General features: G+C 50.1%; 2 protein-coding genes and 2 pseudogenes across 2 annotated transcripts; 1 reads left to right on the forward strand and 3 right to left on the reverse strand.

Moving 5' to 3' along the window:
• Window positions 1–41,635: 41,635 nt before the first annotated feature.
• On the reverse strand, window positions 41,636–46,096 carry LOC149352014 (uncharacterized). The gene is made up of 2 exons (XM_089575659.1): window positions 45,278–46,096; window positions 41,636–41,681 (listed from the first exon to the last, which is right to left on the reverse strand). Exons 1-2 carry the CDS (start codon window positions 46,009–46,011, stop codon window positions 41,636–41,638), a joined length of 780 nt encoding a protein of 259 aa, XP_089431785.1. The 5' UTR covers window positions 46,012–46,096.
• Window positions 46,097–47,247: 1,151 nt separating this feature from the next.
• LOC149352015 (peroxynitrite isomerase THAP4-like) lies at window positions 47,248–49,043 on the reverse strand (annotated as a pseudogene).
• Window positions 49,044–49,414: 371 nt separating this feature from the next.
• LOC149352016 (uncharacterized) lies at window positions 49,415–51,429 on the reverse strand (annotated as a pseudogene).
• A 12,655-nt stretch (window positions 51,430–64,084) lies between these two features.
• LOC149352017 (uncharacterized) lies at window positions 64,085–69,145 on the forward strand. Its single transcript, XM_089577110.1, has 2 exons — window positions 64,085–64,378; window positions 66,728–69,145. Exons 1-2 carry the CDS (start codon window positions 64,085–64,087, stop codon window positions 68,612–68,614), a joined length of 2,181 nt encoding a protein of 726 aa, XP_089433236.1. The 3' UTR covers window positions 68,615–69,145.
• Window positions 69,146–71,584: the final 2,439 nt, after the last annotated feature.

The raw sequence follows: 71,584 nt of genomic DNA on the forward strand, positions 1-71,584 counted from the left end.
ACGAACGGGCTTTGATTTGAATTTTCGCAGCTTTTCGGGGCGCGCATGGCTCTAGTATTTTGCAGAGGTTATCTTCGATGCCTCATCTATGCAGTGGGCTTGTTTTTCAAAAATGTCCGGACCCTGGTCAGTGGCCCTTTAAAATGGAAAGAGGCGATCGAATGGCGCCAACCTTACACAGCATCTGTGTTAAAAACGCGAAGTCGAAAAATGCAGAGGCACCCGAATTTGATCTCGTATACACAGCGTCCGTCGCACTGCGAGTGTCCAATCCAACAAACGGTACTTGATGCAGCGCGCTCTACTTAATGTGCATAATAAATTATTGTTGAAATAAGTTACCGCTCGTCAGTCAGGATGGCCATTCTACTTCCAGACGCGATAGCGGACGGTCGCAGAATCATGGGGTCCCACGGAGCGGCGATAGCGGCCGTTGCCGGCCGCGGAAACAGGTTTGCCAGCGAAGCTGATAAGGATTACGAAATCGTTCTGCCTACCCTGCCCACCGGACGTGTTGTTTTAAACACGGTTTTTCTGAACGGGGACGTGCGTGTGAGACCCTACAGGGTCGAAGACTTCAGAGACGCCCTCGCCAACGTTGGTGCGCTCCCCGACGTCGTGGCGTTGGGGCGTACCAGATAAACCACGTGTGGGCGGTGACCTTCAGCAGCGCTGACGCCGCAAAGAAACTGGCCGCCGTGAAGGAGCTGGAAGTGAAGGGACGCCGCTGTATCGTTTTTGACCCAGAGGACCACCAGGTCAAGCTGCGACTGCACTGGATGCTTCACGGCGTCGCCGACGAGGACATCCGTACGGCATTCGCGGCGTTCGGCAACGTGACCGAAGTCACCCGGGAGCGTTGGCGCGTCGCCGGCATGAAGGAGAAGGGGTCCACCACGAGGACCGTGCTCCTCAAACTGAAGCCAGGCGTGAAGGTGGACGACCTGCCCCACCAGGACGAGTCGCTGGCGAGTTGGCTCTCGTGGTGGTGCCAGGGCGGCCGATGCAGTGCCTGCGCTGCAGCGGCACGGGGCACGTGCGCCGTGATTGTAAGGTGCCCAGGTGCTCGAAGTGCCGTCGCTATGGACACTCCGAGGCTGACTGCGTGCGCACCTACGCGTCAGCTACCAGGCGTGTAGCGGCGAGCGACTCCGCAGAGCTCATGGATGTCGTCGAGGCGGAGGAAGCAGCCAGCGGCATCGACGACACGGGCAAAACGGCAGGGGTTGAACCAGCTGTCTCGAGCAGCAGCACCGACACGGCTGTCGGACAGGAGAGCGGGTCGCCCATTTGTGACAAACCTTTGACGCCACTGGAGACGCCCAAAGAAAACCCCCGAGCCCGTCAGAGCACGTGGACGCGGAAACAAAGACGGCCAGCGAGAACCGCGACGAGAAGACCGACGCCCGCATGAATGTCGGCGTGACTACCCCTGCGAAGCGTACGCACGCCGAGACCAAGGCCGACGGGGAGAAGGCAGCAGAGCCCAGCGTGGAGGAACCGCCGGCAAAAACGCCGCAAGCACGACGGCCCAGTCTGCGGCCGCGCCCAAAGGTTCCGGCTGACAAGCGTGGCGGCGACAAGGCGCCGCCTGACCAGGAGCACGTGCTCGCGCCGGATGACACCGGCGGCGACGGAATCGTCTAGCGACATGCTGGACGCGGGAGGTAAGCACCATGCTTTCGGTCTCTTCTTCCTAAGTTAAAATGGCTTCTGCAACTCCGTTTAAAGTCGCCACCCTAAATGTCAGAGGCCTGGCAGGTAAAAGAAAACAAAGCCAGTTGTACCGACTTATAACGGAGCAAGATATTGATATACTGGCAGTGCAGGAGACCAAAGTCGACGGTGAGGAAGAGACCGGGAGCATGGCGCGGCGTTTCACGTTTAGGTATTTCGCGGTCGTTAGCCATGCGGTGGGCACATCGGCAGGTTGTATTCTGTTTGTCAAGAAGTTGCCGGGGCTAGAGGTACACGGTCATCATTCGTGTTTGTCGGGTCGATACGTGTCCATAGATTTTTCACCGTGCAACACTGATTGGCGCATTGTTTGCCTGTACGCTCCTAATGCGGTTGATGGCCGAGCCACGTTTTTTGAAAGTGTCCAAGAACGGCTTCGCACGGACAGACAGCTGATTGTTATGGGCGATTACAACTGTGTTCTTAGTGCGCGCGACAAGACAAGCGTCCGAAATTTCCGAGATAAGAGCACTCAAGTGTTGTTGCGAATGATTGTGAACTGCAACCTCGAGGATGTGGTTGAGTGTCTTGAAGGAGCGCGTGCTACACACGATTCGAGGGCTCAAGTCACGCACGGCTAGACCGCATTTATGCATCCGCGGATACTGTACCTAAATGCAATAGTTATGGAGTAGTTCCGGTTTCATTTTCTGACCACTGTTTAGTTCAATGTTGCATAGGAATCGTTAAGAAGGGGAATGGTTTTTCGTGGGAAATGTGGAAGTTAAACGACAAACTACTTCAGGACGAATTTTATAACCGAGCTGTAAGGGAAGAAATAGCAAAAATAGAACCAAGTAGCAATATGAGGATTTGGCAGCAGTGGGAGCTCACTAAAGAAACTTTAAAATTAAAAGCAATAGAAAGAGCCACCTGCATACGTCATGAAGCAAAAAAAGAGGAAATGGAGCTAAAGGCACTGCTTCAGAAGATGATAAAACAGGAATGCCGAGCGCCTGGTAAATGGATAGAAGACATAAGAAAGACCAAACAAAAGTTAGAGCTTATCGAAGAAGAACGTTATCGGGGAGCGCTGGTGAGGGCAAGGGCAGAAGACATGGCTGCAGGTGAAGCGCCAACGAAACGAGCGCTTGGTTTAGAAAAAGCCCGTGCCGAAAGAAATCACATAAACGAAATAGAATGGAGAGGTGTCTCAAAAACGGACATGGATCATATCAAAGCAGCTTTTTTCGAGCATTACCAGGCGCTCTTCGCATTGCATCCGGTAGATGTTGTCACATTTAAGGAGGCGATTCTGGCCGAGATGCCGCGCCTGGACGACGAAACTAAAGACAGATTAGAGCAGGAGATTACTCAATTGGAAGTTGAGCAAGCAATAGACAGCTTAAACCCTGGTAAGTCGCCTGGACCGGACGGGTTCAGCGCGGCATTCTACAAAGAATTTAAGCATGTAATTTCCCCGGTCTTGACGGTCATCTTTAATGAAGCCTGTAAACTAAAATCACTGCCTCCGTCGTATGGCTCGTCCCATACTGTGCTGATTCCGAAAACGGACGACACAGATTACGACTGGTAGCAGCATATCGACCCATAGCACTCACTAACGTCGAGTACAAAATTTACATGAAGGTTTTGGCGCGAAGGTTGCAGACCGTGATCCATTTATTAGTTGGTCCGCATCAGACCTGCGGGATTAAAGGGCGGTCCATTTTTACAAATATTCACGTTGCGCGCAGTGTATTAGAATGCTGTGATGACAGTAATGATCAGGTAGCTATACTCCAGATAGATTTAGAAAAGGCTTTTGACTGCGTTGCCCATGAACTTTTGTTTGCAGTATTAGGCCATGTTAACGTTGGTTCTGTTATTCGCGAGGGTGTGGGCCTGGCGTACCGGAACTGCACGACGAGATTGATCGTTAACAAGAGTCTGGGGGCCCCCATTAGCGTGCAGCGTTCGGTGCGCCAGGGCTGTCCCCTCAGCCCCATTTTATTTTGTATTTATGTGGAGACCCTTTGTTTAAAGATACTGAAAAACAGGAGTATTACCGGATTCAGATTACAAGCAGCCGAAGTGAAGCTCTTGGCGTACGCTGATGACATTGCTGTGTTTGCCGTTGACGAGGGAGGCATAAGCGAGGCTGTTCAATGTGTACGCGATTTCAGCCAAGCTACAGGCAGCGGGGTTAACTGGTCGAAGTGCCTCGGGCTTTGGCATGGAAGGTGGGCATCTACGCCTGAACGGTTTGCTAGTGTGCCTTGGACGACAACACCAGATAAGTACTTGGGCGTTCCGCTCGATGCTTACCGTGACAGTGAACATTATTGGACAGGACAGGTCAAAGAGATGCGGGAGAGAGCTGATAAATGGAAAGGAACGACCTTGTCGATTTTCGCCAGAGCCACTGTTTGCAACCTGTTCTTTATCAGCAGGCTCTGGTACGTAATGCAGGTGTTGCACTGTTCACGGTTAAGTATTCAAAAGCTACACCGAATTTTCGCCGTCTTTATCTGGTCGTCTGAATGGGAGCGCTGCAGCCGGACCAACTTGTTCCGACGGGTACAAGACGGCGGGCTGGGACTGGGCCATTTATTTTTGAGACAGTTGGTCAATCGTTTTTTGTTTTTTCGGGACACAAGAGACCCGTTTTTGCGTCCCGTATGCCAAGTTAGGGTGCGGCGTCTGCTGCCGCAGTATGTAGTCGGAACTGCTGAGGTTTACAGTAGGGTCAGCGGTTTTTACCCGGAAATCGTTGCCAGTGTAAGGTTTCTTTCCGCGTGTAAGGCTTCTTTTCGAATGACTTTCTGTCCACTGTGAAACGAAAGGAACTGTACCGTGCTTTGTGCGATGTAGTTTTCCCCGTGCCCTTGTACAGTGGAGGCCCAGGTAAAGATGTTTTAAAGAGAGTGAAAAAAATGCAGGTGCCGCCTGGAACAAAAACCTTCTTTTTTAAGTTGCACACCGGGACCTTACCGGTTAAAAAATTTTTAGAGGAAAAGGAATTATTTTTACCCTGGGGATCTCACTGTTTAATTTGCAGAAAGCCGGAAACAATAGACCATGCATTTTTACACTGTTGGGAAGGGGTCTATTTTTGGGATGTATTGCAGCGAACCCTAAAGAAAGAATTTCCACTAGACCCGTATGGCATCCGGTACTTATGCGTACGTTGAAAATGAGGATCGGGTGCCTTTTGACTTAATAATGCTGACAGGCCTCCACTGTATATGGCGCTCCAGAATGGCAGGCTACCATTGTGACCGAAACGCAAGACCTGCCAGGATTTACTTTCGCGAAAGCATGCACATGTTTCTGGCCATTAAGAAAGCCGCTGCGGAGCCTCCGGAGTGGCTCTCAAGACTACAGCCGCTCTGTACTTTGAGTGAATTTTAAATTGACGAAGCCAGACTCATGCTGGCTGACCATGAGTCATGTGTACATAGCGTTTATTGTCTTTTGTTGATAGTTTGTTTTGTGCAATTTTCTGTGTCAAAGCCAGGCAATAAAGAAAAAAAAAGTCAGGATGGCCGACCGGTCTAAGGCGCCAGATTTAAGCTCTGATCCTCGAAAGAGGGCATGGGTTCGATCCCCTCTCCTGGCAGTTGGTTTCTTTTTTAGAAACTGCTCATCATATTGTTACACAAACATGCTCAGAATATTTGTTTCGATTCTTTTTCGCCCGCCACAACACAGGATTTCACAACTACACCGTCAAGCCATAGTGAAGCCACCTTCAGAACATCTGAGAAAGCTGAAATTTATTTCCTTTCCTCTCTTCCCCCCCCCCCCCCCCTCTGTCAAAATGGCAGTACTCTCATTGCAGTGTCCTTTGTTAACCGCTGTGGCTACCTATCGAGAGAGTAAACAGCAGACATACACGGGAGAAAAACGTGTCGAAGTGCACACGCTTTGTTCGAAAAAAAACACACAGACAAAAGAGGCACCCTTTGCTCTCTGCACAAAGTAAGAGAGAGAGAGAGAAAGGAATCTTAATGAGAGGAAATGGAGGAGGGGTCGTCTGGTACATAATGTAAAACTTCCCAGAAAATTAAGCAGTCACCCGAAAGATAACAAAAAAAGATGTTATCGTACACCGTTTAGGGCTAGGATTAAATGCTTAGACGCACTTCAATGTGTAAGAGATCCGCTTTCTGACATGCTGAGACAAAATTTATTGCTTCTAATTGATCTCCACTTAATGCAGGCGTTTTTCTAATATCAAATGGGATTTTTCAAAAGACATTGATTTTAATTTTAAAACCTGCAGGAGATATGTTGGGGCTGTCTGTACACGTGCACTGTACAGAAGGTGGATATGTAAGACGTGATAGAGCTCAATAATTATACGGTTAATTAACAAAATATAACACATCAACTTTTTATTTTTATTTTAAGGGGTAAGATTATATTCCAAAATTGAAGGTTGTCATTATCCAAGCTCCAAACTCCAATATGCTCCTTCGGTATGGGACCCTAGTAATGAGAAATTAATTAGTGACCTCGAGACGGCCCAGAACCACTCCGTTCGTTTTATCCTTGCTAACTACAACCGTACGTACTACCAGTGTAACTACCATGAAGTCTAATCTCTGCCTAGCATTGCTGATGTCGCGCAAAAAAGTGACTATTCCCCTGTTCCACAAGTTTATCACCATCCTGCTCTGCGTTTAGTTTGGTTTATTGGAATTCAACGTCCAAAAGCGACTCAGGCTATGAGGAACGCCGTAGTGATAAACTCCGGGAATTTTGATCACCTGGGGTCCTTTTACGTGCACTGACATCGCACAGTACACGGGCCTCTAGAATTTCCCCTTCATCGAAATTCAGCCGCCGCCGCCGGGATCGAACCCACGTCTTTCGGGTCAGCAGCCGAGCGCCGCAACCACTGAGCCACCACGGCGGGGCCTTGCTCTACGTGACCAGCTCATCCCCCAGCCAATTTATGTATCCCATCCCATTGATCAGTCGGATTCGTGTCATGTAACACGAAATGCTTCTCGCATTCATTGCTGTCGCGACCTTCACGTGACTGGAACCACCTGCCGCAATAGGGGATATTCAAAATTCCGCAAGTGCGCTTTCCCGCATAACAATGTTGCCCAATGCAAGATGGCTGACCATGCGTTTCCAGGTGAAATAAAGCAAGAAATACTAGTTTTTTTGTTTGATTCTTGCAAAATACGTTTCTTACATTCTATCCACACCTTTAGCGCCTTCCCTGTAGCCTATGTAGTTTCTTTATAGCGAAGTCGGCCACTTTGTTTGTGGCAACATAGTTATGTGGAAAAGCGCACTTGCGGAATTTTGAATATCCCCTATCAGGCATTGAAAATTATAAGCAGCTCCACGTAGCACTACCTAACATTGTATACCCAGATGCTATTTAATATTCACGCAACTAAGGGTATTTCTCTTTTCGTTTTAGTACATTTAGCACCCCCCGCTGTAATGGGGGTGCTAATTTACATTAGGGGTAATGTAAGGACATAAAAAATAAAATAACCGCGTCGAGCCCTGTTTTTAATTTTTCTTAATCGACAATGTGCTTCGAAATATCGAATTCCAGAAATGTGCATTTTAAAGCTCGTTGGGTTGGCTTTTTTGCATTGCATATTAATCAAGTGCCATCGCTGCGCGTGGTATTGTCGCCAAAATCATGTTCACTTCTTCATCATCGAATACGAAAACAGCGTCTGTATTTGATGCGTAAGAAGTGCTTGGTTTGGCTTATGGGGTTCAACGTGCCAAAGCGACTCAGGTTATGAAAGACGCCGTTGTGAAAGGCTCCGGAAATTTCGACCACGTGGGGTTGTTTAACGTGCACTGACATCGCACAGCACACGGGCCTCTAGAATTTCGCCTCCATCGAATTCGAAATTAGACCTCCGCGGCCGCGATCGAACCCGCGTCTTTCGGGTCAGCAGCCGATCGCCATAACCACTGAGCCACCGCGTTTTTTTTCTTTATTTCCTGTAGAGCACTTAAACATATGTGCAACACTACCACATTACAACGGATAATAAAGGACGCACCCGGCCATCTTGGACGGTGCGTCGCTTCAGGTTGACTAACTAATCCATTTTCGGTAGCCATTCTGGCGGATCACCTTGGCTTTTCAACAATTGTTTGATAAAAGCCACATTTTCAATAAAGCACTCTCACGCGGGGCGGGGGCAACCCGCCGCGGTGGCTCAGTGGTTACGGCGCTCGGCTGCTGACCCGAAAGACGCGGGTTCGACCCCGGCCGCTGAATTTCGATGAAGGCGAAATTCTAGAGGCCCGTGTACTGTGTGATGTCAGTGCACGTTAAAGAACCCCAGGTGGTCGAAATTTCCGGAGCCCTTCACTACGGCGTCTCTAATAGCCAAATTGCTTAGGGACATTAAACCCAAATAAACCAAAGCAATCTCGCGCGGGGCGAACACGTTGATCAGCATTTCTCACAGACATACGCGTCTTCCGTAGACTGTGCAAGCCCAGTAGAGTAACTATATCGCGGGGTGTCTCTCCTTCATCAGTAACCGGGAGGAAGCGGATGCCGCGAGGTGAAATTGGCAGCTCCTGTTTCAGCGTGCGCTGTAGAATATCCCAGAGGGATATCGCGCCCGAACATTCGATAAAAATGTGTTCTATGGTTTCAGGCTTTTGACAGACCCATACAAAAATTCCTTTGGCAATTCTTTAGAAAATCTTTAAAATTTCCTCATTAGAATGACATGTGTTTCTTTTAGATCTGTTTTGAATTTTTGTCCATAGGTTCAATAACTAATTGGCCATCGCGTTGTTATAGGAACATGGCTAACGTCCTTTAAAGGGAACACTGTAATGACTTGCTTTAAAGACTCCTTGAGGAGTCTGTTTAGAAAGCCTTTTGAGTGCACTCATTACACTGTAATGTGCTGTGTTTGAATCTCTATAGAATTTGGGCACAGTGTTTCAATAACTAATTGGCCACCACATTGCTTTATAAACGTGGCTAATGTCCTTTAAAAGAAATACTGTAATGTCTTGCTTTATAAACTCCTTCAGAAATTGTTTAGAAATTCTTTTGAGTGCACTCATTTCATTGTTATGAACTGCTTTTGAATCTGTATAGAATTTGGGTACAGTGTTTCAATAACTATTTGGCCACTGCATTGCTATAGACCAGAATACGATACTCTCGAACCGGACGAGCCATGCGCATACTCCGGAACCCAGCGACCGGCCGCCATCTTTGCTGGACTGCCAGAACGCGTTCGCGCAGCGTTCGCGTGTACGTGGGTGTGTGTGTCTGCGGTGGTTTTCGATGAGACAATATGTCTATTCCTGCCGCAACGAAGTACAAAACTTCATCAGGGCTTCACTGCGCCATTTATGGATGTGCAAATAAGCGAACACCGTTTGCGACGAGCGCGGCGTACGTCGCGAGTTGTGCCGCTGTGGCATATTGAGCCTGCATCGCTTTCCGCCAGGCACAAGTGGATTACTGCGGTTCATAGAAAGGACTATGTTCCCAGCGCAAATGCAAGAGTAAGTTGATTTTCGTTAAAATACCGGTGCGACTGCCTCGTTGCCGCAGCCACCGCGCTATGCTTACGAAGTCGCGGCACCTTTTTGGACTCTGTAAACGATCAATTTATTGAAATAATCGAAAAAATTAAAAATATGTTCGAAGGTTCCAAATTGCTCAGAATAGAACACCAAAAATTGATGATGGTAAGAAAAAGTAGTGTGGAACTGATCAAACAATTATTTGAAATAGTTGAAAAAAAGACGCTTTCAAAAGTGTCAAACTGCTCAGAATGGAAAGTCATTGTTTCCTGATGCTAAGTACCAGTGTATAAAAGAAATAAGGTCACAAAAGAAAATAAAACAAAAATTAAAACAAAAAAAGTCTCCGTGTGTGTGAAATGCTATCACGTCTTAGCCTTAACGGGAATGTTTAAGTGGCCCCCTATTTGTTTTTTAAACCAGATTCATGTCTCCATAACTATTCAGAAGCTGTAGCGGCGTAATAATTCACAGGCAGTGATATTCTGGAACGACAAGAAGTAAAATAGATTAAACCACAATTTGGCTTCGCTAAAAATAAAGGCTCGGTGAGAGCCGTTATTATATTTAAACCTTAGACGGAAGCGGCTCCTTAGCGGTGACGATTCCTACACACTGCTGCATGGCCTTGGTAGCAAGAACATCGTCCAAGTAGCAATTAAGCAGTTCGCGATCTGCTCCCCTTGTAGAAAAGCTATGCGCGTGCGTGTGTAGGGACCTGTAATACAGGAAGGCCCTCCGTATTAACGACTCGCTTTAATAATGTGCCTGCTTTGCAAGAAATGCAGCGGAAGTTTTCGCGCCGCTACGAGGTTCTGGCGCTCAATAACCAATCTCTAGGTAACAAATGAACTGACATTGGCGGTGTGAAACTTCGCAGAACCTCCGAACAACTCTTCAAAACATATTTTACAATGCGAAAGTAAAATATATTGCGTGATTTTATTAGTACATGACATATTGAGCATGCAAATCACATTGGAAAAACTTTACACACGAAGGTAGCATACATGCATGCATTTACCCGGGCAATCCGCTGCAATTGTGGACGCAGTGTTTGCCTCCGCCATCGCCAGATGTGCAGAGCGACCTTGGTATGAGGCTGAAATTCACCTTATATGATTGTTCTAGGAACCAGTCACAAAACCTTCTATGAAACGTAAGAGCGCGAGCGATACCTATACCCGCGGCCGCCTCGCGTGGCAGTCCAGTGCCGCCGTGTTGCCGCGCGCCCCATAGATGGCGCCACAGCTCTCTCAAAATGGTGGATTTCAATTTACCCGCCGTATTCTGGTCTATAGGAACGTGGCTAATGTCCTTTAAAGAAATACTGTAACAACTTTCTTTTGAAACTAGTGAAAGGAATTTTATATAAATCCATTAGAATGCATTGATTTCAATGCAATGTGATGCTTTTGACACTGTATAAGATTTGAGTAATGAGTTCCAATAACTAAATGGCCACCACATTCCCACAGAAGCCCAGCATGCACAATGTAACATGCATTATGTAACCACTCTTATTGCTGTAAGTATGCAAGAAATCCTACAGAGCAACAGCACACCACATGCAATCAACGAACTTTATTTCACCTAGCAACTTTTATAGCAGCTTATGGTATTGAATGTTTGCAGCTCCTGCCGAGCCTTAGCAGCATTTATGATGAAAATTGATGGGAGACACGACACATGAGCAGTACCAGCACATTTTATTTTAGGACAATCAAGTAATTTTAGATTCAGTTATTTTCTGCACCACATGTGGAACAAAGATCACACCTCAGAGAGTGTCGTGTCCGGTCGCTGTGTTGAATGCAGCGAAAGACGCACACGGTACTTTTAGACTTCGTTTATTTAAAGCTGATGAGGGTGCGACCAGCGTCGACCGAGGCAGGAGCCGAACTGGCCGCCCGAAGAAAGGACGGAGCGGAGAACCGTCCACGGGAGGGAGTGGCTTCCCAGAACAGGAGGAGGGTGCGGAGGCGCACCGTGGGGGGGCATCCGGCGACAGCGTGCGACGAGGGGCAAGCGGTCGTTAGGAGGAGGATTGAGTGGTCGTTAGGAGGAGGATGCGAGTGGTCGTTAGGAGGAGGATGCGGGTGGTCGTTACACACACAAAGCAACAAGGGGACACAACACTTCCTTCCCCCTTAGAAAGTTGCCTGGTATCGTGCAGGGGGTCGGCGCTCACGCGTGGAGGCGCGCTGGCTTTGTGCGCTCGGGGGAGAAACACTTGTAGGCTGGCTGTTGTTCGCTGTGTCTCCTGGGTCTGTCCTGGGCGAAGTCTCTTCTTCCGGGAAGAGGTGCCAGGCTATGTGGGAAAATGGTGCACGTGTTCTCTCCGCTGGCGGACAGCTCTCAGACGGCGTCGTAAATCTACGCAGCTGGTTGAGATGTCGGCGTGCTACTGTGCCATGTATGTTGACGAGCCAAGAGCGCAGGCCTATGCGTCTGACAATTGTAGCTTCCTCCCAGCGTGGCTTTTTCAGAAACTGTCGGGCGAGGACGCGCTGCCCCTCATTAAGCGTGCCGCAGCGCGGAATTGCTTTTTCTTCCCGGAACGTCTCTGCCTTTGGCTCGGGGAGGATGGCTGTGAGCTGGGTTCGCATTTCACGCTCGAACATCATTTTCGAGGGGGTCTCGCCTGTTGTGCTCTGAACCGTCGTGTGCTGCTTGAAGAGAAAGCGCGCAAGGCGGCGCTGCAGCGAGCCTGTCTGATCTCTTTCAAGGGCGCGTTTTAGCTCGGCTACGTAGCGCTCGGCTTGTCCGTTTGTCGCTGGGTGGTAGGGGGCCGATGTAACTGATGAGATCCCGTTGTCGCGATAAAACTTGAGGATCTCCGCAGACACAAACGGTGTTCCGTTGTCCGACACTACCTTGCGCGGCAGGCCGAACGTTGCAAATAGTGATCGGAGGTTCTCAATGACTGCTGCCGAAGTCGTCTGTCCCATTTGCCTTATCTCAAGCCACTTTGTGTAGGCGTCTACGACCACAAGGAAAGTGCAGCCCTCAATTGGTCCTGCAAAATCAATGTGCAGTGTGTGCCATGGTGTGTCTGGCTTTTCCCATTCTGGGACAGGAGCTTTCGGCGGGGCGCTCCGGCTGCTCTGGCAAGGCTTGCATTCTCGCACCACTGTTTCGATGTCGTTGTCAATGCCAGGCCACCACATGTAGCTTCTGGCACACTTTTTCATTGCAACGATGCCCCGATGTCCGGCGTGGATGAGAGACATAGCTTGTGCGCGTAGTTCTCTCGGCATCACAACTCGGGACCCAAATATGATGCAGCCGCGATGGGTGCTCAACTCTGTAGCTCGCCTGCGGTAAGCGTCGAAGTTGTCCCCTTTGAGTTTATGCACGTTGCCTTGTTGAACAGCTGTGTAAACTAGCCGGAGAGCTGCGCACTTCTGCGTAGATGCTGCAACTGTGCCTGCTGTAAGCGGAGGTTCTGGCAGTGCTTCGAACATCAGAACGTCTCCTGGTGGAAATGGTTCGTCAACAGTTGCGTCTAGTGGCAGACGGCTTAGCGCATCGGCGTTTTGATGTTTACTCCCATTGCGGTAGACCAGAGCGTAGTCGTACGCTGAGAGTTTGATGCACCAACGTGTCATTCGCGGAGACAAAGTTGGTGGCATAGGCCTTTGTGGTCCCAGAATGCCCAATAGCGGTCGGTGATCGGTTATAAAGGTCACCTTCCGGCCGGCAATGTACTGGTGAAAATGTGTCGCCGCGTAGACGATGGCTAGCCCTTCTTTGTCAAGTTGCGCGTAGTTGCGTTCTGCTTGCGACAACGTACGTGAGGCGAAGGCGATGGGAGCTTCCCTTCCTTGCTCGTCAGTTTGCGATAGAACCGCGCCGACTCCGTACGGTGATGCGTCGCAAGCCAAAAGCAGAGGCTTCCTTTCGTCGTAGTGGCGGAGGACTGTACATCTTCGAATCAGGTCTTTCAGGGCATCGAATGACTGCTGATGGCGTGGCGACCATGTCCATGTCACATCTTTCCGAAGGAGTTGGTATAAGTCGTTGGCCACGGTAGCTCTTTGTTCCAAGAACCGGTCGTAGAACGTCAAGAGTCCGAGAAAAGCCTGTAGCTCCTGCTTGTTTGTTGGAGCTCGTGCTTCTGTGATCGCTCGCACTTTGTCCTCGGTAGGGTGAATGCCTTCCGCATCAATTCGGTGTCCCAGAAATTGCACCTCTGGCACCGCAAAACAGCACTTCGATTTGCTTATGCACAAATTAGCGTTTGCTAGCCTTTCGAGAACGAGCTCTAGGCGCACTGCATGCTCTTCAGTGGAAGTGCCACTGATGATGACATCGTCAAGGTAGACACAAACTCCTGGGATGCCCTGAAGCACTGTCTCCATGAATTTTTGAAATATGGCCGGGGCTGCAGCTACGCCAAAAGGCAGTCGCTTGACTTTGTACAAGCCTTTCAGTGTGTTAATTGCCAATAATTCAGCAGTTGACTCGCTCACCTTCAGCTGCTGATACGCCTGGGTGAGGTCCAATGTGCTGAAGACTCTTGCGCCACGCAGTACACTGAATACTTCTTCAGGTGTCGGTAGCGGGTAAGAGGACGCTTTAGTCGCAAGATTGACGGTGCTCCGGTAGTCTCCGCAGAGGCGTATGGTTCCGTTCTTCTTGCGAACTACGACAAGTGGTGTGGCCCATTCTGAATGCTGCGTCGGCTCGATGACACCTTGCTGCTCCAGTTTGTCCAACTCTTTTTCAACTGAATCTCGGAGAGCAAACGGCACCGGCCTGGCCTTCAGAAATTTGGGTTGCGCGTTGTCCAACAACTCCAGTGTGACCGGGGGCCCTTCGTTTCCTGGAATCTCTTCCGAGAATACTCTTTCGTATTTCTCTTGCAGTTGCTCAACCATGTTCTGGCTCGGCGTCTGGTGTATGCCGCATATCATCACGCCTAGTGGAGAAAACCAGTTTCTCCCTAGAAGGCTTGATCCTGTGCCCTTCACAACAAGCAGAGGTAGCGTATGGGTCTGGCCGTTGTAGTTAACCTGCACGTTGGCAGAGCCCAATAGTGGCAGATTCTGTCCTGACCACGTTCGCAGGTGCGTGTCGTCTTGTTGCAGGGCGGGTGCGTCAGATGGCCATGAAGTTCGGAACGTGTCCTCACTGATCAGAGTACAGGCTGCGCCGGAGTCCACCTCGAACTTAATCAGCTGGTGATGTACGCTTACTTCTGTAAAAATCTTCGGTCGCGTGCCGAGATTCATGGTGTTCAGGTCGTACAACACAGATGGTGTTGCTGATGTTGTTCCATGGAGATCAGATAGCGGCGTATTCTCTGAGGCGTTGACGCTGTGATTAGGCTGGGAAGGTGACTTTATCTTGGCAAGTCTCCGTTTCGTAATGCATGCTCTTTCGATATGCCCTCGCTTGTGGCAAAAATTACACGTGGCTGACTGGAATCGACATCCCTGGGGGTTGTGTTGGTCGTCACACCGCCAGCAGCGTTGTGCCTTTTTGACCGATTTTACAACAACAGAAGGCTTGCGCACCTGGTTGCTTGTCTGGTGTACCGGCTCGGTGTTCCGGCGAATCCCTCTCTGCTGGTGACCGGCGCTCTCCGCTCGAACGGCGATGTCGTAAGCTTTGCTGAATGTGAGGTCCTTCTCAGCGAACAGGCGCTGCTGCAGTGACTCGTCACTCAGTCCGCACACAAATCTGTCGCGTAACATCACGTCCAAGGGAAGCATGGTGGTGTTAGCAGAAGAAGCTGCGTCTCCCTCCTGCCCGGTAGCTGTTGTCGACAGCGTTCCAAAATTGCAGTCGGCAGCGAGCTTCTTGAGCGCGGCTACGTAGGCGCTCACAGTTTCTCCTCCCAGTTGATCTCGTCGTTGGAAGCGAGCCCGGCTGTAGACCTCGGATGGCCTTGGGTCGTAGTGCTTTTGCAGCGCTTTTACGATGTCGTCGTAAGACACTGCCGCTGGTGTGCTTGGCTGAATAAGGGCGCAGACAGTATCGTAGGTCTGCTCCCCGCACAGCGTCAGCAGGTTGGCCCTCTTCAAGGCTGGGTCTGTGATGTTGTTAGCTTCAAAGTAGAACTGAAGGCGTCCAACCCACGATGACCACGATGAGCCGTTGAATTCTGGTATCTGATTGGGAAACCCTCGCGTAGCCATGGCTTGTCAATAGCGTTGCGTAGCGCGGGTCGAATCCACTTTCTCGTCGCCACTGTCGTGTCCGGTCGCTGTGTTGAATGCAGCGAAAGACGCACACGGTACTTTTAGACTTCGTTTATTTAAAGCTGATGAGGGTGCGACCAGCGTCGACCGAGGCAGGAGCCGAACTGGCCGCCCGAAGAAAGGACGGAGCGGAGAACCGTCCACGGGAGGGAGTGGCTTCCCAGAACAGGAGGAGGGTGCGGGGGCGCACCGTGGGGGGGGCATCCGGCGACAGCGTGCGACGAGGGGCAAGCGGTCGTTAGGAGGAGGATTGAGTGGTCGTTAGGAGGAGGATGCGAGTGGTCGTTAGGAGGAGGATGCGGGTGGTCGTTACACACACAAAGCAACAAGGGGACACAACAGAGAGCATCTTTCATGTTTTCACGAAAAAACTGTGGAGTACCGACTCAAACAAATACTGCCTAGCCTTCTGCCTTCAATACCTCTGAGTGTGAGCCTGCCTTAATTTTTATTCATTTATGCCCTACATAAGGTAAACAATGCTAGTCGGAGCCACAGCAAAAGGCTAGCTGCATGTTCATTCTGTAAGAAATAAAAGTTAGAAATCACTGTTACCTTCATGTAGCATTCTGAAAGGATATCATTTACAGCTGTCCCAAGGATTATGGGCACAATAGAGTGAACATAGGAAGGAGTCACAATTGTTTTGAAGAGAGCACTTGAGATCTACTGTCCACAATTAAACTGCCTCTTATTAAAACAGTACACGCCCCTAATTTCGGTGGCATGTTTTCTTCTCCACAGCGATGTGGGAGACACTACTATGCATGAATCACCGGGTGGTATCCACCTACAACCTATAAATAATTTACAATTGAATTTTTCTCTCATGCTGTTTCGGTTCCAACCGCTGAGCGATGAATGCAACGTTAACGTGCCCTTATAGGTCACATGAGGTATGAAAAAAGAGCAAATCGCTGCTTCTACCTTTGTTGTCATTTTGGCTGTTGAGACTGCCTGGCTTTAGCATTGTAGCCAATTAAAAGAACGAAGCAGTGATTATATCACAATTTCTTCATGTCTCGTGAGACCTATAAGCACACTTTGATGTCAGAGTCATCGTTTGGCTGTTGAAACCGAAACAGCATGAGAAAGAAATTCAACTGTAGATTATTTAGTGGGCACACTAGAATACCACATGATAATCGATATACAATATTGCCTTACGCATCATTACAAAGCTGAAAATATGCACCCAAAAGTTAGGTGTCTGTACTCCTTTAAGCAGGAATAAACTGCTAATTCGAGCAAGACACAAAGTACAAGAATAACGAAAGAAAGTACAATATTCATTTCTACTGTACATGAGTAAAAATAGTCTCATGAGAATGCAAATTTCAAGGAGTACTTTATGTCTGATACTGAGCAATAATGAGCCAGATAACCATCGTGCATATTACTGTTTCCTACAAGGGCGTGCCTTTGTTGGCATTTTAATTCAGACCGGTTTGCACTACCCGCTATTAACCGCAAAAAAGCTATACATCAAATCCCTGACTGTGCCAACAAAAAGACTGGTTTCTTTTATTACATATATGTCACTTGTGTTTTCCTACATTCCTTCACATGTACAGCATGATCCAACCATGGGGAATAGAGAGCGGCCAGAAAAGGATGCTTTGCAGTCAGCTGCTCAATAATCCTTGTTAGTTGACAACATAAGCTGGGAACGTCATCTGTTACAGCCCCCATTCACTCAACTGCTGCTGCCCACAGGCAACTAATATTATACCTATGCATATGCTTTCCTGAGCAGTGTTTAAGCGTTGCCTGGATTCACAATGGGCAGCTTGCTTAAAAAAATCTAAAACCATCAAAAGCAGGCTGCAAAATTCACTGCTAAAGAAAGCTATGATATGCTGCAGTAATCAAGTGAACAAAAAGAAAAATGAGGAGAAAAGCTATATCTGGTTTAGAGGAGAAACAAAACAAATATTTCGAAAACCAGTCTGTTTCATGTGCATTAATTTCTTTGTAGTAAATAGTAAGGAGGAGAAATGTGCTGGGATATTAACAACCAACTCAAAACACGCATTTAAAATATGCAAATGCTTGATACAAGCTCTGACTTCCTAACCATGCTGGTATAGACATATTTAGTTTAGAATTCATATCTTTTAATTGAGTTCATTATTCTGTAAATAAAAATTGGTCAAAAGGAGGCAGTTGTTGGTTCATATCGGCACTTTCAGCTATTCTTTGGATGTGACGTTCATTGTGCATATCCCACAGAACATTAACTCAATCGCATAGATACCAGCATTTCCATTCATAAAATGTGCTGATGACTTGCAGTAAGCCAATGATGTGACCTGGCCGGTAGATTATTAGGTGCATCATTCTTGTCTGTGCAGAGATGAGGAGGTGTCAAACAGGCACCACCATGCTTGCCAGTCTGAAGTACCCAGATGTCTGCGTGTAGGCCAAAGAAAAAAATCAGTCAGTGAGACCTAGCACACAACTGCTTTCACACTAATGCAAACAGAAGCATCAATCAGGACAGTATCTACAAGCAGTAGCACTCTGGTGATCTAGCTTTGAAAAGACTACTAACAGCAGAATAGAGAAAGCATGATTTCAAAATAAATGCAATGTACCCTTAGAAAAAAACTGTAAACACCATCCAGCTGTGACTGGTACCCCTGCCAGACTAGAATATTTTATGAGAATGAATAACTATTACTTTAGCCTGTAACAGTATTCATCTAATACATAACAATATTGCCACTATGGTGCAGTGATATTCAAAATCACTTGTTTTTAGAGAATAAATTCGCCTGACTTCTATGTTTTCAAAGTGACTAATTAATTGCAGCAAATTAGGTGCAGTGAAAACTGAGAACAGCTGTCACTCAACCTCAGTAGCTCACAGGCAGCACAAATTGTCTACACCCGAGTCTCTTGGACTGGCGACTCAAACGCAGTAATTGCAGTCACTAAAAATCTGACAAGATTGAGATGCCGACGATCCCTTTGTTAAGCAAAGGGATGGATTCTGATCCTGCTGCATTTTGAAAACTTTTCGCTTTCCTGCTCCACTAATGCTGGACTGACACTGCTGAAATAGTTGTAGAAAGATAGTAGGTGCATTAACAATGTCACAACTATTTTAAAATGCTAGCCCGTATAATCCATTTCATCCATTTAAATGACTCTACTCAGATGTACACATTAAAAACTCACTATATCTCGAGCACTCTGGCAGTGAGATCAATAAAGCTATGTTCCAGTTGCTGCAGAAAAGCAGTGAGATTACAGCTAGGCAAATGAATCAGCACCAATACCGCAGATATAACAAAACACAATGTAAAACAGCAAGCTTTTTACGGCATGACAATACAGTGCAAGTGGGAACTCCAACTACACATCTCGGAGAAATCCAAGTCTTAGTGCTTCTCTCTTTGAAGAACACTGGAGAAACCGCAAGCGTCACCATAAAGTCCTTCGGAATAAAATTATTTAAAAGCATAGTGTACCACGCGCAGTCTGCGATGGTACACCCCAAAGTGAACAATTACAAAAATGAAAGCATTCCCAGCACAGTGCAGCGACATGTTGGAAGATGTAAAGGTGTGTTACTATTTTTTCTTCGTAGAGGTTTTTTATTGCACTAGTTCGAAGTGTGCTTGAAATGCGAAAATAAAAAAAAACAATCAACCAAAGCCAGGGCCCACAAAATGCTGAATACTCTCTATGAGCGAGCAACGCCGGAAATGGATTACCGAAAGTTATTTTCGCGGCGAAACTCACCGGCAATATTCCTTGTGCATTTGGCGTGCGCAACTCAAGGCAGTTGTAACTAGATCGTCATTCCACTTCTAAGCACTGAACGTGGACTCGGCAGACCATGTTTTGTTGAGCTTGGAATTACACCCTGCACACACGCACACATACACATACAAGCACGAAGAACTCAATGCCGGGAACCACTGCCACTGAGAAGCATACGTCGTTCCAACACATTGCTTTCCGCGCGTTGGTCGCATTCACCGCAATAATGAGCACAACGATATCAAGAGATTAAAAACATGCAACTGTACTCCATGTCACAACTTCTTCGCTGCGGAGAGGAAGATATAGGCGCGAAGCGACGTTTCCTTGGCTGTGTGACTGGCTCGCGGTCCCGTGAAAACAGCGCACTTGCGGAAGCCGTTGCATCGAACTCAAACTGCTACTGCACTCCGAAGAAGTTCTCAGACAGCATCCAGCAACATTTACAGCACCTCACGCAGCCCAGCACAACATTTTGAAAGATACTTTCAAGGACTGTACTGACATTCGTAAGCAATCACGCAAGGTCGTTCTTTCTTCCACGTTAATGTCGGCATTGTCACGTCGTGGTGCAGGGCGCAATACGACGACCAATATCTTCAGAACTTCAGGTACTTCAGAAGGTCTTTCGAAGCGCGCAGGCCACACACCAATTTTGCAGCACATTCCAAGAACCACAGCACGAAAAGCATAGAGAAACAAAAACGCTACACAAGGCGAATGAAAAAAAAAAAAACTACGCCCAAAACGCCACCCGGCAAAAAAAAAAAAGGGCGCCACTGCTGATCATAGAGCTATAGTGAATAGAATATAGAGCTAATATGCTGCTGCTGACGACTTTGGAATTGGATTGGATTGGCTTCGGTGTGACATTCTTTTATTTTTTGCCGCTGCTCTTGGCAGGAGTTTCGGTTTCCTTGGGAGCCGGTCACTGTGGGGTGCGAAATTACTTTTGCGCGGCAGGACTCATAATTAGGAGCAGTGCTGGCATTTCTACTAAAGTGTTCCTCGCACGAATCTCCCTCCCTCGAGAAGACAACGTCTGGTTCAGCGTCCTTGAGTCGAGCATCGACTATGAGACTGCGCGGTAGGCGTCCGCAAGTAACGGGCACACATCTGCTCGGACTAGAAAAGCCAGCGTTGCGCCTAACGACTAAATCCTTAAGGTGGGGCCATGCCAACATGATAAAGGAATTTTCGTCCCAGAGTGAAGTTGACTTGTAGGCCTTACAGCTGGTCTGTTGCATAATGTAGGAAGCGCTTAAAACAAACAATATTTATTAACTTATGTATACAGATGCTAGCGAAAATAAAAACAAACATAATATTAATAATTGGCCTCTTTCCTGTAGCGGCTGAGAGTCTCAAGTGCAGGTTTGCTCTTTTGCAAAACTCACGAAGTCAGCTTCTCTTTGGAGCGTCTTCACCCTTCAAGTTATTTCTTTTTTTTTTGCTGAGGGGGGGGGGAGGGGTCATAAATCGGTTGCAGCGCTGGAGAAATGTACTGTTCGAAAAATGACGCGCGCCTCTTGTGCACGCTTCTTCCTTGTGTAGTTGCGACGATAAATAAATTAAGCGCAGCTCTGCCGAGCCATCTCTCCGCTGGTGAAATGCACCCTCAACCCGCTGCAGTCGCGACGGAACGGTGAAACGCAGCTTTGCCAGTCCTCAGTGTTGCACCCAACTACCGACCCTCGCGAGCCGCAACGCCATGGTAAAAGTGTTTTTGCTATGCTGGAAAGGTGACTTACGAAGTTGTCGAAAGGTTCTGCTAGTACTGCATCGAATTACTGTCCCACAGTGCTTCATGTGCTTGGTCGACAAACATTGTTCGTAGTAGAACACGTGCGCAGCGTTTATGCTATAGACAGGGTGTTACGGGAAGAAGGCCCACTTTTTCGCCAAAGAAAAAGTATGAAACAATTGGTTCAGACACAAATCAACAAGAACTCGAAAAAAGGCGAATGTAATAACAACGGTAATGAACAAGGCTACTCATATTCATGCTCATTAGTCAGTAGTGAGAGCTGATCATATTTTGTCGTTCATGAGGAAAAAATATTCGTTACAGATATTTGTATGATTTGTTGATCCAGTTTCCGGAGATTTCAAGCGGTCGTAACGGCACTGAGGTTGTTTTTTACTCAAGAAAGCAAACGAATATATTGCAGCTGAGTTCTGACAAATTTTTTCTCGAGATGGGTCGTCGATTAGCGGTGCCTTTCGGAAATGTTATGTTATATGCTTGCGTTGAATTATTTCTAGCTTGCAGATGTGCAGTTTCATTAAAATTTTACGGCCTTTTACAGCGAACAGAGCGAATTGATATAGTGAAAACAGTGAACATTATCTGTAAAATTTGGCTCATTAAGAAGTCTTGCCGAGAGAATTCAACATATTCTGTTTTGACTGCAAACGGAGCGAATTCATTTAGCGAAGGCACGAAACAAGCCCTATAAAATTCGACTCATTTTGAAGTCTTACCGAGCCATTTCTATAGAAGTTGTTTTGACTGTGAACGAAGCGAGTGCATATAGCGATGGCACAAAACAAGCTCTATAATATTAGACCCATTTTGAAGTCCTTCGGAGGGAATTCTATTGAATTTGTTTTCACTGCGAATAGAGCGAGTTCATATAGCAAAGGCACAAAACGAGATCCATAAAATTCGACTCATTAAAAGTCCTAAAGAGGCAATTCTGTTGAATTCGTTTTGACTGCGAACGGAGCGATTTCATATAGTTAAGGCACAGAACAGTTTTTATAAAATATGACTCATTACGAAGTCTTACGGAGGAAATTCTATTGAATTTGCTTTGACTGCGAACGGAGCGAGTTCATATAGCGAAAGCACAAAACAAAATCTATAAAATTCGACTCATTATAAAGCCTTACAGAGGAAATTCTACTGAATTTGTTTTGACTGCGAACAGAGCGAGTTCATATCGCGAAGGCACAAAACGAGCTCTATAAAATTTGACTCATTATATATTCTTACGGAGGCAAATCTTTCGAATTTGTTTTGACTGCGAACGTAGCGAGTCCGTATAGTGAAGGCACGAAAGAAGTTGTATAAAATTTGTCTCATAATGAACTCTTATTGAGCCAATTCTATAGAATCCCTGTTGACTGCATACAGAGCAAAATTTTATAGTTAGGTCTCGTTAAAAAGTAAATAGACTACTTAATGAGCTGAGTCGATAGGCAGCGAGTTGCTACAGAGATTCTTTAGAAGCATTAGGCTCCCCATACATGTTCAAAAGAAACTCGACAGGGGACAAATTTTCCCTTTTCCTCCAGCCACGGTTTAACACTGAGCCACCGCGACAGTCGTAAGAAGTGCGAATGACGCCATTTTATAAATATGTAATTTGGAAATCCGGCACAACCATCTTTCAGGTGTGCATTTTTCACTTTCAACATTTCGAACCACATTGTCGACTAAAAAAAATTAAACACTGAGCTCACCTTCGATATTGAGGGCCTTCAATTTCGCAAAATAGTCTTCCCCCTTAAAACCACGAATAAAAAAATGATGAGTTAATTTCAGTTAATTATTCATCTAACTGTTTGGCTCTATCCTGTACGTAACGTCCAGTTTACTGTACCATGCACCAGCACAGTCCGCACCAACGTATCTCTCACAGTTTTCAAAATAATATTTCTGAACATTAGAAAAAAATCTGGCGGTGTCACTCAAGCTTCGCCTTAACGTTTTCGACAGCGTTAATGGGATAGAGAGCTTTAGTATAGCGTTAGCGTGATAGCGGACTAAAGGCGCGCTCACACTAGCGGGAAACTTCCCACAGGGGCGCAGCGTCAACGGCGCCGGTGCGTCTCAGCTCCTCGGAATCACGCTCACACTGCGCGCGTTTTCTCGCTGCGGTTGTCTTGGAATGTAGAGGGAGGAGGCGTTGAGAGAGGGCAAAGCAACCGCCGAGTGCCTCGCAGGACGCAGGACGCGAGCAGCCTTCGCCTCTGCCGACGGGGTCACTGAACTGGGACCGACGTTATGGTTCACGGTCCGCCCCCATTGGCTGTTCTCGTCAGCGGCACGGGAAAAATAGCTCCCAGACCCATGCTCTGCGGGACGGCACAGCAGCCTGTCTGCGGGAAAAAAACCGACTTGTGCGGGAAGCGGCACGTGGAAAACGTTCTGCGTTGCGCGTTTTCCCGCCAGTGTGAGCTCGCCATTAGGGAAATTGCATTAGCGTGCCGCAAGCAACATATCCCCAAAGATAGTTTCTGCTTTACATCGAGGCGAAAGGTGCTTATAAAATGGTCGCCACTGCCGCTAATTTGACAAAATATAATATTTCAAAGTCATTTAATGCACTTATTAAACCAGCGCTTATATTCGCCGGCAAACTTACCCTAAAATTGAAGTAAAGGGAAATAAAAACGTACAACAGTAGCGTCATTTAGTGAAGGCAATGTTAACTATAAACTATTCGAGCAAGAATATTGTACATCCCATGGCGTCTAATATTCAAAAAACTTTTTTGATCCATCATTTACGTACATAAAACACCGCGACATAGCTTGAAATCTATTTTTGTTTCGTTCCGGACGTTTGTTTACGACGCGGGCTATTGCAGACGGTAGCAGCTCAGCTTGAGGTCCCATTAGGCTTGAACGCTCTAGAATCGAGAGCGTATCTCAAAAACTGGGCTGAATTTCAGCTTAAACTTTGTCGTCGAAGTAAGGTAAGTCATCGCGAAAAGAAACAACACCAGTAGTTGGTTGTAAACATGCCCACCGGAATCGCAAGGACGGCAGAATCGGCTGAAGCGGGCGGCTCTCGCGGGCGGCGCATGCTCACTCTGGACACCCTATTCCGCTATGCACGCAATTACACAAAGCCCGCAATACTGAAACTCTCGCCCAGAGCTCGCCTGACTGCACTGAATGTCTTCGTGCAGCCTTCTGCTCCGGGGCTGAATTTGCGGCCCTCCGAACAATGGCATTCTTTCGTAGGCATAGCGGTGACCTAACGTGAACGATAACAAGGGCGTCAGCTGCTCTAAATGCGCAACTGATGCGACAACGTCTTGGCAATAAACCCGTCTTTCATGGTGAACACCACTGACCTGGTCGAACTCTGAGCGACCTTGAAATTGCTTGCAGGCCAAGATTGCCTTGACAGTCTAAACTTTTCCGAAGGGCTTCAGTACTTTACACATGGCGTCGTCGCTGGCATGATTTGGTATCCAGTCCAGCTTTATTCATAATTTGTCGTGATTAGAGTGGATAACGAGGCATTTTTTTTTACCCTCTTGACCTTTTGTTTAGCAGTCAGTGAATGCGTCGGTACAGCGCAGATGTGGTTCATCTGTTAGGCGCCTCTCGACGCCGCGTCTGTGACGACCTTGAGCCGCTCCATTTCGATGAGATAAGGCCGGCCGGAGACATTGCATTGCATAAGAACAGTATTTTCATTTGGCAGTTGCGGACGAAACCGCATGAGCATCGGCAAACACGCTGCTCCTGCTTCCTACGTCTTTGCCTCTTGACCGCCGGTAGTGGTATCTAGAACTCAACAAGACGAGCTGGTGCAAGAAGGCGTTCTAGGCATTAATAATAACTTCACCACCACAGTGCGCATGGCGGCAGGATGCCCGTAAGTGAAGCTGCCTCTGGGACAGCTTGACTCCGCCATGGACACCCAGGCGCAAACTTTGGCAGCGAAATAGAAGGTAAAAATTTTCGGCGATTTCGGCAGAGGTTATTTCAAGGTCAAATTTCGGGGGTTCATGTCATATTTGGGCATGGACCATGTCAGGGTATGCCATAATCACATCCCCAACCTTCATGGCTATCAAGGCAGCCTTAGCTGGCCAAAGCCAAGCCAAGCGCAGCCTGACGATGGCCGGGGAAAAAAACAGCCTATCAACAATTATACAGTTGATTTTTAGTTCACCAAGTTACCTAAACATCAACTACACGTCACAGCCATCGTTCGCCAGTTGAAACCGGAACCGAAACAGCGTCAAGAAGAAATTTAATTATCAATTATTTAGCGGTCGTAGGTGAATACCACGCGGTAATCCACGTATTCTAATCTCTAACGCATCGTTTGAAAGAAGAAAACATGCAAGCAAAAATTTGGTGCCTGTAGTCCATCCGGCCATCTTCAGGCTTCACTTGGCTTGGCTTTGGCCAGCTATGGCTGCCTTGACAGCCATGAAGTTGGGGATGTGATTGTGGCATACCCTGGCATGAACCACCCGAAATTTGACCTTGAAGTAACCTTTACCGAAATCGAAGAAAATTGAATGGTGGTCTCCTGAGAGGTAGATGGCACATCGCCAAAGGGGCCGTGCGAAAATATGGCATGGACTACACGAAATTTGCCCATGTACCATCGGGGACAAAATTTTGCGGGACGCCGGAGCGGCGTTTTCAAGCTGCCTCTGCGCCACTAGGCGGCGCAGTGGCCGCGTCGAGGCTGTGATGGCCGATGATTAGGCGCATGCGCGTCCTATATTTGTCCGCTTGCCTGTCTGATAGCTCGTTTCGCGTGAGTAGCTGGTTTTTCTGAGCTTGGCCGCGGGCGGCCGCTTTTCGCCGCTTGCGCTCGTCAGCCGCCATATGGCCGCCGTACTCGGCGCCCTGCCCGGCGACAGCGATGACGGTGCGCATTCACGGCGCCAGTCGCATTTATGTAACTTTTTTTTATGGAGAGAAATAAATAGCTGTTTTTTCCTTCATTTCACTAATCTTTTGTAACTTCGTGCCTATGTTGGAGGACGGGTTGGTTCTGCTGTGTGTTAGAACCGCTTTTTGACGCACCTTAAAAGCGAGCGGGCATCGTAACCACTTCATAAATATTCTGCTGCTGTAAAGTGCGAAGAAAGGTAGGAATTCTTTGGCAACAAATTTATTGCCACAAAAGAAAAAAAAAGTGGACATAAACAAAACCGCAATCCAAGCGTCCATAGCAGAAGCCGTCAACAGAAGCCACGCTTATAAAACGCCGCAGCATCTATTGCATAAAGACCTGTAAAGCACGAAGCTTTTCCTACTGTCCTGATGGCCGCCTGTTAATTATCTGCGTTGGCATTCCCAAAGTTCGACTTCAAATGGTAAGCTTTTATTAAGCCCTATGCATATTCTATGGTGTCCGCCTGGCCCTCCGGTGACCGTGCTAGCTGTCGCACGCCACGACTTACAGGAGCAGCCTTCACTCTCGGCGAAGTGTGCGTTGGACCTCTGTCCCGCTGAAATAGAAAGCATTTAGCCGAGAATAGTCCGCCAAGGACGCAGGGCAGGACACGTCCTCAATATTGTTCACGTAACAAGGCAAGGGTCCGTCGGTTGTCACTATAGAGGTCTGAGCCCTCTCATTGACTTGCGGCTCAGACAGCCTCTCCTTAAAGAAAAAGTTACATAAATGCGACGGGCGTCGTGGAAGCGCACCTTCATCGCTGTCGCCGGGCAGGGGGCCGAGTACGGCGGCCATATGGCGGCTGACAAGCGCAAGCGCCGAAAAGTGGCCGCCCGCGGCCAAGCTCAGAAAAACCAGCTGCTCACGCGAAATTAGCTATCAGACACGCAAGCGGACGAATATAGGACGCGCATGCGCCTAATCATCGGCCATCACAGCCTCGACGCGGCCCCTGCGCCGCCTAGTGGCGCAGAGGCAGCTTGAAAACGCCGCTCCGGCGTCCCCCAAATTTTGTCCCCGATGGTACGCAGTCATTTAAGCAGAGTATCAATTAATAAAATAAATGTTGTTTACATGGTATCAGGAGCTACATCTTACGAGATGAAGAAACTGTAGAAGAAATTTACAATGGACAATCAAACGACATGGGCACAAGCACTGCCCGGAGAGAAGGACCATACCCCCATCATGGCAAAGTTCGGTCGAGCTGTCATGCCCATTGTGAGGCTGGACCTCTGAGATAAATAAAAAAAAGCGGTGGTGGTAAGGCAGCCATAGTTAGCCCAAACAAATCCAAGCCCAGCCTGACGGGGAGCCAAGCAGACGCCGGCCGGATTAAATTACCCATGTAAGCAGCCATGTCCCCTCAGTATCAATCAATAAAATAACCATTGTTTACAATGGTCATTGCCAAATCTCTTCACAGTTGTTTTAACGGCCACTGCAAATTAAATCACGTGACCCGCCAAGAGGCTTTGCTCATCCGATGGCTTTCGCCCCGAATGCAGTTAGATGTGCTTTAGCACTAAAAATCACCGAAGGCGTCGCATCGAAGGACTGTTCACCCGACACCAATACAACGCAGTAGACATCACGAAGCACATGCATCGATCTGGTGTTCGACAGGCATTGCGGTGTTAATGCAATTACGCACATAAGCACGCATACATTTCCGGGCCCACAAACCAGGGATGCAAGAAACGGAAACGGCACAGAGCCAATAACCGCGGTGGCCAAATGCAGTAATACGCTTTCTCCTCACTTGATAGTCAACCATGTCCCCACTGTCAAGAAATAAATTACCAACGACCATCCTAAATAATACCGCCAATAACAGTGTATGCATCTCCCTAAGCTTATGATTACCAAAGCTAGAGCTGGCATTCGCATTTTTAGAGCGCTCGTTTTCTTCGTTCATTCTCTCACGCTTAGTAGGCCTACACGTTGATTTTCTTCCGCTTCCACGTCTGCAATGAGTGCGGAACCCATATGTGGAACGTCCGTTGCAGTTCATAATATAGCAGCAAAAGAATCGCGCAGTGCGCACGCCTGAACGAGCCGTGAGTCTCGTGCGCTGGCGTGTCGTGTGCATACGTGTCGGCAACCCGAGAGAGAGAGAGAGAAAAACTTCATAATGGCAAGTGTGTTTAGACCCCCCTTGGGTCCCTGGACCACCGCACGGTCCCACTCTACGTCGGAGCGTTCATGTGGTGTTTGGTTATGACGTCGGCACCCCGAAGCACCGCAGCAAGCTGCGATGGCGGGTCCAGAGACGAGAGCACGACCTCCCAGTCCTCCCAACTTGATAACGCGGGCTGTCCCTGCAGGGGAGGATCAGCAGGGCAGCCGAAAAGGATGTGGGAGAGTGTGGCGTGAGTGAGCTTTGTTCATTCTGAGAGCTCAGTGGGGATACCAGCGTCTTTTTACACTTCAGAAGATCTTCCAGCGGCCCCATCGCCTAAATGTCTACGCGGAGGACCAGGAGGTACACCAGGAAACAGGTAAGCATGTACCTTTATTTTTTTAGACGCGTTGCGAGCGCGGCAGTAGATGCGCTGGCGAGGGACGCTCATCGTACCGCTGTGAAGGTGTCGCCAGGCATCTGAGTTGGAAGCTTGCCGAACTTCACCACTCGCATCATGCAGTAAGCAAATCGAGGCGAAAGCTCCGGGCGCATAAGCTTTCCGTTTCAGTGAGAGCCAGGGACAATAGACGACTTTAAACCTTGAGAGGACTTATAGTGTTGCTTGCGTCCGTGGGCCTTTCATTTCTTTGCCGTCCTGCGGTTACTGAGATCAGCTGTTGGACTGAAGCACCTTGCTGCTCCCACAGTTCCGTGTTTTAGACGCAAAGCGTATGGCCAGACGTCAGTTTGACTTTAACCCGTGCTTCGCGTACCGTCGTGCTTGCCAGTCGCGTCTTTCGCTCATTGCTGTGCAGCCCCAGTCTTATGACGTCCCCCGCGGCAGAAATAGTTGCCTTGTTCAGCACACACTGGCGCTCAACTTTTGACCGGTATCAACAGCTTGGAAGCTGGTCATTGCGAGGTCGCAGCGGTGGCTCAGTGGTAGAGCGCCCGGTTCGTGCGCAAGAGGTGTTAGGTTCGAATATAAGTACCGCACACTGATTCCAGTCTTTTATTGCAGATAAGCACCTGGAAAGTGGCTACTGGAACTAGACACCTTTTGAAGTGGAGCTTCGCAGGAGGTACTGTGGAGACAAATTCAAACAAACTCTCCCTAACCCCACTGTCCTAAGCCATAGCTCGTTGTGCCAAACGGCGGCGCGGGCAGGGCACTTTTCTTTCTTTTTGTCGCCCTTTCTAATATATGTCCTAAGCCATGTGTACCCGGATAAATTTAAACCGGAGTGCAGCAAATGCGGCGGCAAAGCCACCGTAGACCACATCTTCTGGGACTGTCCGACAGATCCCCAGCAATATCGCTTTAGAGGCTCGCGCACGCGGGCCCGCAGGAGACCTTGCTGCTCAGCTCCGACCTGAAACCCAAGCACAGGCCATGACAAGAGCGCAAGAAGTCGCCGCCAGTCTCCACTGACGGCCACCTATAGCCAGATCAACTAACCTACTTGTAATTGTGGATGTAAAGTCATTAGGATACCTACGCCGTAATCTCCGAAATTCACCATCTAATATTCGAAAACTAGCATACCTCACTTTTGTTCGTCCACAACTTGAAGATGATAAGAACATGATCATCGCGTTAGAATATATCTAAAACAAGGCAGTACGATTCACTTCACGAAACTGCAACTACCGTTCAAGCGTCACTCAGATTAAAACCGATCTTTCTCTGCAATCATTAAGCACGCGCTGTGACATCGCTCTCCTAACACTATTTCACAAATATGTGCGCTTCAATAGAACAAGTTCATTTCACCTCGATGTCTCATCCCGCACGTGTAAAAGATTATAGAATCAGTTCAGTTTCGCAGTGGTGATACATTCGCTTTCAATTCATCTGCACTACCACGAGCCATCAGATTATGGAATGACCTACCAGACAACATCGCTTCCGCGTCTAATCTAGATTCCTTCCGTTCTCAACTCATCACACATTTCACTGAAACCGTCATTTAGCACGCCTCCGTTCAAGTCTTTTTTTTATTTCTGATTTTTTGTTCTTTACTTTGCTGCTACTCTCTTGCCATTGGATGTTTTCTTATTTATGTTTGCCTGCCACGTTTCCGTATTTGCCTTAATCACGCTATTTTACTCATTGTTCCCACGTTCGGTGAGCACATCTCCTTTATTGTTGTGCTTTATTTTGTGTCGCGTATTCTTTTTCTTTCTTTCCTGTTTTTATGTCCGCGTCGTTTCTTGTTCTCTACTAATTTGCTGATATATTGTTTATCAAGACTGTATGTTTCCCTTTTGTTTCCTTTGGTTATTAATGCGCTGTATTATATTTTTTCGTCCCCCTTACACAATGCCCAATGGGCCTGTTGGTATTTCAAATAAATAAATAAACAAACTCAAGCCGATGATTAAAGTTTTACAGTCCGATCAGCGGGTATGAACTAAGAGATCTGGGTCGAGTAAGGTGTCTGGCAGAGCAAGGTCAGCCCTGCTCGAGAGAGAGAGAATAAACTTTTATTGTATAAAAGAAGACCGGAGCGGATTGTGGATGGGTTCCTGAGTCCAGGACTCTAATAGCTTCCGCTCGACGATTGCGCGTCTACATGAACAGCGAGTAAAGACTCGCGCGACTGGGGCGACGCCAAGCGTTGAGCAGTGGGGTGCAGGTGCGGAAAGGCGACGTCCGAGTTCGCGCCACCCTGCCTTTGTCTCGGAGGCTCTACGGCACCAGTACAGAACCGGTTCCGATTCCTCCTCTCTCCTCTCGCCAACCCGACTCCCTTACTCGAGCGCGTTTACATGCCTTTCGCAGAGCGAGTCAGGCCAGTCAACCCAATGTTCTAGTAACAGTTCGTGCAACCTAGTTCTAGTAACATTGAGTAAACCTACCCCCTGCACTCGCCCAGCCGCCTGCATATGCGATCCGGCAGCGTCTACGTGAATCCGACAACCGGTTTTTACCCAAAAGACAAACTCGACTCCACTCTGTCAAGCATGTATACGGCGTTCATATAGAAGTTACAATGATATGTTGAGCGACCAGGCACATCGATTAGCCTGACGACACCTCTGGCGAATTCGCTCGCCTGTGTACACTGGACCCAATTCACTTCCCGCAGTTTCCGTTAGAGCTAGCTATGTCAGTCGCACTTGTCGATTGCTCCGTTGTCGGCTCTATTGTTGGCGCCGCCGCCCGCCGCCATCTTTGCGGTGCACACAGCATAACACGGAGGAAGAAAAATCAAGGAGAAGCCCTCGCTATCCGAGCTGCACACAAGAAGAATAAACTTTATTCGGAAAGGCTCATCGGTGGGAGCAGTGTGGTTGCTGCCGAAGCTCGTCTAGTCCAGGGCTCCCACGGAGACAGCCGGCGCACAAGCTCTTTCTATAAAGGCGAGCTGGTACCCCGGGACCATGGTGGTGAAGACCGCCTCCCACTGCTTTTATGCGGGACTTTGGTGGGAAAGCACTGCGGGGTTACGTTGGCAGGTCCACGTGGTATGGAATAATGTAGCTCTATCCCCGCAATGTGGCCGTCTAACTTCATAAGCGTGGGATGAATTTTCTTGATCATTGATAGGCACGGAGAGGTGCCTGTCTGAAACTGGCGCCAGCGAGCGCCTCCTCTTGACTCAAGTTAGAATGAGGCGGACGATACCATCTCCTGATGCCCTTTATGTGCTCCAGTATGACGCCGTACCGTTGGGGAAGTCGTTGACTTTGGAAGCCACGCTTCAGCCCTCGCTAGGAGAGGCCTCGAATGTCAGCCGCGGGATTCCCAGAGAGACCCGCGTTTTCTGGTATCGGATGTTTGATTCGGGTGCTTGCGCCCCCACGTTGATGAATGAGTCAAATGGCCGTGTTGCCTAGTCGGATGAGGTAATTCCTGCCGGCCTGCTGCGCGTCGGTGACGATGGTCAGAGACTATCCACGCGCGTTGCCGATGGCTACATCTAGAGCCACAGCGACCTCTTCAGCCTCGGTAGGTTTGCAGTGTTTGATGGCGACGCTGGCGATTTCTTGGTACGCAGAATTTACTGCCGTAGCAACAGCCGCTGAACTTCCGGCGTGACAAGCAGCATCCACGCGACCGCCGATCGTTTTCCCAGACTCTTGCTTACCTCGTGCCTCGGTGTAGTTCCGGGTGCATGTGCCGTTGAATAGGGAGGACCGTGTAGGATGCCCGAATTTCGTCCGGGATGTCTACTACTTCTTTGATGCTCTCGAAGCAATCTCGATAGCCAATTCTCTTCTGTAGAAATCTGCTGATTGGATTAGTAGGAGCCGTTCAACTAGGGAGTTGAGTTGCGCTTCCTGAAGCTCTAGGTAGCTGTTGGTAACGCCGAGGTCCGCCAGCTTGCTCGTGGAGGTACGCTTGGGGAGGCCCAAGGCCACCTCACAGGCTTTGCGGAGCAAGGCGTCTAGCTGCTCGGTTTCTGAGTTGATTAGGTTCTGATACGGCTGACTTTACGTGGCCCTGCTGACGACCAACGCTGGTACTAGCCTCACTGTATCTGGGCTGTGGCTACTGAAAGGAGTCTGAGCATGTGGTCTGCTCGGTGGTTAGACTGTAGCCACATGCCCTGTATTTGCAATCTGGACTTCTGGAATGACTTGTCCGGAAAGCGTGACCTCCAGTTTGAGCGATTTGTCATACTTTCTGCTGTGTATTCCAGAAATTTCAGACTTGTCAGGAGAGCAGGCTAGGCCACACTCATTGGCGTACTGGTTCACATAGTCCGCCGCTTCCTGGAGCCGGTCATTCGTCGGCCCATACCGTGATGTTACCGGCATATCCGGAATCCTTTCTGGTTAACATCCCTGCCTTTCCCTCTCTCTGTATCTATCTATCTATATACGGCGTGCCTAATGCCGAACAGTCCGGGCATGGTGATATTAAAACGCATCGGGAAGATCATCGCGCCATGATGTGCGCCTTTGTTAGGCATCTTCATAATGTCATACCTTAGGTCATCCATGCCAATTGTTGTTCTACGAGTCTGAAAGGCCTTGACATAAGCATGGATCTTCTGACCGCAGCCCAGTCGACTCATACCCTCGAGGATTGCGCCGTGATTCATGTTGTCAAAAGCCCCTTTTAGATCGCCAGCCGTGACTATGTTTGCTCTGTGGTATGGTGTTCTGGTTAAGACGTCCGCTCTGAGGAGGAGGAGGACGTCTTGAGTCGACAGATGGGGGCGAAAGCCGAACATCGTTTTAGGTATCAGGTTCGAGATAGCTCTAGAATCGGGTGAGCACCACTCGCTCGTAGAGCTTGTCGAGGCGCGATGTTAGTGATATGGGTCGCAGGTCTCGAGGTCCAGTTTCTTCTCAGGCTTGGAGATGACAACTACATCCGCGTGTTTCCACTCCTGAGGCACCGTTCCCGCTACCCACAGCTCATTCATGTAGGTCGTCAAGTGTTTGATCTCGACAGATGCCAGATTGCGTATAATCGAGTTGCCATGCAATCTTGTCACAACCCGGGGCCGTGTTCTTGGCCGCTGCACGAATCGCCGCATATACCTCGTCCTCGGTAATGGGACGATTTAGCTTGGTATTTTCTAGGCCGTGATAGATTGCAGAGCTGGGTGGAGGGCGGCTCGTACCGATGTATCTTCCAGTGAGAATTTGCAGGTGATCCGCGTCGTCGCCTTCAAAGGTGTGAGCAATGAGTTGTAAGGTGTTACTAGTTTCAGAGCGCGATTTCGATGGGTACATCATGCACCTCAATGTGACCAAGTCCATGCCATACCCAGGGTGCCCTTGAACGAGTCACAAAACTGGTCCCAGTTCCACCTCGCTAAAATGTCAGCATACTGTGCCGCTTGGTCACTGATTTGAGGGATCTGCTTCCTCAGTGACTTGTATTTCGGCTATCGCCATCTGATCATGCTCTCTCGAGCTTTCCAGAGGTGGAAGAGGTTTGAGTATGAGCTTGAGTATGAGTTTATTTCAAACAAGCATGTTTGCATACATGTTTGAGGTGTATGGGAATAAAAGCTGCTCAAGAGCAGCTTGACAAAGCTCCCATTACCCTTCTATACTCGGCGAACGTCGAGCGTCGAGCGTTCTACGTAAGCGTCCACCTCGGGTTCCTGCACAGCCCTGTCAAATTCCTTCGTGTTGCTCTTGTGAACGGTTAATTCTCAGCATGTTGCTTCAGTCCTCAATGGTATGGACTGAGTTGGGGCTGCATGCCTCCCGGAATGCATCAAAATCAGTAAATATGGTGTTGCCGATTTAATTTTTGAGAGGTGCTGTAGGTATCGTTGCGGTTAATATACAGTGGTCACCGCCCAAGTCTTCATCGGTGTTGCACCACTCTGCCTGCTTCATGTTCTTGACGTAAGTGAGGTCCGGGCAGGTGCCTCGCCTGACGGACTTCAGCAGTTTTCACGCTGGCGTCGTATGATCACGAACAAATTCCATGCCATCGTTCTCCATGGCATTAGCTATGTCTTTGCCCTTTGCGGTGTCCTTATGATCCCCCCAACGTTAGTGGCAGACTTTGAAATCTCTGAGGATGATCAGACTATGACTATGATGAGGATGACCAAAGCTCCGGTATGCCGCCGCGGTGGCTCAGCGGTTATGGTGCTCGGCTGCTGACCCGAAAGACGCGGGTTCGATCCCGGCCGCGGCGGCTGGAATTTCTTTGGAGGAGAAATTCTAGAAGCCCGTGTACTGTGCGATGTCAGTGCACGTTAAAGAACCCCAGGTGGTCGAAATTTCCGGAGCCCTCCACTACGGCGTCTCTCATAGCCTGAGTCGCTTTGGGACGTTAAACCCCATAAACCAACCTAAACCAACCAAAGCTCCGGTATGGCGGGGCTACCTCCTAATTCCTTATCAAGTCTGCAGTGGAACTGCCGCCGTTTCCGGGGCAAGCGCGCACCCCTCCAACTCCTCCTCCCCACACTTCCCACGCCCCACATCCTTCTCCTTCAGGACACACAACCCTGCCACACTTCCTAGCTACACATCTGTTCACTCGGACGCCACGAATACACCCAGGGCGTCCACACTCATACATCGCTCCATTACGCACCAAACCCATTACATCACCTCCGAGACGCCCTGCATAATTACAGAAATCATACAAGATACACACCCAGTACCATCGATTTTTGTCGCCAATATATACCACCCACCATCTCACCCGATGGCTTCATTGGAAACGCTACTGCGAGATCTCCATCGTCTTGCAGGCAAGTATCGATTGATTATCGGAGGGTACTTCAACAGTCAGCATACTGACTGGGGCTACCGCACCACCACTGGACGAGGCCGGCGTCTCTGGTCCTTGCTACACGAGCTCCGCCTCTTAATACACAACTTTAACACCCCCACGAGGATTGGTAACAGTGTCAGCGCGGACACCAGCCCGGATTTGACACTGAGCCGCAACCTTGTTGGTATTACATGGACCACAACGCGTCATACATTAGGAAGCGATCATTACATCCTCTCCGTTACAGTACCGTACAAGCAAAGACAGGCCCGTCACCTAACACACAAAATCACCTACTGGGATGCTGTCCGCTCCGCACGGGCGGCCCTCCCTGGCGCTCCCATTATAGACATCGACCAGTGGGTGGCGTCGCTCATGAACGACGTCTCCACAGACACGCGAACCCTTGTCACAACATCAGATACGCCCACCCACGACACTCGCTTGGCCCACCTGTGGGAGGCCCACCATAGCATCCTAGAACGCTGAAAAGGGCAAAAGCTCAATCGGACCCTTAAAAAGCGGCTGGCCGCGGTGCAAACACAAATTACTGAGCACGCTGAGGAGCTCTGCCGATCAAACTTTGGTCAGATTTGCGATAGTTTGGCTGGCAATCTGTCCTCCAAACGTAGCTGGCAACTCCTTCGTCACTTAATTGACCCCACGCAATCCAAAACAGCAACACAACACCACGTCACACGCCTTATACACAAGACCGACCTTTCTCCTGACGCAGTCATTAATATACTTAGAAACACACATACAACTCCCGGTACGTCAAACCCCCTGCCCCCCTATACATGCCAACCTCGACGCAGAGATCACGGAGGCAGAAGTCAGAGCGGCCCTCCTGAGTCTAGTGCACTGCACGGGCTCGGGCCGGCCCGAAAGCCCGGGCCCGGCCCGGCCCGCGGGCCGGGCCGGGCAGGGACATGATTTGTTTTGCCGGGCCTGGGCCGGGCCCGGGCCTGAAGTTGCGGGCCCGGGCCGGGCTCGGGCTTAAAGCTGCGGACCTGAGCCGGCCTTCGGTCTGTACAGAAACGGCTGGTGTCTGACTATTCATTCACTATTGCAGAGTGAAGTACACAACTGCGGCATTGGAGCAGCGACAGGGATGAGCTATGGGTTATACTACGCGCTGAGAAAAAAACTAAGCTTTATTCATTGACTTATTTATTTCCCTATTTCCGCGCCGCGGTGGCTTAGCGGTCATGTTTCTTGACTACTGAGCCGGTGAACCAGGGTTTGCTACTAGCCTCGGTGGCCGCATTTCTATTTAGGCGGCAAGCATGACAGCCATGCACTTTGTAGTATCATTGCTCGTTGAAAAAACCCAGGCGGTCGAAATGATCCGGAGCCCTTTGCTTCGGTGTCTCTCACAGCCCCAAAACAGCTTTTATTTTATAGCTATATTTTAATCATGAGAGGAAATTCACAAACTAAAGCGCGTTTGGTTTTTTTTTGATCAGCTGACCGGAACATCTCGTAAATTAAATAGCCACAAAAGCTCGCGAGAGTTTGTAAATCTCATCTCATAACCATATCTATCGCTCCTCGCTTCTTCAGCCTGGTTGTCATGACAAGTGTTCTGCCCTATAAGTTATCACGTGGTTCGCGCGTTATCTTCTGCCCCACCAGTAAGAGTAAAATTCAACCTGCCTTAATTGGCCATTGATCGTTCGTCATCCCAAAACATATCTATACACTATTAGAAATGCATTCGGGAAGAACATATAAGTTTAGGACGCTTATAGTCTTCAGATACACACCGCGAAATACTCAAGCCTTTTAGCTTTTCGTTTTTGCTGAAAGGCGACCAGTTCGGCTATTAGTTCAACCTGAGAGATCGCGTTCACTAAAAAAAATGTCATTCCACTGCTTGCTAGGCAGCTTTAATGTTTATACTTCGCGGGCGGCAAAGTATAACTGATTAAAATCATGGGGGAATGAAAAGTAGTCTATTACGCTCGTATGCAGCCCTTTTTATTTGGCTCTCGGAACTTCGGAGTTTATCTTTGCGCACGTACACGAGATCACTGTCCAAAAGACGGGCCTGGCGAGCGCTGCTCTTAATCACTTCCTTCCCGGTTAAAAAGAACCAACTTTCTTCAAGCCAAACTGTGGTTTCAGAACCTTTGTCGGCGAGTTCCTTATCGGTATAGTCGCAGTGTGCTTGCCCAGAGTGAGCAGTATACCTCAAGCGTTACTGTGATACGGGCCGGGCCGGGCCCGGGCTGGGCCTCACCCCGGCATTCACTGGCCGGGCCGGGCTCGCTAGAGCGATAATTTAGCGGGCCTGGGCCGGGCCCGGGCTTGAAGCCGCGGGCCTGGGCCGGGCTCGGCCTTCAGGTCTCGGGCCCGGGCCGGGCTTGGGCCTCAGATTGTGGCCCGTGCAGTGCTCTACTCCTGACTCTCCGTTCTAACTCCACCCCAGGAGTTGACCGGATCTCTAATGCCATGCTCCGCAATTTGGACGATAAATCGATCGCCCAGCTCACGGAGTACTTCAACAAATGCTTCCAGGAGGGCACTCTTCCCTAATCCTGGCGTCACGCCAAAATCATATTCATACCAAAGCCCCACAAACTTACACCCTCAAATCTCCGTCCCACTTCACTAACCTCATGTCTAGGCAAGCTTTTCGAACACGTCGCACTCGCACGACTCACCCAACACATGGCGGAGCAAGACCTCTACTCGCACAGCATGGTGGGCTTCCGTCCCCATCTGTCAGCACAGGACGCCATGCTCCAACTCACGCAGGCCATTTTCGACCCCCTCATTCCGGGTCACACAAAAGCTGTCCTAGCCTTGGATCTCTCCAAGGCCTTTGATCGCCTGGATCATCAAGCGATCATGGCGGCTCTCTCCCCCTTGAACATAGGTGAACGTATGTACACCTATATTCAAACATTCCTTACTAACCACACGGCCTAAATTCACTTCGGTCCCCACATCTCCCCCCCATACACCCTTAGTGGGGTCGGAACCCCCCAGGGGTCCGTCCTCTCCCCTTTTCTCTTCAATGTCACTCTCATCCCTTTGCCTGCAAGCTACAAACCATCCCTCACCTTCGGCATACACTCTATGCCGATGATATCACGCTATGGACCACCCATGGCAGTGATGAAGCAATAGAGTACACCCTACAGTCCGTAGCTATCCTCACCCAAACGCATGCGCGGAGTATCGGACTCTCCTGCTCACCGGAGAAGTCGGAGCTCCTCACAATCCGCCCCACAACACGAAACTGCCCCACAGCCTCCATCACCGTGACACTGGAAAACCAGCCCATCCCGGAGGTAAACACTCTCCGGGTACTTGGCCTGCACATCCAGAACAACGGGAAAAACACACTGACCATACGGAAACTCAAGCAGACAACTGTGTCGATATCACACCTTATCCGCCGCGTTTCTGCACACCACCGGGGCATGAAGGAGCATGACCTATGTCGTCTCATTCATGCCTTCGTCCTCAGCCGCTTTATCTTCACGCTCCCCTACCTGAAACTCCAGGCCGGGGAAATCCCCACCCTGGATGCCATGATTCGAACAGCATTTAAGACAGCACTACAGCTACCCCTAAATGCCTCAACCGAAAAACTCCTTCAACTAGGCCTACACAATACGATAGGGGAGCTTATCGAGGCCCACCGACAGACACAATACGTACGTCTCGCGAGAACCACCACTGGGAGACACATCCTACACACCCTCGGTATACGCCTACCAGTCACGGATCCCACACAGCTCCAGGTCCCCCGCCATATTCTCCGCGAACTACTTATCAAACCTTTCCCAAAAACCTGCACCCCACCTACCACGAACCCCGACGCAAAGCTCGCGCTCGGGCGCTCCACAAACACTATGGCGCGGAACCGTTTGCCGTTTGGGTGGATGCTGCATGCACAGGTGAAGACGCGGTTGTAGCCATAACAAACCCTTCCCTCCAACCAATTGCCACCCTTCACATATCCCCCGCTGCCACTTCCGAGGAGGCCGAAGAGGCCGCCATTGCCCTGGCCATCACACGCACGGAGGCTCGATACATACTGTCAGATTCTAAAACTGCCATACTAAATTTTGCTCGCGGGAGAGTTTACGTCCCTGCATTTCGCATACTGGACTCCCTCGCCGCCCACCCGCCCCGCCATGTGGAGCTGATATGGGTGCCTGCCCACTCCGGGAATCCCGGAAACGAGGCCGCCAACGCTTTAGCCCGAGCTTCTCTCAACCGGGCACCGGCGGCCTCCGACCAGGGGTTCTCGCGGGAGCGCATGCACTCATTCAGTGAAAGACGCAGGCCTGCAAAGCCGAGCGTCGGCTCTACCCCCCACCTCATCCCTCCTTCGACAATTACCATCAGACACTTTGGAGGCGGCTCCAAACACGCACTTTGCCCTCCTCTTATATACACTCGCAATATTACCCAGTCCACACGAACCCTTCCTGTACCCTCTGCCACCACCCCAAAGCCACTCTCGACCATATTCTTTTCCTCTGCCCGGCGGATCCTCCCCCGCGGGGCCTGGAGCACCTTACCACTTGGGAGGCTTGGGAGACCCTACTGCGCTCCGAGGAGCCGGCCAAGCAAACCATCGCCACATGCCGGGCTGCCAGCGTCATGAGCCTCCGGGACTTGAACGTTTGAGTGCAGTGGGGCCGTGCGGGGGCCCAAGGATTGACGTGTCCAAAACTCCCTTGTTCAAATAAAGTTTTCATCATCATCATCAGACTATTGTGAATGGCCTTGTCTACCGCTTGTCTCACAGGTAGGTCAGAGTCTATCCATGTCTGTCATGGCGGGTTATGGGCCTTCAGAACAAAGGCACTGCGTGCTTTCCTTTTCGTTGCTATAACCTTGAGGAAGACGTGAGCAAATTCATCCTGGTCAGTTTGGTGTTCCATGACCGTAATGGACTTGTACACCAAGAACGCAGCCTTCCCTTCGACTCGGCTGATATATGTTGCGTATCCAGTAAGGGTCGGTTCGTATCTTGTCTCCTTGAAGACGATTACCACTGCAATGATATTGCATTTGCCTTTATAGATATGACAGTTCCACTCCGCACACATCTAAAGTTTCTAGGCAAGTCGATTAACCATATGTGGTAGTTTGGGCATCGTTTCTTTGACGCCTGGCTTTGTGTTGCCACCTCGGCGACCACCTCCAGCCTATGCAGAGATTCCACATGGGGTAACGTTCCCTGAGATTTGGCGGTGATTAAGTGTTTTTCTACCTTCTGTTGAAGCGCGGTGTGCTCGGCCCTGAGCCTTTTGATCTTGTTTTCCCTGCCTTGAGTGTACTGTTCTGTGTTTTGTCGGAGCAGGGGAGGTGACCTTACCTGCCTAGCTCGCTGCGTGATGCCGTTTAGTGTCCGGCGGCTGCTGCTGCGGTTGTCACTGCTGTCCTTACTGCTGCTGGCCCTGGACTGCAGGACCCACACTGGGCTTTTTTTCCCGTGATCTACTTGGAGCGAGATTTCGAGCAGCTGCCTGAACGGCCGCCCCTCCCGGCCTGGGACTCCTCTTCGTGGCTATCCAAGCTCCAGTGCACGTGGTCACTGAGCTGACCAGCGCCATCTTGCTCTCGCCAAGCGGTCTGGATTCGACGATGTGGACCGCTGCGACGGCGACCAAAACCGCGGCAGTGGGTTGGCCCATAATGAGTACGGGCGTGGATCCCATCCACATGTTCACGCAAAAGGGAACAACACCCGTGCCCCGCAGGATGACCGGACGGGCGACTGGTGGCAGCGCAAGGGGCGCACCTCTTGTTGGAATCCTGGATGGGGTTCGGGCAAGCCGCCAAGGCGTGCGACCCCGCACAGCGGGCGCAAAAAGCCTTCGAGAGATTGTTATTCTGATTACGTGGCCGTATTGCGCGCAGTGGGTGCAGAGCGGCACAGGCAGGTGACCTCGACAGAGGTCCACCCAAGGGTCATGCGACATGGCGTGCATAGATGGGCAAAGGCAGGGGGGTCAACCTCGAGGACGAGGACCAACTGTCCATATCTTAAAGATAGCCTGACCTTGCAGGAGGAGGTGACCAGATGGAGATTGGGGTTCCGATGGTGAAGTGTCATGACGAGGTTCTTCGGCCCCACGTCGGGGTCGACGCCGGCAAAGCGAATGTGTGACTCGCTCTGCTGAAGGATGCGGCACTGATCGAGGTTCGAGTGGTCTCGATCCAGGTAATAGCAGCCTTGAGGCGGTTCAGGTCCGCAGGGTCCTTGGAGGCAACCGTAAGGGCAAGACGAGAGTGCCAGAGGTTAACAGCTCCGATGCCCTCGACTTCGGGGTCGATTTTCCCCTTGATCAACGCCGCCACCTCGCGGCCGACGTCTGCCGAGGCCGCGATAGAAGTTAATACCATCTGATGCGGCACCTGGTCCGGCCGAGAGTACCCACCTGGACGAGTCCCTAGTGGGCCAGGGGTCGCATCCAGGGCTGCAATTCTGGTATTCCCCTATAGAAGAGAAACAGGAGCACCGCACAGAGTGTCAGAGAAAGTCTGGCGGACCTGTGCTTCTTGCCTTAGTTCGCGAATTTTCGCCTCCTCCGCGGTAACCGTGGCGGACGTCTCTATAATCCGCGTTCTAAGAACTTTCAGTTCGCGCTGGAGCGCACCAGGAGGTAAGAGGTTGTCCGAGACAGTAGCAGGATTCGCCGTGCACTAGGAAGAGCCGCCCCGGAGGCGGGCCATCTGGAGCAGCCCGTTCGTCCATTGCCAAGCTGACAGCTGGTAGGCCTGCCAGAGACCGAAAACCGGCAAAAATTCGAAAAGGAGGCGTGGACAACAAGGACAGATGTCACTCAGAGGGTCCATGAGGTCTTACAGGGCCCCTCCGAGTAATAGGATGTGCCGAAAGGCCCTTGTGCTGCAAAAAAAGAGAATTAGCGGGAGCAGTGAAATCAACCATTGCCTCTTGTTCCTTCACTGACATATCAAAAAATGTACCGGAAATCACGTGTTTCGCAAGGGCCACTGGGAGTTCTTTGGCCGATTGTTGTTATTGTTGTGTTCTAGATGATAATGAGGACAACGAAAACGGCGCAGCCAATAGTAACATTGGGAGCAGCGTCTCCGTCATCTCCTTAATTTTTTGCTGCGCATGCGAAACGCGCTGAGATGGCGGCCAACTAAGGGGGGACCCTCACGTCCGGCTTTCTGACGTAACGGCCTCTCCTTGGTACTTTCATTCCTCCATGCAGCAAAAGTACAGTGTCTAGAATCATCATCATTATCAGCCTGACTACGCCCACTTTAGGGCAAAGGCCTCTCACATGTCTCTCCAATTAACCCTGTCCTATGCCAGTTGCGGCCCCCGTAACCCCGCAAACTTAAACTCATCCGCCCACCTAACTTTCTGCCGTTCCCTGCTAAGCTTGCCGTCTCTTGGAATCCATTCCGTTACCCTTAAGGACCAAGGGTTATCTTGCCTTCACATTACATGCCCTGCCCAAGCCCATTTATTCTTCTTGATTTCGACTACAATGTCATTCACTTGCGTTTTTTCCCTCACCCACTCACACTGGCTACTGTGCTGACCCAGAGCACCGAGGTGGCACCGGAAACAGTGACTGCCAGCGGCTGCCGCATAGAGCCGCTGCGTGCTAGAAAGGGTATGACCTCAAGAATTTATGTATCTAGCTTTGGCTGTATCTCGCAGGCCGTCACAGAGCGCGCGGCGCCTTCCTAGGGAAAGCCGTGGTCGCTAATTTGTTTTATTCCTTTATTTTGAGCGTACACCTAATTAACCTGCGCATTAACTCACAAAACTTACTCTTGCGTCACTCAGAGAAAAGAGAAAAAAAATTCTCTCGGCCTAACCACTATCTCCTTCGGGCTCAAATTTCGTTTCGTTTGTTTTATTTGCTATTCTTTTAGTTAGATTTATATAGTTTTCATTTATATTACGTTCGGGAGGGGTAAAACTGAACATTGGTTTTTGAGGAAAGGAAATGATGCAGTGATTGTCTCACATCTCGGTGGACACACGAACCGCGTCTTAAGGGAAGGCACGAAGGTGTGAGTGAAAGGAGAAAGAGAGAAATGGGTGCCGTATTGGAGGGCTCCGGAATAACTTCGGCCATCTGAGGGTCTTTAACACGCACTGACGTCGCACAGCAATCGGGCGCCATTGCGTTTTGCCTCCATCGAAATGCGACCGCCTTGGCCGGATTCGAACCCGGGAACTCCGGCTCAGTAGTCCAGCGCCCTCATTACTGAGCCACCGCGGCGGGTTTTGAGAGGAGTACTTGCCTGATTCCGTCAAGATTAATCGGAAATCTCCATCGTCTAAGGAAATCGGAAATCTCCATCGTCTAATCTCCATCGTCTAAGCAATGTAGAGAACCTACATGTCCGTCTTTTAGGGTGGTGACAGCTGGGCCCAAGGTTGCCTAACGGCGGCTGTGGCGGCTGCCAAACTTGACGGGCCGCCATCTTGGCCCCCAGCGTATGCCCTGCCTGCTTTGAGAAGCGCCCTGCTTGCTTGAGGAATATCGACAAAGCAGCTTTTCAAGAGCGTCCTCCTGCTGAACACGATCGAGATTGCAGGATCGATCGTTTACTGCGGCATTCACGTCTTTGGTAAAGGCTATTCGTAGAAGCGCGCGAGTACGCGTTTCGCAAATTCGGTGTCATCGATCGTTTCTCATATTCAGAATGTTGCTAAGGCGTAATTAACTTTTCCCAGGTGAAATCGTGCAACAGACAGGAAAACATCTGAGCATTAGCTATCAAGGTGGAAGTACTGTTACGCCGCTTCGTTTTGCCGATTACGTTACCTTGGTGGCATATAAGTAACGCGTCTGGCTTTTATCTCGGCTTTCTTCGATGTCATTTTTAATCCAGAAAACGACTCTTTCTTTTTTGTTGTTAATCGCGTGAAGACGCTGGATTAAATAGACAATGATTTCGTTAGTTCATTTTCAGGTTTTCTTACTTTATGTATATGTAAATTGTTCCGAACAAATTGTAAAACTACCAGTATTCTACATTTACGCTATTATAACGATAAAATGTGTAACGTCGCCAATTGCGCATTTTTGTGCAGATACAAGGCGTTAAGGAGAGATTTTGCTAGGGTACCTCGCAAACAATGTTTACACATTGCCGGAGCATTACCATTCTCAAAATAAGAAAAATGCTGCACGTAAACTAGGCCACAATTACACTACCCTCCGAGTCAATTCCGTGAAGCATCGTACAGAAACTGGCGAACTGAACGTGCCCAATGTATCGATTTAATGCGTAGCCATGCATTTATTGAGAAATATTATAGAAGGTGCTGTTGCGACACACAATAGCGCATTTATGACTCAACTGCCAAGTCGGCATAGCCTCAAGCGCCCTTTTATTTATATATATTTTAGTGGGGAAGACGCACACAATTCACAACAGGTTACTTTATTGCAATGCTTGCCTGACATGCAACAACCTGCTCGACGAATCACAGGGGTACAAGGGAAATCCAACAAGCATATAAACATATGTCCGAATTATGAACAGTAGTATCAGATTTCAAACAGCACTTTGCCCAACAGGGTAAGGCATATAAAAGCAACATTGATCATTTTCGACTTTTTCAATGCATGTACTGAAAAAACAACCTGAAAATACAGCGGCTAGAAGCCAAAAAGCCAAAATGGGCTGCACAAGTGCACAATGCTGATGCGAGCAAAGCAGAAATAACCATTTTACACAGGTGCACAATGCTGGTGCCAGCAAAGCAGACATAACCATTTTACGACAAATCAGCTGGAGAAGAATACAGTTTGCTACACTGATCACAGTGGGAAAGCAATCAATGCGATAATACCTGCATAAGTTGTACTTTGAGCATGGACACATACACGAACAGAAATATTGGAGAAACCAACAGACATAAGGAAATTAATTACCTCAAACAAAACGCTGAAAATTATATGACATGGTAAAATAATGTACAGAACAAATACGTCGTTAGCAACGTGCACTTAGCTATGACAGCTATAAACCAAGTTAACAAAAGGCATGATTTGAATGAAAGCATGCCAGCGTTTCTTGGTGTTGGGTACCTTTTGCAAGCTGTGATGAACAGTAAAAAGCTCTTGCAGCTGTCTATAGAATTCAAAATGGACTTGAGAAGAAAACCACCCACATAAGCTATGATGTCGCACTCCGCAGTCGTCAGACCGATCACAAACAGGTTCTCCAACTCTTCAGACTGCTGGCTGGGGCCTTCTGCCAGCTTCTTCAGGCTTGGATCAAGGAGGTCAGCCAAATGATTACTGTCATCAATGTTGTAGCTAGAAGACTTAGGTGTGTGCAGAAACTGGCTAACACAAATGGCCTTCAATGCGCATTTGACATCGTACGCACTTCGTACAGGTTTCCTGAGCCTCACTACTGAGAAAATATTTTCAAGGCAATCCTGGATTAACCTAGCAGTGAGGAGGTACAAGTATCCGCGCTTCGCCAGGAGCTCCTCCGACAGGCGCAGTACAACAGTTGTCGACACCAAGAGACCAGCTTGAGATGGCTTCCAGTGTGCAGTCACTCCCATGTTCATTCGACTGAATGTGGCACATGCAAGCTCCAAGGTCGTAACTGCTTCCTTGTGCTTTGAGAGATCAAAATGGCTTAAAGCGACGATGGGGTGTCGTGACGACATCAAAGTGTAACATTTAGTCACAAGGTCAAAAAACCATGCAGTTGCTTCTGCTTCCGGCTTCAAGACGTTTTGCTTGATTAGATACCGAATGGCAGGAGGTGCTTCGCGGAACATTTGCACTGCGATGCTAACTTTCATTTTAGTGAAGTGTCCGTTGCTGACGTAAATGTCCGACAGTTTATTAGCAATTTTGAGGTCCTTGTTGCTATCATATTCGAGAACAGCTTTAACATGTTCAATGCTAACAGTTGTTCCTGGGATGCCGTGCTCCTTTGCTGTCTCTACCGCCAGGGTAAAACTTCCTGCAGGAAGAAGCTGACCACGAATATTTTTCAAAACGTGGGCAGGATCGGCCATGAAATATAGCTCCCTGCCATCCAAGTGGGGTGTGCAAGAGAGCAGACAGTTTCCGAGTGCCTGTGGCTTGAAAGTCCAAGGAGGCGCCACACTGCCCTGTTCGCTCCTCCCATGTCACTTGTCACAACAAGCACTCTCAAAGAAACCTCGAAACAGAGCTCAATTAAACGAAACACTAGCTCAATCAGAATCCTTCCGTCAGTTGAACGACCAGTGAAGTGGTAAGCGATGACTTGCTTCCATCTTGTGTTTAAACCCCCAACCATAAACACAAGTGCATGGTTGGCGACATTCGCAGTTGATTCCGGTAGAGTCGTACCTCCGAAAAGACAATCGAGGGAGGCATCATGTTCGAAGCCCTGGCTAATCTCCATTTCGTCCATGAAAAGCACGCAGTCTTTCTCAATGTCTTCCATTGTTTCTGCCTTGCGTTTTAAAACTTCCATCACCTCAGTGAGGATGCCAGGCAGGAAACGAATGTTCTGCATTCTTCGAATCAAGGTCCTGTTAGAAGGCAGCGGATATGACAAAGACCTGAGAAATTCGTAGCCTGTCGTACCGCATGCATGCTTGATTTGGAGAGCTGCTTGTATAGTCTTCTGCGACCACTTTCGAATCCTGGTTTTTGTTGCCAGAGCCTTTGTTTGATCTGGAGCAAGAAATGATTTTAGCGCACTTATTTCTTGCTCAGCTAACTTGATTTTCTTATTAAGACTCCGTACTTTTGACCTGGCTTGCTCATGCAGTCGTATCAAATTTTTACACTTCCTGTTTAGGTCGCTATTTTTTTTTCGCAGCTCAGCATTTTCTCGGCGCAACATCAGCAATGTGGGAGTTGCGCCGCCTGCAAGCATAAAGGCAGCTGGCGTGGTTGTTTGACCGTGTGGAGAAGCAGTGCTGTCTGAGTCATTTGCTACAATGTCGGAACGGAGATCTGGCAGAATGGCTGCTGACACATCATCATGGCTGGACTCAGGAGTGTCGTCTGTGTCACTTGATACATTGTTGGAAGGCAGATTTGGTGGAGAGGCGGCTGCTGACGCACGATGACACCTCAACTCACCAATGTGGTCTGCACCATTCGCTGCCTTGTCTAGAGGACTCTTGGACTGTGCATTGTGGTCAGGAACCTTCCCGTCGCCAGGATGTAGAGGCAGCTGTGAAATGTCTCCAGGCGTGCAAACACGCTTGGTGCGAGACAAATTTGCAGGTGTCAAGGCACAAGTACGCTTCTTTGGAGACTTCCGGTGTTTTGGAGCGGCTGAAAAAAATCAAGGAAGCAAACATCACTACAATGAAATGCTTGCCTATGCTTTCTTATTTAGGAAACAGCTTAGATACCCATTTTTACTTTCACAGTAAAAATTACAGGAAAAATGATAGCATTTTTCTTGAATGAAATGCACCACCCAAAGCATTTTATGCACAGTTTCGAGTGCTTCGAGTAAAAAAATAAAATAAGGACAGGATACCTCTGTGCATTGGGCTAATGAGTTCAGATGTGTGTTTTTTTTTGTAAACATAAATTACATTTACGAATGTCGAAGCGAAATGGAAATTTTTTCTCTTCCAAAATAGATTTTACATATGTACTTACCACGATAGGGAAAAAGAGTTGGGAGAGCATCCGGCCTCAGCTTTTTCAATCCATCTAGCCTGTTCTGTTCAAAACTTGCGTCTTCAAAATGTGCCTTGAATAAAAAAAGACAGTTTTAACAAACTTATTTGAAAACACAATAAGTTGTTTCAGTTGCTGGAAACCTCATGTAATGAGGGCCACAATGGAAAATTTATTACCTGCTATTTTTTGCAATTAAACATTTAGGCCGTGCGGTCTATATTTCCCAATGATGCACCAAATGACCGACAGAAAGCGTATCTTGAACCATTCTAATATTTTATACGCGCGTCGAAATTACGAATTACCATAAACATATCAAGTTTGTTTTCACAGTATGTGAAAGAAATCGCGCCCTACATTACCATGAAATACACGAGAGTGCATAATTATGTGCTGGTTGAACGAAAAATATTTCATCCAAATCACTTGGTTGTTCGTGCCTAAAACACCATACGCGACCTTATCATCAAATCACCACAATCGGCTTTTACGGCCATGCTTGTTTGAGCTACGTTTGACAAGTTTCGCAGTGCATGACTTCGGTTTTTATCTTTCGCACTCAGGCCGGTCAATTACTTTTAATAACACGGTAAAAAAAAGGATCAATCATAAATCCTACACCCGTGCAGAATTGCAGTACGAACAACTCAGCGATTTATTTTCTTCGCAGATACAATAAATATGCAGCACACTGCGTACACAGCCGATTGCCGAACGTAGCTGAACGATGCGTAAAACTGAACTGCGGGGCATTCCAAGATTGAAATGAGACTGCCAAGTTAGAACATGTTCTACAACCAGGCTTAATTATGAACATTTACGTTTCGTACCTTCTTAATTCGGGGTAATGGAACGCATAGCCTCCACTTGCGCGCACGCTCGGCTACGGGCAGCCGTCGCAGGCAGCTATCAGCTGACAGCTGCCTGCGACGGCCGTCGTCCCCGCTCACAAAAACACAAGTATAGAGCCCTTCAAAAATGTAGAATATAGCAATAAGTACGCGCGCAAATACATGGTGAAGCGAGGTACAATACTCACAGCGCAAACACGAGAAGCAGCAGTGGGCTCCCAGCGGTCCCTTTTCACTTGCACAAGCCAGCGCTTTCTTCGGTTAGGGCTAGCCGGGAAACGATACATTCGTGTGCGCTTCCTGCAGTGGTTCGTGCATTGCGGAACGCAACACCCGGGCATTTTCGGTGCTCACACAACTCTGAACGTGCTCACAGTGTAGTAGTAGTAGTAAGTGCATGAAGGAAGAGGAAAGGAAACTAGCACGGGCCTGTGACTGGCGAGTTATCGCCACCACCACTGCCGGCGTGCAGATAGGGAGGAGGATAGGTAGAGGGGATAAGAAAGAAGTAAAGGGAAGGGAAAGAAGAGCGTCTTTAGAGGCGCCATCGCTGTCATCAGCTGCCAAGGACTAGCAATAGCTGTCCAAGCCCGTGTCCTCCAGGAAGGCAAGGAGGGACCGAAGGGCCTTGCTGGTGTTGGGTCCGGACGGGAAGAGCAGGGCACTTGACGTGTCAGCTGGGAGACCCAGTGCCCGGTAGCCAGCTGAGAGCCTAGCCTGTTGTGCGGCCAGGGCAGGACAACCGCACAGGAGGTGTTCTATTGTCTCCTCCGGGTGACCACAGCGGGGGCAGTCTGCACAGGTAGCCAGGCCCTTGCAGAAGAGTCTTGCCCCGGTCCAGGCGCAGCCCACACGGAGCCGGAGCAGGAGGGACCTCTCCCGTCTTGCAAGTCCCTTGTCCGGCAGGAGCGGGGGGGGGGGGGGGGGGTGTCCCTTGGGCAACCCTGGTGTCGGGGTGTTCCAGGAGGAGTAGCCGCTCCGTGATGGAGCGGGCAGCGTCCAGAGGGACGACTGAGGTGCAGCAGGGCGTGGAGGCCTCGTGGGCTGCCTTGGCCAGGGCATCGGCAGCCTCGTTGCCCTGAACTCCCACATGGCTGGGGACCCAGGCCAGGGAGATGGAGCAGCCGCGGGAGCAGATGGTGTTAAGCCGCGCCGCCAGCTTGCAGACAATAGGGAGTCGGCACCGGGGCTCCTGCAGGAGCTGGAGGGCCACCCTGGAGTCGGACAAGATGGCCACCGACTGTAGAGCAGGCCGTGCATCCAGGATGTCCGCCGCCAGGTGCAGGGCTGCCAGCTCGGCTGTGGTGGAGCTGGCCACGAAGGGGAGTCTCGCCTGCCTTGTTTCGCCCAGGGCAGGTGAGATGCAGGCAGCCGCTGCAGATGGGCAGGCCCCCTTCAGGACGGAGCCGTCCGTGAACAACTGCGTGCAGCCAGCCAGGTCCTCCTCCATGGTTTCCGCTGCCTCCTGACGGAGGCCGACCGCAGGTGTCTGGCGCTTGGGCCTAGCCCCACGTGCTGGCAGGAGGACCCGGAACTGATGTCCCTGGTCAGGCCGTGTAGGGGTAGGTAGGTGCTCTGGCTGCCCCCCCCACCAGTTGTTCAAAGGCAATGGCGGTCTTCCCCATGCGTGAGTGGGGGCAGCTGAGGAGGCGTTCCAGGAGGGGACGTCCGTCTGGGGCAAGGTAGAGCCGCCCCACGTGGCGGAGTGCTGTCCTCTGGGCCTGGAGCTCCATGGGCCATACCCCGGCCTCTGCCAGCGTCGCAGGGACCTGGGAACCCCGTGGGAGGCCAAGGCACAGGCGGATGGCGGCCCTCTGGCAGCGTTCAATGGTCAGCTGCTGCCTGGTGGTGAGCTGGATGAGGGGGAGGGCGTAAAGGAATTGCGCCCCTGCCATGGCCTGGTGGAACTGAAGGCCCATGCTTGGGGTGACGCCTCTCCCGCCCGCCAGGAGCCTCCGGATGGCGCCACGGACCCGGGATGTCTGCCTCGTGAATGCCTTGACCGCAGGTTGCCACGTGAGGTGGCGGTCAATGAGCAGGCCCAGGTATCGGCAAGAGTGCCGCCACGGTAGCTCCCGTCCCGCAATGCTCAGGGCTGTCTTCCCTGGGCGTGCTCCTGGGCGGGTGTTGAGCAGCATGGCCTCGGTCTTGGTGGCGGAGAGCCGCAGGCCCACCCGTTCCAGGTAGGAGCTCACCCTGGTGATGGCCCGCTGCACATTCCGGATGACCTGTACCCGCTGGCGCCGTGGCCCGTAGCACCAGAGGGCAAGGTCGTCCGCATAGATGGCGATGCGGACAGGGAGGCACAGACCCTCCGGAAGGCAGCGGGGAAGCTCCGCCATCACCAGGTTGAAGAGCGTGGGGCTCGGCACGCTGCCCTGGGGAACTCCTCTCGTGAGCGGCTGGGGTGCGCTGGTGGCTCCTCCCACCCGGATGCAGCTGGAGCGGTCGCAGAGGAATCCTCGGATGTACTCCCGGAGGTTGCCGGACACGCCAAGGCAGTCGACAGCCTCGAGGATTGCCTCGTGCGTGACGTTGTCGAACGCGCCCTGCACATCCAGGAGTGCAAGGCACTACCACCTGGCGGGAGTGACGCGCCTCCTCGAGGCTGGAGGTGATGTCGGCAATGGCATCTGCCGTGCAGCGATGTCTTCGGAACCCCGACTGCTGCTCGGGCAGGTAGCCCGTGGCCCCGGCGATCCACTCCAGCCTTGCCAGGGCCATGGACTCCAGGAGCTTCCCCGGGGCTGAGGTCAGGGAGACAGGCCGGTAGGATTTCAGGTCCGTTGGCGGTTTACCGTCCTTGAGCACTGGGACCACCAGTGCCTTGCGCCAGGCCTCCGGTAGGCATCCCGCGTTCCAGACCTCGTTGAAGGTCTGGAAAATCTGACCTGCATGGCATCATCCAGATTCCGGAGCATCTGGTAAGTGATGCCGTCGGGACCGGGGGCACTGCGGCGCTTTGTGTGCTGCAGCGCGGTGGTGAGCTCCGCCCTCGTGAGAGGGGTGGAGCAGATGGCCTCGATGTCCGCTGCCTGGCGTCCACCTGCACCCTGGTCCCTGGTCCGCCTGGGGTAGAGCCCGGATGGAGGGGGCTCCCGTGCTAGCATGGTACACAGTGCTAGCATGGTGCCATTAAATACTTCCTTCTCGTCGAGAGCGAAAATCACAGACACTCAGCAGCAGGAAGACGACAGCCTTATGCGCACGGCGACGGCATGCCGACTGGGGTCCAATATGGCGCGGCAACGTCTGCTGGCAACACTGGTCAACGGCGGGCGGCGGCACGAGCCAGGTCATAAGGTGACACCACCCTAAAAAGACGGAGGCGCGCAACATGTAGGCTCCCTAAAGCAATGGTGTTGGTAGCGCCACCACGTACCCTCCGGAGGAATTAACGCTCTACCATGTAAAAAGGCTGTAGTGCAATGCTGTGGAGAAACACAAGGTGAGTGGAGAAAACAGCCACGTGAAATTTTTTTCTTTTTAAGCAAAGGAAATGGTGGAGTAACTGCCTCACATCTAGGTGGGCACCTGGACCGCGCCGTAATGGAAATGATAATGGCAGAAGAGAAAGAAGAAATGAAAAGATTTGTATGTGCCATGTTTACTGTGGGGCCACCTGGGGGTCTTTAACATGCACTGACATCGCACAGCACACGGGCGCCTTTTGTGTTCCGCCTCCATTGAAAAGCGGCTACAGCGTCCAGGTTCGAACCCGGAAACTCCGGCTCAATAGCCAAGCGCTCCAACCACTGAGCCACCGCTGCGGGTCTTCGGGCAATGCGAAATTGACAAGCTGGCGTTTGCTGCGTTTAGGGTGCCTCGATGCCAGCGCCGCCGTCCAGGGTGGTGACACGCTTTGGCATGCGCCGCGCCGCCGTTTTCTCCGCGCTCGCCATCTTGGGGCAAGTCGCTCTTCGTGCCGCTGCTGGGGAGGGTTCGAAGCTGTGTTTTGCGCTGGATTCTGAGCTGATGAACTGCTTTAATTCACGAAAAATAGCATGCCAGGGTGTTGTGTTCCATTGTGTGCCGGCTCGGCGAAGAAAGGAGCGCGACGTTTTCTTTTTCCACGGGATGAGGGACGGAGAAAAATATGGGAAGCGAAAGTGAAGCGTGAGAACTGGAAGGCGAATGACAACGCGAAGATCTGCGAGGCAAGCCACAATGTCTGTGCTGTTTTTATGCATCATTAAAACTTCTTTTTTTGGCTAGTTTGTTCATATAGATAATGTAAAAAATTTAGCGCGAACAGACACAGACCACGAGGAAGATGAGAGACACACACACACACAAGCGCTTGTGTTTGTGTACCGTCTTTCTCTTGGTCGTTGTCTGCGCTAAAGATTTTAGAACTTTTTCTAAATGTCGCTAGCAGTTATGTGCTTTCAGTAGGAATAACATTATACCACACCGCTCCGCCCATCCGCTTGTAAGCACTGACTTTGTGCGGTTTGAATATATGTTTTTGCCTTGTTCGCGAAACTCGCACTGTGCGCAACAAGAATTTTTGTGTGCCTTCAAAGCTGCAGCTCGAAGCCTAGTTAGAAACGTGAGTACAGCACGTGTTGCATCGTATTGCCTGGCATTGGAAGTAGCGCGCTTTGTTTTTGAGGCGGAACATTTTGAATTACCAGTTATGTGAAGGCTTACAAGCTAAATATATGAATCATTGCGTCTTTTCACTTTCAGTGAGCTACACTCATTCCGTATCATTCACGGAGTGTCTCACGATGATCTTTACTCTCTCGCGATCGCACATTTTTTTTGTTCAGAGCCGCGGTGAAAGCAGGTGGAGCCCGGTATTTGTCGAAGGAATGCGCCATTGTACTCTTTCAACAGCTGCCCTTTACACTCGATCTTGCGAGGCTTCCGGTTCACGCAGATTAAGGAGCATTCCCCTCTCTCCTTTTCAAAAGGGTGAACCTCCCACGTGCTACATACCCACTTTTCTGGCCAGAGTAGGAAGTGAAAATGCAGTCTATGAACAGGGAGTTTTGGTTGCAAAAATCTGCCTACGAGTCAGCCGTCCTGGAATTTTGCAAGTGGTCTTTTCGCAAGTGCTAAATTCTTCGCAAGTGCTAAATTCGCGAAAATTAAGTCGGTTACAGTATATGGCTGGCAATCCGACAAGTCGCGAAGAAACTTCTATTGTGAACTGGCCGTCGCTTTAAGAAAGCGGTCGCGAGGAAGCAAGGTGCCCGCGCAGTACAGAAGTTCATCCCGAATACAGCTCTTTCTTCTCCATGTAATGACACATCGCGAGGCGAAGTGCACCGTTGTCAAACGCGCAAATACCGGTCCGAGGTTAAGCCAAATTTAAGTGAAGTTAAATTTGCCCGTCCGACACCCGAATTAGTGCTGTCGCTTGGTTGGCGTCCACAGAAATACTTCGTGATCCTGTGCTTATAATATCGCACCGCTTCCTTAACGCTTTCTTATTATCTCATTTGTTTGCGTGCACACGACCAGAGGCGCGAAATGACAGTTTCATCGTCTCTCTCATTTTAGCGCCACTTCGAGGAAGATCAGTTTGAGAGAAACAGAATGGATGCACGGCGGCTCCTCAAGTCAACGGCTGTCCCGACGTTGTTTGATTTTAGACGTGTTTGCCCACATTCGGCTTGCTAGCCTAGTATCCGCATCAGATAATCTGAGGAGCACTAGAGCCTCGGATATGTTTGGGTACTGATGAATTAATTTCTTTCTTGCGCAAACAGCGCAGCCGAAGCGAAGAAAGCCGCCTGCACCGCGGCTTTTTCCTGGTAGTTCTACACCTGACGCCACAAAAGGCTCTTCGCCGACCCCTGAGACGCCACCTGACCAGGAAGAGACCTGAGCCGACTGCGATGCAAAATATTTTTGATATGCGCGGCTGACTAAAACGTCAACTAGTTGTTCATCTGCATCAACAGACGCAGTTAAAGCCTTTTGCATGTCATGCACCTTATAAACTCCGTCATGCTCTGGCAGTACAAAACGCATTGCTCTGTAAAGCAGTCACTGCAGTTAAAATAACCGCTTTGAGCATCTGAGACGGCCAAAAAGTAAGTGCTGTCCTAGCTGCACAGTGGTCATTTGCTCTAAAAGCTGCGCTTGTATGCACAGACTAGCTCTTTTCTCATTTATATCACTAAGCAAAAGTGCTCAGAACTGTGAGCATATATGAGAAACCTTATACAGCTCAGCCTGCTAGCGAAAGCACGTTCTAAAGAAGGATACCGGCCGACGCTCCGTAGGCCCGCATTTCAGCGCTTGCCCCAAGATGGCGCCCACGAAGGTCGTGTCTCCACCCTGTACGGCGCAGCGCTGGGCATCGAGGCACCCTAGCTGCGTTACAACGCGCGCGCCATCTGCTGGGCCAGCGTCGTACACTGCGAGAGGGGTTTTCAGCGCATGCCAGAGGATGGCGCTACGACACGCCAAGCTAGATGTAAATTTACCAGAAACATACTTTTGTACTCATTTAATTGCGACATCTGTAATTTATCTGCTCATAATTACTAGTGTATGCCTCAGTACATATCTCGAAGGTACGTTTATAAGACAACTGCATTCATTAGACGCGCCTTTATGCAATTTCTAGGGTTGAAAAAAAACCGTTGTGGCGCAGTGGAATCGTGCCAAACTCGCACGCCGCAGGCCCAGGTTCGATTCCCGCCTAGACCACAATATTCTCTTCCCATCGATCTTCATTGACAGTTAGTGCCTTGTTTGATTGTGGATTGGATTATTATTTGATTATGCGTTTGCGTGTTTGACTATGGATTAAATTAACAATTGGCTTGTTGGATGGATATGGGTTCGTGAAAGCGTGACACATTCTGTCCACGCTGCTATAACGCTACTTACGATCCGTAAAAGGCTTTCGGCTAAAAAAAACACTGTAGAGATGAAAAGTCCACCCGCGTCAGAGCGGTGCAGACGTGCGTCGCATGCGCTCCCGCCAAGCAGCTGTTTTTCGGCGTTCAACTTGGGCCTGCGGGCCGGAAACTACCGCGAACAGATCCGGATTCTCCCTCCGTGCAAGGGGACACTGGATTTCGGGCAGACGGTGGACTATTTCACATTTCATGGGACTTTTCACCTCTCGGACGCGTGAGAGCTAGCTAGGCCTAACGCCCAGACCTAGCGTAGCTACCCGTGCATCGACGGGAGCCGGTCCCTGGGGCGGCCCCGTGACCACCACGATGATCAACGCCGTCGACGGAGATGAACTGGCACCCTCGGAATTTGAGAACGGTGAGTGGGAGACCGTTCTCAGCATGCACGACCGCATGAAGAAAAAAGGCGGGAAGCCTGGAAACGCCAGCGGAAACGCTGGCACGAACGCCGCCGCGAATTTCGGCGGGAACGCTGGCGATCACGGCGCCGGGGTGAAGAAATCGACTGCCACTCAGAAAAAGAGGCAAGACCCGAACATCCGAAAAAGGGCACCAATGCCGAAGCTCCCGGAGAGCGACTATAAAATAATCTTCAGGCCCAGAGGCTGGAACTTGAACGATTACGTGCCACGTCACCTACTGCAGGCCACCTGCGCGGCCGCGCAACTACCATACGGAGATGTCCTGGACGAAGACACTTCAAGAATCAACTCCGTGAACAACACGTACACAATCAGCACACCGAATCGTCAACGCGCGAGCACCTACGCGAGGATAAAGACGATAGTTATCGGGGAGAAGACCCTCGCCATGGCACCCTACGTCGCGGCTCCGGACGACGCAATTAAGGGCGTGGTATACAACGCCTATGATATCGGAACACCGGAAGAAGTCCGTCAAGGATTCATCAAACGCAACCCGGACATCGAAGTACTCAACGCCAGAAGAATTGGCAAGTCCAGATCTATTCTCATCACCTTTGGAGAGAAAAAGCTTCCCAGACAAGTCTTCTACTGGGGATCAGTGTTCATCGTCTACCCGTACCGAGAGCGGGTAGAGACCTGCTACAACTGCAGGAAGACGGGACACAGGACGGATGTGTGCTATAAGCCATGGGTAAAGCGTTGCCGCAGATGCGGCGAAGACCATCCAGACCCACCGGAGGGAGAACTGCCGACATGCAAGCCCGAATGCATCGTATGCGGGGGGCCACACAACACCGGCAGCCGGAATTGCAAGTATCGGCTGGCCAAGAAAGCACCTTTTAAAGCCAAGAACGACCTGGGGCAACTTGACTCCGGACACCAACCAAGACCGAAGACCAGGGACCACAGCGGCACCCGCCAAGGCCACCGGGGGAGAAGCAGATCGAGCTCCTTCCCACCATTACCGGGGACCGGAGGCGCCAGCTCGGGTCCTGACAGAGAGAGCAGCTCGAGCAGAGGAAGAGGCTCAAGCAAGGACAGAGACGCGGGCAAAAAGGTGAGCTGGCCAGATAAGGCCTCTTCTTGGGAAACCGCTCGAGAGAAGGAACTGGTAGAGCAGCTCGCTAAGAGGGACAGAGAGCTAGACACCTTAAAGAAGGAAATGGCGGAGCTGAGGAAACTCATTCACGCTAACACAAAACAGCCGAAGGTGGTCGAAAAACCTCCTTTGCAACAATCACAAAACGCGAGTCAGGCGCCCCCGCGTGACACATATGAAGGGGGAGACATTCAAAACGCAATGGATACAGACACCAGAGTCCCCTTGAAAAGACCTCTACCCAGAGAGGAAAACACAGACGACAGTACTCCAAAAAAGGCGGCAGAAAGTCCTAACGAGGACGCATCGGCTAAAACCCACATGAACGTTAGGCCGGACATGAACACACTATTGAAGCGGGTTGACGCTCAAGACGCTAGAATTGATGCCCTTACCGCTAGGGTAGACAAAATAGCCGAACGTGCTGACAATCTGACGGCGGAATTCGTCACGTTCAGGGAACGAACCATGGGTTGCTTCCAGCAAATTCTGGAACAACTAGCAAACATAGAAGCCAGGCTTCCCCCTGTTGCCGGCAACACCCTCCCCTCGCTGCAACCGCAGCAGCAGCCTCTATAGGACATCATGGCCCCTAGCCAACAAATTAGAATCTGGCAGTGGAACTGCAGAGGCTTCCAGTCCAAAAGATGGAACCTGCAGGCACACATTCAAAAAAACATAACCACACCGGACGTAATCACGCTGCAGGAGGCAAGCGGCATGGTCAAATTAAATGGCTACGCCGCGTACACCCCGCTAGAAGTGCAAAAAGAGCACAAACCCAAGTCGTTCACGGCCACGCTAGTGCATAGAAATCTAACGGCAACACAACACGCACTCGAAAACACAAGCGAGGACTACGTGATGTTAGAAATAATCCCAAACAGAAAGGGGGACAACAGTCTCTTTATTCTGAATATATACAACTCACCGAAAAACCGGGGCACAGGGCTGGCGGACCTATTACGTAAAGCCATTAGACTATCTTATAAGAAGGGATTAGTAATCACGGGGGACTTCAACGCCCCGCATCCGGCATGGGGATATCGAACGGCCTCCCCTAAGGGAAACAAACTATGGACAGAAATCCAAAACTTAAGGCTCACGCTACTAAACAACCCGCAAGACCCCACGAGGATAGGCAATAGCGTCAGCGTAGACACGTCCCCAGACTTGACGCTAGGCAAAGACCTCGAGGGTGAACGATGGTCAAACACAGGACACACCTTGGGTAGCGATCACTACATCATAGAGATTGAAACACAAACCAGGCCGATGAAGGGGAAGCTGCGCGAAACGAAGCTGACAGACTGGGACACCCTCCGAAAAGTCCGGGACAGAACCGCTCCGAGGGAGATATTGGATCTAAATCAATGGGTTGAGACACTCAAAAAAGACGTAAACAGTCACACTAGACAGACCCCAACCACCGAACATGACATCACAGACTCGAGGCTAGCCCACATGTGGGAAGCCCACGAGAGCCTCTTGAAGAGGTGGAAAAAACAGAAACACAATAGAAGGCTAAAGAAGAGAATATCGACACTCGAAAAACAGATAGAAGACTACACAAACGAGCTTCAGCGTCAACACTGGGGACAAATTTGCGATGAAATGAATGGAAAGCTAGGGTGCAAGAACACGTGGCATCTTCTTCGCCACTTACTAGACCCAGGACAAACAAAGTCGGCGGCACAAGGGCAGCTTAAACGATTGATTCACAAATACCAGGGAACAGCCGCGGACCTAATAGAGGAACTGAAGAGCAGGTACCTTAACACAGACAAAGGGGGTTCATCTCCAGCTTACCAAGGAGCAGAGAACACACAGCTAGATGAGGACATCTCGATAGCGGAGGTATGGAGAGCAATGAGTCAACTAAGAACCACGTCGGCAGCGGGGGCAGATGGGGTAACCAACAAAATGCTAAGGAACCTAGATCTAGTCTCGGTCACGGCAGTCACAGATTACCTAAATGAGATATGGAAACGAGGTAGTCTACCTTCACAATGGAAACATGCCAAAGTAATCTTTATTCCAAAACCCGGGAAGAAACTTGAAGTGGGCAACCTCAGGCCGATATCGCTAACGTCCTGCCTGGGGAAGCTGATGGAACATGTCATATTAAACAGACTCCAGGAATACGCAGAGGAAAGGGAGGTATTTCCTGAAACGATGCTAGGCTTCAGGAGCAAGTTGTCCACGCAGGACGTCATGCTCCAGCTCAAAGCAGACATCATAGACCCGCCCAACAAAGGGGGCGCCAAAACTATACTGGGCCTAGACCTACATAAAGCCTTCGATAACGTCAAACACGAGGTCATACTAACTAATCTGGCGGAGATTACCCCTGGAAAGCGGACCTACGATTACGTAAGGGACTTTCTAACCGGAAGAACCGCAGAAATAAATCTAGGAGATATCCAGTCAGAAACTATTAAGCTGGGAGATAGGGGAACTCCGCAGGGCTCAGTGCTCTCTCCTTTCTTATTCAACCTGGCGTTGAAGAACCTACCGCCGCTATTGAAGACTGTCGAAGGTATAAACCATACGCTATATGCGGATGACATAACAATATGGACGCATACAGGAAACGATGGGGAAATAGAACAAAATCTCCAACACGCGATCGATATTGTCCAGGAATACGCAGAATGGGCAGGACTAAAATGCTCGCCAAGCAAATCCGAACTTCTGGTGATCCGGGGGGCTAGCAAACGCGATACCAACGCAGGAGACATTCACGTACTGGTAAATGAGACTCCGGTAGCCAGAGTTGACAAAATCAGGGTCCTAGGACTTATAATACAGGACAATAGAAAGAACACAGAGACAATAAACAGGCTTAAGTCCACAATTAACATGACAACCAGGCTCATAAGGCGAATAGCTAACAAAAGACGGGGAGTCAAAGAGAAAGATCTCTGCCGAATGGTTCAGGCTTTCGTGATAAGCAGAATAGTTTACGCCGTTCCCTACCTCAAGCTAGGGCTGGCGGAACAGAACAAAATAGATGGGATCATAAGGCAGGCATATAAAGCAGCATTGGGGCTGCCCCACTGCACTCCTACGGAAAGACTTCTTAAACTGGGGATCTACAACACCACCACGGAACTATGCGAGGCACATATATTTGCGCAATTAAGGAGGCTTGCGACCTCACCCCCGGGGAGAAAGATCCTGAGCAACCTAGGATTACATGATAAAATTCCGGAAAGAAACGCGCAGGCAAAATTACAGACCAAAGTTAGAAAATTACTCACTATTAAACCACTTCCAAAAAACATGCACCCTGCTTTTCACGAAGGCAGGAGGAGAGCCAGAGCAAAGGCCCTTGAAGCCAAGCTCGAAGGCTCGGAACACACAACCTATGTAGACGCGGCGGAATACGAAGGAGGCGACTCCTTTGTGGTCGTGGCCGTGAACGACTCGGGTGAAACATTAACGGCCGGTTCGGTCAAAACAAAAAACTCAGGGACAGCGGAGGAGGCGGCTATCGCCATGGCAATGGCCAGCACCAAAGCAGTCACCATAATTAGCGACTCCAAGGTGGCTATCAACAATTTTGCGCGGGGTATGATCTCCCAGGAGGCAGAACGAATATTAAGACATAAAGACTGGGACCAAAGAGAGGTGGAACTAATATGGGTGCCGGCACACTCGGGGAACAGGGGAAACGAGTTGGCTCACAGTATAGCTCGAGGTTATGTCAGCCGAGCAGTGAGCCGGGTCGAGTCCCCAAATTTCACGAGAGATGCATTCATATCATTTCACGAATACACCAATCAGTTTAAACTGGAAAGGAGGATCTATCCGCCACCAGACAAAAAGCTCGACAAAAGCCAGGAGGTAACGTGGCGTCGGCTCCAGACGCGAGCCTTCTTTAGCCCGTCGAGACTAGCACACATGTATCCAACACAATACAACGCTACTTGCAAACAATGCGGCGAGATAGCCGGATATGACCACATTTTATGGAGCTGCAAAAAGGCGCCGCCACCGGCGGACCTACTACCAGTCCCTTCTCTAGAGCGGTGGGAGGCTATACTGGCCAGCTCAGACCCGTTGACGCAAGTCCGGGCCACTGAGTGGGCTCACAAGGTCGCCAAGAGCCATGGGCTCGAAGCCACCTAGTATAATACCCACTAGGGCTCAGTGCTGACAATAAACGTTTTCCAATCAATCAAACTGTAGAGATTGGGTAATGTGCAAATCGAAGTGTCAACATTCGTAGAGATTACAGCATTCAGCAGGACAAGTAATGTATAAGCAATGATTTTCTTGGCGCGGGTGCGTAACATACCAATATTCCGCAGCTCGTGCGTGTATGGTAATGAAAAACAGCTTTGGTTTTTGGGATAGGAAATGGCGCAGTAGCTGTTTCACACGTCTCGGCGGACACCGGAACTGCGCTGTGAGGGAAGGGATAAAGGGGGGACTGATAGAAGAAAGGAAGGAAGAGGTGTCGTAGTGGAGGGCTCCGGAATAATTTCGACCACCTGGGGATCTTTAATGTGCACCAACGTTTCTAGATAAAGACAGTTGGGAAACTGCGCCTGCGAGCCAGGGAGCAGAGCGGCCCCACGCGATCGCCGTCTAGGCGGTGGCGCTGCGGTCGCTTTAGGATGAGCGCGTCGTCTGCTACTCCCGGCTTGAGGGTTGCCGGAAGGAGATGGCTCGCGTCCGTTAAAAAAAAACAACGTATTTCAGGAATATTACCTACCCGAGGAATATTATCAACATAAACTACGGGGAGGCAAGCGGTACGTCATGTTTCTCTAAACCGCGGAAAGAAGGGCTTCCAGTTTTCTCCGATATTTGCAGCCAAAAGCTCAACCTCGAGCATCCTGCCCTCACGTATCCCAGACGTGGAGCGCACGCGGACTTCGCAATTCGTAGATGAGCGCGGCTAGAAGCAGGCGCCCCCGGCGCAGACGATGAGAGGCGCGAACTAACGTTAATCATTCGCGCAGCAAACAGTGACCAAGCGCAGTCAATGGGCGCCGCGGCGGTGAAGAGAAATCGTGGCCTCTGAGATCAAGCGTGGTGTTAAAGTACCGATGCTTGAGCTGGTCACGGAGGCCATAGAAAACAAACGCGGTACTCTCACCACCCAAGAGATGGCGCTCGCATCTCTTTGAGATGAAATCGGCGACAGAAAGGGACCGCATACCCGGAGAGAGTTTTCCAACTGTCTTTATCTAGAAACGTTGATGTGCACTGACATCGCTCAGCGCACGGGCGCCTTTTGCGTTTCGCCTCCATCGAAGCGCAGCCACCGCTATCCGGTTCGAACCCTAGTAGTCCCGCTCAGTAGCCGAGCGCTCTTAACCACTGAGCCACCGCGGCGGGTCACGCGTGTTTGGTAATGAAATACATTTTGCTTTAGATTCTCTATTGAATAACTATGAAGATTGTACGACTTACATTTCTTACTATACGCATGTGACAACCTGTAACTGTATAGACTGTGAACGTTATACATTTTAAGCTCTTGAAACGGGTTCACTTGCGGCATCCAATGACATATCACGAATCGCACGAACAAACATTTTCTGAAGCAGAAATAGCCTATTTATGTTAGTGGCAGATGTAGTAGCCCAGATGAGGCAACAGCAATTTGAAGACGTGTTTAACTGGCTCCCTGGGACAGAGAACACCTCAATCGCGCATTCAGGTACGTGTCATTGGTGTCCACCTGAAAAAACTGTGCTTTCGCACAATATCTCGTGCTCAGCAGTGCTAAACCGCCAGCCATTTGTTGTTTTATTTTTTTATTTCTCTTCCCTTTTTGCCACGAAAGTGCACAGTTGTTACCTTTCTATGCCTCCCAATTCTTTGCCAGTGGCCAGTCCCCCCCGGTGTGGAACCCGCCGCGGTGGCCCAGTGGTTAAGGCGGTCGCCTACCTAGCCGGAGTACCCGGGTTGGAAGTTGACTGCGGCGGCTGCGTTTCGATGGAGGCGGAACACACAAGGCACACAAGGTGTGCTGTGCGATGTCAGTGCACGTTAAATATCCCCAGGGGGCCGAAATTATTCCGGAGACCTTCTTCTTCTTCTTCTTCTTCATCCTCTTTATAATGGCACATACTCACGTAGGGGGGATTGGCCAAGGTATTGTGGTATAACCGGAGACCTCCAGTATGCACCTCTTTCTCCCTTTCTTCTTTCACTCCCTCCTTTATCCCTTCCTTTACGGCGTGGTTCAGGTGTCCACCGAGATATGTGAGACAGATACTGCGCAAAAAAATGGCAATTTACCCCCATTGTGGATATGTGCCATCTGTTGCTAGGAACACAGCAACTACAACTGATCTTCACCCAAACTAGTCCGACAGCAAGACCTCAGTTTGTGGTGCTTTGCGCGATCTTTGGCCAATAATTTGTGGTGGGTATGTAATCCTGTCAGGCCAACAAAAATGAAGTTCTGGTGCTGGTTTTAACACGAGACTGCCGCAGTCATACTCGCTATTCTGCTTCCGGCAACGTTGGAGTTACAGCAAGCCCTGGCGGCCAACGCCATCTACAAAAGCCAGCTTATTTTGGTCCGCAAATAAATATCGTTTTATTTCCTTCCTGCTTACTGTAAAGGATCGTCGAATGGCTAATAGCTTTTCTTGCCCAAAATTTAAGAAATAATAAAAAGTCGCATCTCCTTTTGAGTGATCGAATAAGGGCACGAATATTCACAGGCGTTTAATTTTCGTGAGTCGTCGTTCTCCTCTCGCGTGCTGTGATCAGCTCGAGCCAGCGTTCCAGCGTGAGCGCGCGGCACGTTCAGACACGCAGCCCAGGGCACCGCCGGTACACGTCGGTCCTGCTTCCCCTGGAACACCCGGTCTTCCAGCTGCTGCTCCGTGGCAACTGCGAAGGCGAGGGCTTGGACACCAGCCGACGGCGGCGGCCGTTCGGTGTACCGAGACCGTGACCGAGACGCCAGGGCCAGCACGTCTACCTCATCGGCGAGGGACGAGATGGCATCGGCGGCAGAGCGGGCGGACACTACCTACATTCTCTACGGATTTGACAGTGGTCTCGACTGGCGGAAGACTTGTTTCTTGGAGCCGCTACCCCCGAGTCGCTACTGCACATACTGCGGACGTGTCTGTGCAACCATGATGATGCTGCCATGCTGCCATATCGTATGTGCAGGCTGCTACTCCCAGTGCGCTACCAGGAGCTACGCATGCGCCCTGGACGCCCTCAGCTTCCGCCAGCAGGATGTGGCCACCATGCCCTTCACCGTCCCAGACTTGGCCGCCCGGCACGTAAGTGAAGGCGATCGAAGCCGCTTTGCTACGTGTGCACCGCTGAAACGTCGCGCTGCGAAGCGCTTCATAAGGGCTGCGTTAGGCTACGTTCAGTATTTCGTAGACGTACTTTTATTAACTCGGACGGACGGCGTACAGGCGCGGACAAAAATAAACGGAGCACTCAACTGTCTTCGAATATTTTTCACGCGTCACCTAATTGAAATTTCCAGCAGTGGTACGCGAATGCTGGTAGAAGAGGTTGGTGGGCTTTCTTGTAGACAAACAACGCTTCTTCATTACCAATGGAGAAAGAGTGATTGCTCTTAGAACGCAATAGCGTGCTCCGTTTACTTATGGCCGCGCCTGTACGTTTCTTTCGTCCAAATCGTTACGCCGTTGCACCCCGAAGTATCGATCTCCATGCAGTTAAAAGGAGGCTCAGCATTTACGCTAGTTCTGCAATATCGTCACACTTCTATCTCTTAGTACTGCTTGAACTGTGGCGCTACTCGCCCTTAAGGCGCATCTCCATGGAGCCATCCGAGGCGCACGAGCGCAGCGCCTACACGTACCAGCATACGCCGGAGCCGGTCTGCGCATGCGCGAGGCGCGGACGCGAGCTCGCACTGGCGCTTGGCGCTGGCGCTTGGCGCTGGCGCGGACTCTTTTTCAGGCATCCATTTGTCTTTTAGACTGCGCCCTAGGAAAAAAAAATATCTGCCCATGTCAGATATTTGCGCCGCGCTCGCGCCTGCGCCGTAAGTGGCTCGCTGGTTTGCGGTCGGTGTACACCAATCAGAGAACGCAGTTCTCTCGGCATTCGGTACGGCCCTTCGCGAGCTGAGCGCGAGTACCGGCGGCAGTAGGCGACAGGCCATCGAGTTGCGTAAGTTTTCCGACGCTTGTCGCGGCGCGGTGCTGGGCGCGTAGGCGCAGCGCTCGTCCGCCTCGGATGTGCGCCCGGCTAAAGTTTAGCTGTCGTCTGTGATGTGGATACCCCACAACCGTTGTCTGCGACGCAATGGGACTGGGGCATGTTACTTTCTACCTCCGATGACGATCGTCTGCCGTGGATGCCTACCTGCAACTTCAACGAAGTGCCCGTGGCGCTAGTAGGGTGGCGTTACATGCCTGCATGTTGATGAAGGTCCTCTACGTGTCGATCTTTCGAGCAGAACCTTCACGGAAATATCCTGGGTCAGTGCACTTTTTCCATGAGAAATTATTCACGCCTGCGCCTGTTTCTACCCGCGCGCTATAGTGAGCCCCTGCTTTTCTCAAACTGCTTGGCCTCCACGCGACTGGCTGTAAAGACCAGTGTTTTCAAGTGCAATAAAAGTTTCTTTTTTCTACAAAGATCCCAATTCGTCGCCAGGGTGACAATCCAGATCACCAGAGAGCGCTCCGACCACTGAATGGGTGCAAAAGGCATTGCTTATCAACTTAATTTCGCACCAAAGGCAGCGATACCGAGCACAGCGCCATACGCCGAATCGAAATCAGATAAGAGAAATGCAAAAAAAAAATGACCAGGTAAAACTTTCTAGCCCTCCTATACCCAGAAATTCTCGAAAGTCGCATTTTTTAACGGGAAATAGTTAATGAACGCAAATTTTTTGTATATCGCAAGATATCACTATAACAATCAATATATTCGCAGGTATCCCCTCGGTAGACTCGGTTTTTCTTCTGTTAACGTTTTTTGCTACCGTCAAAAACGTTCCGGGTAGCGTGTTCGCCAAATGCAGCCGGTACAGCCAGCGATGACAGCACCGCCCACCGGCAGGTAGCAGCCACATTAAGGCTGGTTATAAATATTCATTCAGAACGACGGCTTGACATCGCTACTATGGCGCAGTGGATTACAGGCTCGTGTTGCGTATGGAAGGTCGGCCGTTCGACTCCGCTCTCTGTACTGTAGTTTTATTGTTTTTTTAATTTCATTTTTTCCATATTTTCTCTTTTAGGTAGCAAATCGTGATGCTTAGTGGCATATAACGCCGTTTAAGAGGATTTATTATCCCTTTTAGGTAAGGCGTAGTGACAATCTTCAGTCACCGTGATCAATTCACCGTGGTTTCAAGCCTTGTGGCTGTACAGGCTGCAGTTGGCGAATACGCTTCCGGGTTGGCTTTCTGTGGCAGTTTTAACTCCTCTATGCGAGCGGTGGACAAACTTTAAAAGAAAGATTTTGCTACTTACGCATAGAAATAATGCAGCATTCCTTTCAATATTTACCTCACAATGCTACAATAATCAAAATTGATGTACAAGAATTCTGAACTTGCATTTTCTGCCCATTGTGTCCGTTTTCAGCTGCTACTGTGAAGTAAAACGATTTCTTCTCGTTTTTGTCCCTTGCAGATAAGGTGCTGGAACGCCGACAGAGGCTGCGCTGTCACAGGACCGTCGTTCCTGATTCTGGAACACTTCCATAAGGACTGCCTGTACCACTCCGTTAACTGCTCCAGGTGCGGCCAAGCGATCGCTCACGGCGACGTCATCGCACATCTGGCTTTAGGCTGTAACCCCGAGAGGTCGCAGCAGCCCTCACTGCTGCAGAACAACCTAAGTGCGCTGCTTGGGGGCGAAGACACCATCAGGCAACTCGAACCGGAACCCCCGGCCACTTCCCGACACCTGAGTACTGCAGTCTGCCGAGACCTACTGCTCACTCATGACCAACATCCAGAGCTCGAGCGTGAAGACGTCGCCCCAAGTCTAACGGCATTTGCCTTGACTGGGGAATACCATCCGACAAACATCTCGCCGATCATTCATCCGAGCGGTGACACAGCAAGGGGACCTAAGCCACGCAGTGTCTTCAGCGGGGAGCAAGCACCTGCCGTTGACAGCTACACTCCGACGCCTGTAGCGCGGTATCTGTACGATCAGCTCCCAAGTGCAGCCCATTCCAAGTCATCAGAGAGACCAAGGTTTGTAGACCGGGAAATCGACCTGCTGACGGGGAGCAAGGCACCCAGTGTTTCCTCGGATGCTGAAGTCGCAGAAAACCTCTTATGCCTATCACCTGAGGTTGTGCCGAACCCGGGCCCCCCACAAGAAGGCAGCGTTAAAGGGCGAGGAGTGCCGCCGGGCAGTAACGGCGCATCACCCGAAGCAGAGCCGCCAGGACGCCATCAGTATCCGCATGTCGCTGCTATGCTGACGAGCAGCACTTTGAGTATGTCTGAACCGAACAGCGGCCGAGGGGCAGTGCCTAAAACTGAGACATCTAGCACAGCCGAAGGAGGAACAGCTCCCATCCGAGACACTGGTAAGAGAGGAGAGAACGATACTTCCGAAGACCAGCCAACTCTGACGGAGGGCTCTGCGCTTCCACATGACCAAGGCGAGACTGAGTTGAGCCCACAGGGCCCTACGGGAGGGAGCGGAAAGGAAACTGATGCTCTTGTCGCGGTGAGTGGAACGAAAGCACCTTATGCATCTAACAACGCTAAAGGCGAAGTCCTGTCTTCCCTGCTGCACGGGTATCTCGCTGAGATCGGCCGCCTTGTGCGCATGGTTGTGTCTGAGATCGACGTTGCAAGAGATGCGCTTGGTAAACTGATGCCAGAAGAGCTTGTCTTCGTGCTGAAGGCCTGCGAAGAGGTTACTTCACAGCTCAAAGGGGAGAAAACATCAGGTGCCTTGGCGGACCAAATAAAAAGTGGAACTACGCAAGTTCTCCAGGCGGTTCAGAAAGAGGAGGGCACCGATGATGCACTGTCTCAAGAATACATCGCCGAAAAGATCGACCACCTGATAAGCCTCGGAAAGCACGTTTTGCGACAGCGCGTGCGTGTCTCGGTACCCGTGCAGTGGTGCCTAGAGGGTTGGTCGGAACTGAAGTCCAGGGCACTTGCTGTGGGCGAGGCCGCGGATTTCTTCCATGACATCACCACACCGTTCTTTGGCTACGTGATCGTCCCCGGTCTGATGCTGGAAAAAACTGCCGGCACACTTAGGCTTCGCTTCTCCTTCTACGTGCGAAGAGGGATTTACGACAATTTCCTCGAGTGGCCCCTCGATAAGAAGCTGACGCTCAGCATTCTTCATCACACGGATAAAGGAAAGGTGCGCGCTTTGACCGTCGACACTAAGAGGGACCTGAAAGAAAAGTGCCTAAAGCCTGGGAGTAGTGAGATCACAAAGCCCTCGTTGAGCTCCAAGAGCGTAAAAGCTGACTATTTTGACACGAACGGCTACGTCTCAGGCGACAAGCTGTTGCTGAAGTTCGATGCAAAATAGCAGCTCCGCAGGGTTCGCTCCGCCGAAACAGCAGCCAGTGTCACTGCAGATGCTAGCTTTTTTTTTTCGCTTTTTTTTTCTGATGTGTCTTATGAAGAGAGCTACCAGGAACACTCTTGGTAAAAAAACTGGCACGTGACTCAGAAGGAGCTTTGATGTCAAGAAGCCAGCCTGCTAGCCTTTTTTGAGACTGCCAGTAGACTTTGCACTCTGGACATGTCCATGTCTTTAGTGCTTCATGTTCTCTTGTCTTTTTTTTTTCTTTTCACAGTGTTAGGCTCGTGTTCTTTATGCCGCACTCGGTAGCCGCATTTGGTTACTGCAACACGCCCGACGCCTTGTGTTTAGTGTTTGCGGAGAAGCGACTGTTTTGTGCTTTCTTTTTGTCTTCAGTGCTTCATGTTCTCTTGTCTTTTTTTTTCTTTTCACAGTGTTAGGCTCGTGTTCATTATGCCGCACTCGGTAGCCGCATTAATTGGCATCATTGCTGGAAGGCTAAAGCAGCAGCTTCGACTGTAGCGACTAGCGTTGTAGACAGCAAAATAAAAAAAATTGAGTGCTGAACCTACGTGCATTAGTACTACAGCCCATTCGAAATGCAGCGGAGGCTGACTTCGCTTCGTTCAGAGTGACCCGGTCATAGCTTGACCCCGCATGGACAGTGCACTGGCTCTCTGGCTCTGCTACCTTAAAACTTCGCCTAAGGTACTGCATGCTTAACACAGAACAGCAAAAGGCTGTCCCCGCCGCGGCGCTCCCGCTGCTGTTAGACGTTCATCCTTCAGCCCACGCTTAGCAAGCGGCTGCTCCTGCGACTTTCCGGCCACGCGTGAGGGGGCAGCTAGACCAAATGTCTCCCTCCCGCTTGCGATACTTCCAAACAAGTGTTGTGTTCATCTGGCGACGATGTTCGCCTGACCGCGTAGCCTAGCAGCTTCACGTTCGCATAGCCAAAAGTAACCAGGCAGAAGTTCTTGTTTTTGTTATTGCCGTGTAGCTGAGCCCCTTAAGCTCTAAATCTGTGTAACGCAAGGAGGAGCATTGTCGTCAGCCGTTGAGACCTTTTGGTTTTTAGGGGTGCCGTAAAAGGCTCCACTATACAGCTGAAGCAAACCGTGTCACCTGGTTACTTTTGGCAAAAGTGGGATTTTGCGCTGGCCGATGCATCTCACACTGATGAGGATGTCGAATCTTGGTTGGCGACTCCGGCTAATCCGAAGGTTCTGCTTCTGCCATGGCGAAGGAGCTGGGCGCCCCAGGCGACCACCGCTTTGAGCCGCAAAGAAGAAGCGGCCACGGGCGCGAGAGGGGCGCTCATGCTGCGATACAGCTGTGGCTTATTGCTCGGACTAGGGTCGATAAAACAGCTTGTCCTTGTAGAACAGTAGAGGGCAGCGCCAGGGGAGGGAGCAGGAAACAGTCACGTTGCGCTGGCAACTTCTCGAGATCAATTTAGCTTCGTTGCATCCAATGGTAAAACGAACGAAAGACAGCAAAATAGCGTTAATGGTCAATTAAAAGCAATAGGAACGGCTTGGAAATAATTACTGTTAACCAGGCACGAAGGGCGCGCGCTGTGTGCAACTGTCAGCTTCGACACAAACTTTGGATCATTTTACAGCCTAGTAACAGTTAATGGCAAGGTGTGGGGCAACCGCTTCGTCTGGCGTCTGCTCTCAGCGCGCGGCACATGCAAGGCCGGCGTATGAAAGCGCAAAAAAAACAAACACTTCGGTAAAAAAAAAAAAAGAAAAATAAATGGCGCTATTCTTTTCGTGTTTGCAAGGAACGTGGTGGTTTAAAGTAAACTTCAGATGATATTCTGAGACTTTCTAGCAGCGAGTTCGGCCATTAACGACGCCGTTGTGAGTGCGATCGAGAGCGTACGAGCCAACTTTGTCAAGATCTCGAAGTGCGCAATTAAGCTCAACGGAAATTGCAGATGAGATAATACGATGGAGTACGTGTTGGGGAAACCAAGGCGAAACGCGAACAGCGACGGGATCCCGAGTTGCTTTCTCGAGAAGCAGAAGCTGCCGAATGACGACGGCAAGCGACTCATGATGGCGCTACGCGGGAGTTCAATATGTTCATACCTATTATAAAACAGCGCGAAAGACGGGACAAAAGAAGGAGACAACACAGGCGCTCGCCAGACTTGTGCAGTTTAATTCTTCAACATCGGGTGCTTTCTTGTCTCTTGTTTTTCGTGTTGTTCAGCGCTTGCGTTGTCTCCTTCGTTTGTCCCGTCTTTCGCGCTCTTTTAAGTATGAACTTTCACCGACAAGCCCTGTTCCCCACACTTGTTCAGTACATAGTATATATCTGGTCCTTTCCTCGTGGGTGGTAAGATATACAGGATGTCCCAGCTAAATGTAACCAAGCTTTTAAAAAAGACGAAGTGCCCTAGCCAAGTGAGACCAACTGAGGGTTGTTGCCAGTCGCGTGTCGTAGTCTGCAGTATTTTTTTTATTATGCGAGCGTATTTATTAGCGGATACTAATTAGCTAACTTTTTAATTATTGCCTTCAGGAAGAAAGTGTCAATGCAGGAATTGTAGATCCCATAGAAAAATAACCGGTTGCCGTGTTTGCAACCAAGTACCACTGATACAGCGTCTTTTATTTGCCTTAAAAGAAAGCCCGCGAAATACAAAAAGAACCACGTGATAGGGAAGCAGTTTCAGCGCTCCCACACGACCGATCAAGCAACGACATTCGCTTATTTTTGCAACGCTGTCCCGAACGGGGCTTGGCGTTTTGCTACGGTTGCGAGATATACGCCAGCAACGCTATCATGGGCGCTAGGGCGACCGCTTCAGCGCGTGACGGAGCAAGTTCGGCGGCACGGCCAGATGCCTATCACTCGAGGCGAGGTTTCGCGTGAAAAAGCGCTCCATTCGAGCCGCGCTTCACTTCCTGAAAAAGCAGCGCCCGCTTACTTTCCATGACGCATAAGCAGTTCCTGGCG

Source organism: Amblyomma mixtum, chromosome 3 (assembly GCF_055824585.1).
Source record: "Amblyomma mixtum isolate Tamu chromosome 3, ASM5582458v1, whole genome shotgun sequence".
NCBI lineage: Eukaryota > Metazoa > Arthropoda > Arachnida > Ixodida > Ixodidae > Amblyomma > Amblyomma mixtum.

Excerpts from the sequence above, each read along its gene's own strand:
- LOC149352017 (XM_089577110.1), top strand. The coding sequence starts at position 64,085 with ATGGCATCGGCGGCAGAGCGGGCGGACACTACCTACATTCTCTACGGA. Across the intron at positions 64,379-66,727 it reads CAGACTTGGCCGCCCGGCAC|ATAAGGTGCTGGAACGCCGA; the intron begins GTAAGTGAAGGC and ends TGTCCCTTGCAG.
- LOC149352014 (XM_089575659.1), bottom strand. The coding sequence starts at position 46,011 with ATGAAAGTTAGCATCGCAGTGCAAATGTTCCGCGAAGCACCTCCTGCC. Across the intron at positions 41,682-45,277 it reads TTCATCACAGCTTGCAAAAG|GGGAATACCAGAATTGCAGC; the intron begins GTACCCAACACC and ends TCTCTTCTATAG.